Source organism: Conger conger, chromosome 7 (genome assembly GCF_963514075.1).
Source record: "Conger conger chromosome 7, fConCon1.1, whole genome shotgun sequence".
NCBI classification, from domain to species: Eukaryota; Metazoa; Chordata; class Actinopteri; order Anguilliformes; family Congridae; genus Conger; species Conger conger.
In genome coordinates, this window is record NC_083766.1 from 40,655,216 (window position 1) to 40,727,304 (window position 72,089).

Sequence of the window (72,089 nt, forward strand, 5' to 3'; positions counted from 1 at the left end):
GTTTTCTAGTGCTCATGGACTGATAGCACTACTGGTAGGCAATAATACCCCGGCTTGTATTTGGGGGCCGGCCTTTATTTGTCCAAATCGGCCACGCCCCCGGCTATTATCCGAGGCCCAGCTTTAAATAGAATCCCGGACACAATTTGAGGATTTACTGTACCCTTTTTTCAACAATGGTGCTTTACATTACATTCCATTAATGGCATTTGGCAGACGCTCTTATCCAGAGCGACGTACAGTTGATTAGACTAAGCAGGAGACAATCCTCCCCTGGAGCAATGCAGGGTTAAGGGCCTTGCTCAACGGCTGTGGGCATCTTATTGTGGCTACACCAGGGATTGAACCACAAACCTTGTGTGTCCCAGTCATGTACCTTAGCCACTACACAACAGGCTGCCTTTTTTATGGGAGCTTCTTGCTGATAGCTTAGCTTCAATCAAATTTTTTCTGACTGTAACAGCACCTACAGGTAATTGTCGATCATCTTTGATCTTTCTGGAGTTGATGAATGGCTGAATCTTTGCCATTCTGACTATTCTTCAATCTGTTTTAACAGTAGTTGCTCATTTTCTTCTGCTTGTTTCGGGTTTTTGTTGCCATTCTAAAGCATTTGAGATCATTTTAGCTGAGCATTCTATAATTTGCTGCACTTCTTTATATGTTTTCCCCTCTCCAATCAACTTTTTAATCGAATGATGTTGTTCCTCTGAACAAGGTTTGGAACAGCCCTTCTGAATTACTTAGCAATTCAGAAGGAAATATATTTTCTAACAATGTGTGAAACATTTGCTTCCCTTCTTCCTTAATGAAGGACAATTAATGACACCTGTTTTTTCACAGAATGAATGAATTCTCTTATTAAACTCCACACTGCCATTATTTTGAACAAGCCCCTTTCAATGAATGAGTCAATTACTCAGAACAAGCAGCATTCATGTCATGACAGTTGGGTTTGGGTTGGGTCAAGTTGCAGTTTACATCCCTGTCTGTCCAGCAATAACTAACTTCTAAATTTGATGAATCCACAATAAGTGGAGCTTAATTTATTATGTATTTTTATACATTTTATTTATTTGTTTCTTTGTCATGTGTGTTACCTATAATGAAACAACATTAAATGTTGAATAAAATGTGTTCTCATTACAACCTTAATATTTAGTTAGGCAGAGTAGTGGAATGATAAGACCAAGAAAATTGTGATTATTTTAATAAAATGGCTTGATTAAACAACGTTGTATGAATTTATTTGATTTACACCTTCATTTGCTGTCAAACCAACAACAACTGAAGAATATTCAAACAAAAAGTGTCAACTAATGACTACATCACCAATCAACAAACAATAACCCAAGATCGTTTTCTCAGCTACAGTGGTAAGCAAAACATTATGTCAGTGAAGTTGACCTTTGAACTTTTGGATATAAATAATTTTATCCTATTATAATTTTGTCCTATTAGACATTTGTGTGAAATTGTCATAATTAGCCTATTAATTGAGTTATGGCCAAAAACATTTTGGTCACAGCAACCTTGACCTTTGACCTTTGAGTCCAAGTCGACGTGTGTGCCAAATTTGAAGAAATTTTCTGAAGGTGTTCCTGAGATATCCTGAGATGTTCACAAGAAGTGGACGGATGGACAGACAATCCAAAACATAAATGTCTCTGCACCATGGTCTCGCCGGTGCAGAGGCATAAAAAACCCTTCATATTCTCAATATGGAGACAGAAAGGAATAACCAACTTGGAACACCTTTTCAGTGATGGCTTGCTCATGACCCTCGACCTCCAACAAGACAGATACAGCATTCCAGACAATTGCTACTTTCAATACCTCCAAATAAGAGAAGCAATAAAGATTATCGACAACTTCCACAATCTCATTCCACTCCTCTATACAACACTGAAATCCCACAAGAAACTCTAAAATCTATAAATGTATCATCTCCTTAGGTAAAACTATATCAATACCAACAGACAAACGGATATCTGACCAATACAATACTCAGACAATCAATGCCAAACCATATGCAATACCACATTCTCTATGACCTGCAACTCAGACTCAACTAGTACAGGACAAGATCCTACATCAACGGTGTCAAACTGAATTCCCAGGGGGCCGCAGTGTCTGCAGGCTTTTGTGGTTTCCTTTCAATCAGCTGCCAATTAAGGCCAATTAAGGCCTTGAGAACAAGGTGTGTGGATACTTTAACCAATCAATGACTTGAATGAACCCAGAACACCCCAAAAACCAGCAGACACTATGGCCCTCCAGGACTGGAGTTTGACACCTGTGTCCTACATAGAGCTCACATCACTAAGCATAAACTACATCTCATTGTCAGGTTCTGTGTTTTCATTGTCTATGTGCTTTGCGTTTCCGTGTTTTGGTACCCACTGTGCATACCGTAGTCACCATGTCAGTTCGTTCATTCAATGTTATTCATTTCACCTGCGTTTTCATTTCCTGTTTTCCACACCTGATTGGCTTGGCATTCCCTCTTTTCTGCGACTGGGTCCTGTTGTTCTGCGAACCTGATATTCATGCGATTCGCAGACAGCAACGTCCCCACACTGCCCACAAACAATAGATAATCACTTTCATGAACTACATCCAATTATTCTGATCGGAGGTCATGAGCAAGCTATCGGTGATCCTTGGCATCAGCATCCCCCTCAGCCTGTCTATTACACTGCTGGGTGACTTGTCAACCAATTCAAACATGCCCTCAGTACAAAACACTTATACTTGTATCAACAATAGCTAAAAAGGTTATTTCACTCAACTAGAAAGACACAGCTATCCATAATCAATTGGCAGAACTTATTAACAGAACACTCAACCATACAAAAACTCAAGATTAAGAAAAAACATCCAATGCTTCCTTGACACCTGGGCTCCCTTCCTGCGATACCTTGCGAGAGGACTCATCTGTACACCCCTCTCCATTCCCAATATACCTTATCCAGCTATTTCAAGATCTCAAGCACCTTACCAATATTACAATTACATCAAAATGTGTACTGTCTTGTATTGTTTTGTTGTTTCCCTCATTTTTCAGTTTTGTCCTGCTTTTTTGATATTTTGTTCTTCTTCTATCCTTCCCTCTTAGAGAAGCTTTGACACATATATGAAGTGTTCCATCAAAATGAATCAGAAGTCGCAATGGCCCATTTGTGCAGAAACAAGCTTTTACATGAAAAACGTCCTGGTGGTTCCAAACTTCTTCCATTTACGGATGATGGAGGCCACTGTGCTCATTTGGACCTTCAAAGCAGCAGACATTTTTCTGTACCCTTCCCCAGATTTGTGCCTCGAGACAATCCTGTCTTGGAGGTCTACAGACAATTCCTTTGACTTCATGCTTGGTTTGTGCTCTGACATACACTGTCAACTGTGGGACCTTATATAGACAGGTGTGTGCCTTTCCAAATCATGTCCAATCAACTGAATTTACCACAGGTGGACTCCAATTAAGCTGTAGAAACATGTCAAGGTTGATCAGTGGGGTGTTGTGTGTAGAATTTTTAGGAAAAAAATGAATTTATTCCATTTTGGAATAAGGCTGTCACATAACAAAATGTGGGAAAAGTGAAGCGCTGTGAATACTTTCCGGATGCACTGTAGGTCAACTGTTCTCGGTGCTTCTGCAAATTTCTTGTCTTTTTCGACTTTTGCCAATCATGATCTCTTCTTTAAAACATTGTTTTTGGGTTGAATTTCCTGTCTTTTGCCAACCATTATGACATTATCTCTCACTTGAAACATAGTTTTTGAATAATATGACACTATAACATATGAGTTTATTTTACCACAGGCGACCTGGTCTAATGATCATTTATGCCGATACAGGTTTCCATACAATTTCATATATTTTTATGTAACGGTAAACTTTTCCAATGCATTTTATATGGTGCGAGATCATGGTTTCAATATCCAATGGATAAATAGTCTAATGATAATGTATTGCTTTATTTATTTTGTGATTTGGCATTTATAAAAGGAAATTGCGCACTGGCAGGCGTTTTATAAATCAGAATATTTTTTGGGCCTACATACATTTACTCATTTATATAAATGAGGCCCCAGATGAAAGAAATGACAAATGGTACATCTCTAGCATTTTTTCCATTTCTATATGCTATGAATTTGTTGTTTTGAGATATTTAAGGCAGAAGAAAACCGCCAGAGCAGGCTAAGCGGTCTAACGCTATTGGTGGCTATCTAACTAATAATACTTTTGTGTCTGGTGGGCTAACGTTCCCTTATGTGTGTGTGTGTGTGTGTGAAAGGGAGACAGAAGAGAGAAATATATGTAGGGAAATCATTTTTATAGCAAAATAAATAGCCTATGGTAAAAGTATAACTTAGGTCTTAAGTATGCACGTGCATCTCAAAAAATGTGAATATAGTGGAAAAGTTACATTTTCTTCTGTAATTTAATTCAAAAAGTGAAACTTTCATATGTTCTAGATTCATTACACAAAGTAAAATATTTCACTTTCACTTGATTAAATATTTCACTTCATGTGCTATATGATATATTTCATTATTTTATTTATTCTGTATTACATATTCTTTATTTTATTATCTTAAAATATTCATTCATCATTCATTCATTATCCTAACCTGCTTACCCTGAGACTATCCCAGCATACATTGGGCGAAAGGCAGGAATACACCCTGGACAGGTCACCAGTCCATCGCAGGGCACACACACCATTCACTCACACACACACTTCCCTCTTGGCTGGCCTCCCAGCGTCCGCCTTCAGACCCCTCCAACTTATCCAGAATGCAGCAGCTCGTCTGGTCTTCAACCTTCCCAAATACTCACACTTCACCCCCCTGCTTACTTCCTTCCACTGGCTGCCTGTCATGGCTCGCATCAAATTCAAAACATTGGTGCTAGCCTTCCAAGCAGTTAAGGGGTCTTCCCCAGCTTACCTACAAAAAATCATCAGACCCTACACCCCTGCCAGAGCACCTCCCCCGCTCCGAACTTCCACCTCACGCTCACGACTACTGTCTGCTCTGGCTCCCTCCCTACCTCCCTGTGAACCTTAATTGTTGTCTTATATTTGTTCATATTTCGTCAATTATATTGCATAGGTTTTTATTCTTGTCTGGACAAAGGCTTATATTTCGGCCTACTGCATGTGCACGTGTCTGTACATTTGAAAAATGTGTTTTGGGGTCAAAGTGACTCAAAATGATGGAGCTGGTCACATATTTTCATGTCAGGTAAATGAGTCTGGTGGCTATGTGTATTTGCATTAGCTAATATGTGCACCCACTAACTAAAACAAACTAACTAAAAAACTGTAGGGACCCTGTGACTACCCTACCCATGATTCCACAGGACGCTTCAGTGACACTTACAACACTGCCCCCGGCATGACGTCTAGCCACGGTTAAATCAATACTGTAACACTGGAAGCAATAACATTTTACAGTATAAGATCTAGGACAATCACATTGTCCACCTCTCTCTTCACCCTTCGCTCACTCTTGGCTTTGTGCCAACTACATCTCGCCCTTCTACTTCTGACGTTCAGACAGGGGTTCCGTTCTCCACAGCAACTAGGCTACATAGACATACAGTCCCCTCCAAAAGTCTTGGGACAGCAAGATCAATTCCTTTGTTTTTGCAATACACTGAATACATTTGGGGTTGAGATAAAAGATGGACAAGAGACAAGAGTTCAGAATTACAGCTTTTATTTCGTTGTATTTATACGTAGATGTGCTAAAGTACTTAGAACATAGCACCTCTGGTATGAGACCACCCAATTTTTAGGTGAGCAAAAGTATTGGAACAGAGAGTATGTAAGTAAATCAGTAAATTAGTAAGTAAATAACATTTGGTAGCATATCCCTTGCTTGCAATAACTGCATCAAGTCTGTGACCTACTGACTTCACCAACTTTCTTTCTTTTCTGATGCATTTCATTCTTCTCTTCTGAGGCTTTTACAGGCTTTTACTGCAGCTTCTTTCATTGTTTGGGGGGGGGTCCCCTCAATCTCCTCAAGGAGGAGGTGAGGGGGGTCCCCTCAATCTCGTCAAGGAGGAGGTGAAATGCATTCTCAATTGGGTTAAGGCCTGGTAATTGATTTGGCCAGTCTAAAACCTTTCACTCTTTCACCCTAATGAAGCCCTTTGTTGTGTTGACAGTGTGTTTTGGGTCATTGTCTTGCTGCATGATGAAGTTCCTCCCAATTACTTTGGCAGACAGAATGTTTTGTTGACTTCTGAATTTATCCTGCTGCTACCATCATGAGTTACATCATCAATAAAGATTAGTGAGCCTACTTCAAAAGCAGTCATGCAAGCCCAAGCCATGGCACTTCCTCCATCATGCTTAACAGATGCGCTTGTATGTTTTGGATCATGAGCAGATCCCTTCTTTCTCTACACTTTGGCCTTTCCATCACTTTCGTAGAGGTATATCTTTGTCTCATCAGTCCATAAAACCATAAAACCTGGCTCATTTATATACTTCTTTGCAAATTATAAATCCCGCCTTCCAATTCTTACCACTAGTTATTAAACCATTAGTGGTTTGCAGTTTGTGGTATAGCCTCAATATTGCTGCTCTTAAAGTATTCTTTGAATGGTTGGTTGAGATACCTTCACCCCTGCCCTGTTGAGATTGTTTTTGATGTCACTGACTGATGTTCTTTTGTTTTGTTTGAGCAACAGTTCATTCTCAGTCATTCACTGCTCTGAAGAAACACATAATAATACAAGAAATGTTCTGAACAGTGATTCAGCATTATAGTGTATAGTAGTGCAGGAGGATGAGGGATAACATTGCTAAGATATCAGTCTTGTGTCTTAGTTCTTAATAGTGTGTCAAATATACTTTTACATTCATGCATTTACCAGGTGCTCAATACTAATTGTCCTTGGCACATGCATTTGTGTTTTTGCAGTTGGGTTTTGTATGAAAAACTGTGAATATTGTCTCCTACATCAGGAATCTCCATTTGTGATCCTGGACAACTGCAGGTGCTGCTGTTTTTCATTGATACTTTTAGTACCCTCTGTGCACTGTAGTGTGTCTGTCAGTTCAGTTCACTCCATTCATTAGTTTTACCTGTGTTTCACTTCCTGATTGTTTCCCACGCCTGATTGCCTTTTCCATCTTGTTCCCTGTCTTAAATAAACCCTTCATTTTGTATGTCTCGTGGCCAGATTGTTATGTGCCTCTATCATACTCTCCAGCGTTTTCTGATTTATCTCTGTTATGACCTGTTTCGTCCCGACTTCCACGTTTTGATTTCCCTGTCTGTTTGGTTTTGAACCGTAGTTTATAGACGTTTGTTATCGGATTCTGTTTTTTTCTGCTTAGCCCATCTGTCATCAACCCTTCGCCTGTGACCATGACTACTATTTGGATTATCCTTGTTATACCTGTTTGCTGGAGTTTTGACCCTTTTCCTGGACTCTGTATTACAAACTGCCTTATCCCTACTGAATCTGTTTGCTGGCTCTTGATCTTCGCCTGTCTGACCTGCCTATTTTATAATAAAGACTTTGTTACAAACTCTACACCTCGGTCTTGCATCTGGGTCGCTTGTTCCACGGACCTGATACTTGTGAATAAATTCAGTGCTTATTTTAAAGGTACAATAGGTAATTTCAGACTTCTAACAGTCAAGAGAGGAATTGCAGCAACAAGCACACTCAAACCACAGACCCTTCTCTGTCAATGCGCTGACGATGAAACGCCATTGGCTGTGGCAATTAGAACCAATTTTCAACCAATGAGCTTGAATTATTGTACAGCTATACAATGTTATGGTACAGAGTGCCGGCTCATCAACTGCATATTTTGAAACCTGAATTTAAGGACACAGGCATGAACACAGGCAGAGGGTAAGTCAATATGAGCCTTTTTCAATGATAGGAAGGGATTTACAATGGTCTTGTAACAATGTTTTAAGACAAAAATCTTACCTATTGTACCTTTAAGATCTTTATTGCATAAGAGTAATGCACACCTAGATTGTGGAGGTGCTGGCTGTCATGAACTAAACATGAACTAAAAGAAAATAATCTAACAAGACAACAACCGGCAGTTGCTTCCCAGGGCTGCAGACACTTTCTGATCACTTGGGGGTTGCGGCACTAGGATATGACAATGTGAGTTAAAATGAACAACCTAATCACACTGAATAAGATAACAAAAGGATGTGATTATAGCAAATGCAGACACACCAATCATTTTTCATATCCTCATATTTTATTCTAGGAAGAGGAACACTTGTGAAGAAGGGACATTACAGCATCTGCTCATTTCTGGTACAAACTTCAGCTCACCCTCTATGACTCTGTTCTCTGTGAAATTAGCTCTGAGGATTAGCTGATTACATAATTGCCCATAAAGCTAGTGATTGTATTTCAATCACTTAATTGATAAAGGATTATAGGGTGAGCATAGGGATATCCAGACAGCCACTTTGCAGTATTATCCACACTTCATTACTGCACCATTTGGGCTATCAGGAAATACCAGAGCATTTTAATTTTATATTTATTTAGGCTTTAATGTAAAAATAAATCATGCTAATTCTAACCATATTCCATGCACTAAGCATAGCACTTTTTTTCAAAATCCTAGTTAGTACCATAAGTTGCATATTATTTTAGGCCAGGGAGGCCAGCAATGTTGCTCTTAAGAGCATTTTTAAAATTTCACATAAATTCCTAAATTCAAACTTGAAAATGTGTGTACATTTTTACATTTAAAAAGACCTTTTCTTATTCATTACAGTACTGTGCATAATTTGTGTGAAACCAAATTAAATAAAGTTACATTGCATAATTTCCTTTTTGTACACATAATGTTATCTTAAAACATAAAAAGGTGGTTGACATCATGAAGAGCAGTACAGCTATCCTTGAAACTGGGAAAGGGGGGTGAAGAGAGAGGAAACAGATGGAGACAGTGCACCTCGTAACCAGGTCCCACACTTTTCCCACAGATGTCATTAGAGAAATCAGACACAGTCTGACTGAGGTACACTGCTGAATGCAGGCAGCACCCAGTGGGAGGGTTCTCATGTGCACACACCTGGTGAGACAAACTTGGCACCTCCCTGCATTCTGCTGTGTCCTCTGTGGCTGGGAATCAAACCCAGATCATATGCCTAATTTCCGAGGGCTAATTTACCTCCATCAGAAAAACAAGAGGAACAGCATCAAAGCCTGTGCTTTTTGAGCTGCACACTGGTCAGTTTTTTTATACAATCTGGCACATCAACATTCAGAAAAAAACATCTGTATGTATATAATGTATGCTGAACTTTATTTGAACTTTATGTTAAAAAAGACCAGTTATTAGAGCAGAGAGTGCAGTATAAAACAGAGTCATGTTATTGAAGCAGAAAGTGCAGAGTAAAACGGAGTCATGTTATTGGAACAGAGAGTGCAGTATGAAGTAGACTAGTGTCTGAAGCAAGGTATTGCTATTGGAGCAGTAAAACAGCTTTTGGTTGGCTCCACCAGCAAGTCTCAGCAGGCTTCTCGGAACCCTATGGGGACTGTCATAAGGGGTCTCAGTGTCACAAAATCAACAAGCCACTTTTAGGTCTCCTCACCATCTTTCTTCTCTCTTGCTCCTCCCCCCATACCACTTCAGCACTGAATTCAGGTACATACATACCTGTGTGTGCATTTCTGTGTATATATTTGTGAATGTTCATATGGGGGGGGGGGGGGGGGGGATTTGGTGTGTACATATGCACACACACATGAAATATGATGTTCATGTATCTTCAGTGCAATCCACATGTATTTGACCAGTAATTTAATTTTTGTTGTTTTGGCTTTGTACTCCAGCACCCCAGTTAAACATGAGTGAATGCGAGGTTAAAGTGCAGACTGTCAACTTTAGTTTGAGGGCACCATCAATATCGGGTGAACCTTACAGCCATTTTTATACACCAAAGAAGCATCAATGGCAGTAATGTGGGCTGTCATATGGCTAAATCGATCTGAGACATTGCCAAAACATTGGATGTCTTAAAATGAACTGTTGGATACATTGTTAGAAAGCAAAAACGCACTGGTGAGCTCAGCAATAGAAAACTAACTGGTAATGGATGACAAAGTACTTTAATATATGAAGAAAATCCCCTTTTCAACTGTCAGACAGATCAAGAACACTCCAGGATGTAGGCAGAGATGTGTCAAAGCCTACAATATGACACCAGCATAACCCTAGAGGTTTCACTGCAAATAATTGTAAAAAATTGTTGTTGGTGCTATGATTTCCCTTTAAAAAAATAATAATAATCTGGCAGCAGAGTTATTGATTAGTTGTAATCTTTCATTTGAAAACCAGCAAAAAGAGCATTGCAATAGCCCAACCTACTTGAAATAAAAGTATGGACTAACTTCTTAGAATCCTGTCTTGATTGAAACGGCCGTACCTTGGCAATGTTAGATGGAAGAAAGCCATCTTGGTTTCCTTGTTGATGTAAGATTTCGAACTTACATCAGAGTGTAAAATCACACTCAGGCTTGTTAATCTTTTAATCTGGGGAGCCACATTTTCTAACCTATTAAAAAGTGCATCCCTTTCTGTGATGGTGAATGGTGAATACCCACAAATGAAAGCTGCAATTTAACTTCATATTCGTTTAACTTCAAATCCAATTTCCTGGAGAACCACAACACAAATTGTGTTACTGCCAACAGACTTACGGACTGCACTGTAAAAAATAAATACACACACTGCAGTCCTCACTGCAGAAAAAACGAATAGCGTACATTTCAGCACATGCAGGTACAAGCACTTTTATATGAATGGGTCTCCTTGCCGTTTCCCTGGTGAGGACAGAACCCCAGCTCAGCATGCTCATTGCTGTGAAGGACAGCACGTCATCAGAGACTGTGCTGCCTGTATCATCCTGCAGCATGCTGCATGCGACAGCGTCCCAATGCAGCTGTGTTAGACTAGGAGTACTGAAAATTTGCAGGCAGGCCAATCAGAGCCCAGCAGCAGAGTTGGAGACAGGGCCTATCATATTGTGCTTTTGGGCCCCTCTTTTACAGTGCAGCTGCTTTATTGCATAAACACAGAAGCTTTTTTTTCTTGATATTATTGCTGGGGTTGCAGAGTCCTCCCAAAAGTGAAATCTCTGATGTCTGCATGTAAGAGTGCTACACATTAATCCTGTACATGATTTATTCTTTTAACGCATGCCATTAATACACATTGCAGGAGCAGGATGCAAATGAACAAAGTCTTTTTTTGAAATTATACTTCATGACACAGTCTGCCCATTCCATTAGTACTTTGAAAACATGCGCTTTTCAAAGTTCATTCAAAATTACACATTTTTCGGGATACAATTTATTTTTGACCAAGAACTAAACAAAAACCTAAAGTATATAGATACTGCAAAACCCATAGAACTCCCCCCACTCCTACCCAACGCCCCCCTCCCCATTAAATAAATAAGATTTCATATACAGTGAAATTAGTAGGTTATATGTAGCCATTCACATTATGGCACTATCTCTGGCACAGAATAAATAAATATGTAATCAATAGGTTTCCTGCTCAACTGAAAAAGAAGAGCCGAGACTGAGATTTTCATTTTTAAAGCTTAATGTAATCTTCAACCTAACAGAACTCTTACTGGCAAGAGTGCTGGGGCTCGATTGCAGGGGAGAGGAGCTGTCCATTGCTCTTCTATTCTTTTGGGTTTACATTCCAGCAGAGTAAAATAACATCTTATAGCGTTTTTCCCTGTTCCACGTGTGGAGGTATAGTGAGGAAGCAGATCAGTCCAAATTTCCACAAGCATCCTTACTTGGACACAATCCATTATGTTCTGGGTTACAAAAGAGCATGATACTAAGCCAGTAGAATGAATTAATGTCTGGTGGGGCTTTTCTGAAAGTTGACTGATTAAGTGACCAGATTAAGTGAGAAACTTTCATGTTAGGTGATTCAACAATGGTTGGCTATTTCATTTCAATCACTATTCCATAATTGTACCAGTGAAATAACCCCAGCTCCTCTAATAATGTTTTGCCCTTCTCATGGTCGGAATTACCACCCAGATGCTCCATTTCTCTCACTGATGTGTGAATTATATTGCCGAAATGTTAGACTCATGAAATAAATTAATTCCGGGTTTACAAACATGGCAGCTTGGAGGCGCGAACAGGGCAGCAACATGCCAATGAAGAGGCAAGCCGTCAAACATAGGCTGACTCACTGGACTGGGTCCGACCCAGGTTGGGTGCCTGGGACAGGTGAGAGACATCCTTTTTGCGCACCTCACAGATAGACTTGCGTCGTGCCTGCACACCGCGGATGGCTGTTTTAATCTTGCGCCAGCCCAGGTGGTTAAGCTCAGCCAAGTTGAGCAGCACGCAGATCCCGCTGACCGCAAACATGAAGACAAGAAATACCGTTTTCTCAGTTGGCCGCGACACGTAGCACTCCACCTCCTTCACACAGGGGTAGCGATCACACTCAAACATGCCTGGCACATTGAAACCATACAGGAAGTACTGCCCAGCCAGGAAACCAATTTCCAGAGCATTGCGGAACACAACCTGGATGACATAGAAGCGGGAGATGCCCTCCTGGCGATGCACCTTGTTGCCCTTGCCATGTGTGAGGCCACGGGGTGCATTGGGGATCTCCTTCACCTCCAGGCAATCATGCTCCTCCTTGCCCCCACTCTCTGGGTTGTGTACCAGGATACCATTGATGTTGCGCAGTTTTCGGGCACCTTCATGCCGGCCGTGGTCCCGCTCCATGTAGGGGTGCAGGAAGGAGTAGCTGCGGTCACGCTGCTTGGCGGCCTGATGCACGGAGTAGGTGATGAAGCATAGGCTGGGTGTGCACACCAGAATGATCTGGAAGACCCAGTAGCGGATGTGGGAGATGGGGAAGGCCTTGTCATAGCAGGCCTGGTTGCAGCCTGGCTGCATAGTGTTACAGATGAACATGATCTGCTCATCCTCATACACTTTCTCCCCCACAATGCCCACAATCAGGATACGGAAGATGACCACCACTGTCAGCAGAATCCTGCAGAGAGATGGAGATAAAGAAAATAGAAAACCAGATAAAGAGGAGTGAGAAGAGTTTTAATGAGAATGGAGGAACAGAAGGCTCTTTTTCTAGCGTTGTAAGCATAAGCTATACAAGTATGCAGTGTTTGTGTACCTGTGAGATTCGGTTTCACTCATTCCCATATAATGGTAAAATAGTTCATAATGGTGTTGTTCCGATACCAAAATTTTGACTTCAATACCAGCTTTGTTACCTCGATATTGATACCACATCAACATCACGGTAGATCATTGATAAGAATTAAACTTAACATATTTGAAAAGATATGTTAATGAACCCCTTAAGTATCTTGACGCAAGTTTGAAAATGACATACCCTAAATAAAATGGTTACTATTATTGAACCGTTTTGACGACAGGCATAATCCTCGTCTCTTCTGAAAGGTAACCCTTTGGGATTTGTTACTTTATATTACCAAAGCAAAGAAGCCAAAACCTTTTTTTTTCCTCACTGAAAAGATTTATTGTTTTTGAATGGATACAGGTTATTCTGGCTGTGGCTGATACGGTTAGAAATCACAACACTGGACAAACCCCCTTTCAAATTTAATGACAATATCACCAAAAATAAGCATTCTGGGGAGTCACGTAGGACTGCCAAGCAAGATGGCAGCAAATTAGTGGAGCTCTCAAAGCCCACCAATAAATCATAAATCCTATATTACCCTGTAATCTCCGACATTTTTATCCCCAGTTGGAATTTACCACGGTAGGTTTATTTTTTAACATCTCATTCAAGATGTCGACATTTTCAGTGAAAGATTTTAATGGAGCGGCAGCAACTGCCCAATGCCGGGGGGCGACGTAGCTTCAGGTCCATCATCAGAACTAACCAACCAAAATATACATTTGGAAAATAGATTAGCTGAAATGAGTGCCACTTTGCACAAAGTGGCGACGGATGTCTTGACGATAAAGAAGACCACAACCGAATTGAGGAATGACTCACTGACTGAGAGCCGCCTTTCCAATATCAATATCACTATGGGTTTGGCAAACGACGGCGAACGAAATAACAAAAGAATAGAAACTCTGTGGAATCGAGTGGCAGATCTTGAGAATAGGAGCCAGTGCAACAATGTAAGGCTGATTGGACTAAGAGAGGTTCTTGAAGCGGGCAAAATTATTTAATGTATACAGAGAATCCCGTTTGAGGGGTTAGGCATCGATCCAGTGTTGGTCATATCTTTACGTTCATCAGCAAGGCAGAAGGTGCTCAAGGCGGCGAGAGAGAAAGGAAGAATTGAATGGGAAGGGTGTAGCTCCTTTTTCCCAGATACGTCCAAAGAATTGGCCCAAAATTTGCAGATGCGAGGAAGTTGTTACGACAGCTCAACTAGAGGTACACGCTACCTTACCCTCTGGTTCACATGGAACGGGAAGAATAAGAGCTTCACGGCCGGTGCAGAGGCGGTGAGGTTTATCCAAGAAAACCGTGACAATGAAGACTGAGGGGACAATATAACGGACAAAATACAATAACAAAATAAGGGAAATAATGTACAGGTACAGTGGGCTTGGGGAGGGTTGTGCTGTTATTAAAGAAAGTCAGTAAAACCACACCACGGACCAAAATCTGGTAACGTTACATAAAAAAACAGTGTACACAATCGTGGCCTGAGTTTCTTAATTTCTTATTAATTAAGGCCTATTAAGAGACTAAGGGGTACAGTATTTTTTGTTTGTTTTGGGTTTTAAAAGGTTGCAACGACAAGGTTTTACCTTGCTGTTTTCAGTTCAGAAATGTTTGGTATTTTGAATTTGAGACTGATTAATAGTACAGCAGCACACTACTACATCAAATGATCTAGAATGACAATTCAGCTTGACAGACAGGTTTTTTCTGTTGATAACCCCATGAAATGTTTTCCTATGGATAATGGATAGTAATAGCTATATTAAGTTAATGTCATGGAATATTAACGGTTGCAGAACAGCAATGATGAAAAATAAAGATTCTGTCTTAATGATAAAGATGTATATTGCATTAAATCCAGGAAACACATATGAAAGAGAATGAAGCAGTTAAATTCAAAATTAGGGAGTGGGTGTGACATGTATTCCACAGCTCATTTTCCAGTAAATTAAATGGGGCGTTAATTCTAATAAATAAGAAATTGAGTTTTATAATGCTTAACCCTCTATTGCATGGTGTGGCTTCCGGGTAACATACTGTTTTTCCCTCCTTATCACACACTCCAAAAAACATAGTCCAAGGATAAATGTCCTTACTACAAGAGTGTGAGTAAGGACAGTGTACTTATATTTGATCATGACTTTTCCTTCCTTTTTTCAACCTCTCTTCCTCGATGTGCAGCATGTGTGGCAGCCATATTTCTTGTCCCCCAAAAGTTGTCTAAAAATAGCACCATCTTGAAGATTTATATCAGCAAAAAAAATATTTTCACAATCTGAGGTAAGTTCTGATTCAATTTGTATCATTGTATTATGTTTAAATTGACAAAATAGCTATATTGCTTCAAAGCAACAACATGCGATAGTGGAATGAGTTTTCCATGTTTTCATGCTTTTCAGTGTCATGCCACTAAGATGTTAGAAAATCACCAATAAAATGATAAATAACAATATTTTATAATCGGTTTATTGATTTAGCTATTGAGTCTCACCCAATCATGATATAGATACATCCGTGTTAGTTGTTTTATAGCTGTGTATTAGAGTTATACTGTATCTGCGTATGTGCGTCTTTATCTCTGTGTGTTTGTGTGCGAGTGTCTGTACATGTACGGGTGTGTGTATTTGTGTGTTTATTTCCATATGCATCCAATAATACAATGACATTTCCCTTTTCTGTATTTAGAGAATGAACACAATGTTTTACAGCAAGTGGAAAGAGAGAAGTAAGATGGTGGAGACTGTGGTGGCTTTACCACTCCACGTCAGTGTGGATGAGAGACAGTAGTGATGAGGATACTGAGTTGGAGAGAACCGTCATTTGAGGGAGACAGTGAGGATGTGTCGGATGATTCAGGTATCAGCTTCCTGCTGAGAGTTCATGCAATTGAGGACATTTGATTTTTTATACTCCACTAATACAGGGAAGGAAACTTTTATTTGCATTTTAATCATTGCTATAATCAATGTATTGATATCTCCAGATCAAGCAGATCAAGAGGCAAATGAAGAAAAAAATTAGGATGCTGCACCTGTCATTAACCAACTTGCATTTGCAAAAGCTAAGAACCTCACATGGAAAAGTGGTAGAAAAAGCATACCCCCTGTTCCCCAATGGAAGACCAGTCTCCCTGAAGCTAGAGAGGTAAATACTCCAGAGACCTCTTGAAACCAGATGCCATTGAAAACAGTTACACAGAGCGCTTATATTGTGACATAAATAAGTGTAATGTTACCTAAATGTTACCTGCAAGGAGCAATTCAGTGGCATATCCCAATATATGTCAGGGTTTGGCCTACCACAGATACGTATGTACTGGAGCACTGCCGCAAGAGTTGATTGCATTGTAAATACAATGGCAGTGAATCGCTGGGAGAGCATTAAGCGATACCTACACCTGAACAACGATGACCAGATTCCATTTGGTAATTGATATATCAATAAATAAGAAAAAAATAGAATGGTTATTTATTTTAAGAACTCTGTGTGACTCATTTGGCATAATGTAAGCATTACCATGAGCTGTAATATAAGATGATCAATAATAGGGGCCGGTTACATGAACACATATTAAGATTAATCTTGGACTAAATGCAGTTTTGTGTGGATAATCTCCAATTAAATTTAGTCTAGGACTAAGATTAATCTGCATCTGCGACTAAACATTACAAAGTGATTAAATTTGAATCACGTTTAAGTATTAGTATAGTTCACGTTTTGAGACACAGCTACTGTCTTCAGAAAGATTTTTCTCCATTTAATTATACAAATTTATGAATACATTTACTTGTTTCATGAAACCAAAATTAATAGTATTTCCTATATTACAACTCCTTTTGTATTGCACAATGGCAATTGAAATAATGTTTTTAAAGAGGATAAGTTTCTTTACAATTGTCTTTCTGAGGCCAATCAGGGGGTTCTCTGACCATGACACACAGCACACTGTGCCCAACATAAAACATACTAAGCATAGGCTTAGATTAGAGCCAGGGGGGTATTTCACAAAGCTGGCTAACTGGGTAAGCCTCACTTCTGTTAACTCCAGAACATCTCTTTTTACTTCAGTTCATGAGCGGCGCTGGTGTGAGTAGCCTCCAGTCCAGCTATTTACACCAGTACAAATAGACACTCCAGTATAATTAATCTCATGACCCTGCCTTTTATTATTCTTCAAATAGAAAAACTACTGTCCAAATTGGAAAACAATGAAATAACAATTATTTCTAACATTATCTGTGTAGTTTATGTACTATTATAATGAGACAATTTAATATCACCAGAATTTTACTTGGACTTGACTTCAGACTTGCCCTTCATGACTTGGGACTTGACTTGAGAGGCAAAGGTTAAGACTTGAGACTTACTTATGACTTGCATAACTCTGGGACTATGTATAAACACAGCTGTAATTTCTACATTTGTTGGAATGGCTTCACAGATGTTTGTCATTAAGCAAGTGTATTCATTTGTGTCATGAGTGAATGCAGAAGAGAGCTGTTGTCGATTCTAGATATTGCAATCGCCTTTGGAGATTGTTGTTGGTGTGTGACAACATGAGAAAGCAGTGTTGATACAAATTAAGCTGGCCGTCATAAGGCTCAGAAATGAAAATCAATCAATCCTGACAACGGCCCAACAGATCAAAAACACTCTCCCGGATGCAGGTGTAGATGTGTCAAAGTCTACCATACATAGAAGACTAAACCAGCAGGAGTAACAGAGGGTACACTACAAGATGCAATCCACTGATAAACCCGAAGAACAGAAAGGTGAGATTACAGTTTGTTAAAAAGCACCTAAAAGAGCCCCAAGGTTCTGGAACAAAGCCTTGTGGACAGATGAGACAAAGATTAACATGTGGCCGAGTGATGGATACAGGAAAGTGGAGAAAAAAAGAAAATGCCCATGATCCAATACCACGTCTTCCATGAAACATGGTGGAGGGAGTGTTGTGGCTTGGGCCTGTATGGCTGCCAGTGGAATGAGCGCACGTGTCTTCATTGATGTGACTGCTGACAGAAGTAGAACAATGAAAGTTGACAGAAATATTTTATCTGCTCAGATAAAAGAAAACACCTCCAAACTTATTGGATTAAAAAAATGATTCTACATTATGTTAACTGACCAATATTTTTTGATGCTCGGACAAAGCCTTGATGAGTTTTAGTAAAATTGGCATTGATGTGTGGCAACCATCTTTTTTTTAATAGTCTACTTTTACTTTTACTGTGAAAGCAGGTCTTGCTGAAAAATTCTAAATGGCAGAAATTTGATTGATGGTTCTTGAGGCAAAGTTGTTTACCTTAAGAAGACCGATCTAACATAATACACTGATGAACCAAAACATTATGACAACTCACAGATGTGAGTAACATGACTCATTCCAAATTTTTGTTGCCTCAGCAAGAAGGTCCTGGGTTCAAGCCCCACCTGGGCCTTTTTGCATGGAGTTTGCATGTTAAATGGTAAATGGTTGGCATTTATATAGCGCCTTTATCCAAAGCGCTGTACAATTGATGCTTCTCATTCACCCATTCATACACACACTCACACATCGACGGCGATTGGCTGCCATGCAAGGCGCTAACCAGCTCGTCAGGAGCATTTGGGGGTTAGGTGTCTTGCTCAGGGACACTTCGACACAGCCCGGGTGGGGGATTGAACCGGCAACCCTCCAACTGCCAGACGACTGCTCTTACTGCCTGAGCCATGTCGCGTGTCTGCGTGGGTGTGCTCCATGCAGGTAAGGGACTACAGATGAAAATGAGCTCATTAGCTAACTCTGACGCATGACGAAACTGAAAATGTTGATTAATTTGCCCTGTCCTTGATAAATAAAATAAATAAATAAAATGATGATCAGCAATTGCTAAGCCTGTCGAATGGCAACTGGTGGCCATGTTTTTGAAGATATCATTTCTTCATTGGATACCTAGGTAGTGACTATCCAAGAGACGGAGTACAAAATTTGATTGGTTAAATGGTTCAAGAGATATAGGCATTTTGACATTTTTGCTTATTATAGTGCCAGCTATTGGCCGACACATGCCTATATTGTTTTGAATCATCAACATATTTCAAAAACTTTTGATCTTCAGACTCCAAAGAATCTTTGTCGACTAATTTGGTGACAATAGGCAAAGTGTTTCGAGACTAGTCAGAAAAAATTCTGAACTGAACCAAGGAATGTGAGAAAAAATTATTTTTTGATTCTATAAAATATGGTTCAAAACATAAATCATTGTTCTACAACGTCACCATCGGGCCAATATACCTCATTGCAATGAGTTGTGGGGGAGCATAGGAACATGCCTGCCAAGTTTCCAGAGCCTACATTTTTTGCTGCCCATTCCATTTTAGGAAAATAAAAAATAAATACAGAAAAAAAACAGAACAACAAGAACAGAACAGAACAAAAACAATAGGACAAGCAGCAATTGATGGGGTCCAGGCAGCTTAACAGCAGTCGGCAGGCACCGAGACTTTGATTGAAGAAATCCATATAGATACTTGGAGAACATGCTGGAATCGAACCCAGGACCTTATTGTGTGGAGGCAACTATGCTATCCACTGGACCCCATGCAAGCAGGAATTTTTGTCACTGGCAAAAGAAAAAGTGAAAAATTAACCATTCACTATGGCAGCCAATTTATTCATTGGGTGACCAATTGAGACCAGGACCATGTCAGAAGCAGCCTTCTTATTATTATTATTATTATTTTTTTAATGCTCATATATGGACTGTATGGACCTTTGGTCATGAGTCATGACACAAGAAACTAATTTTCACAAGAGTTATGCTGGGCCTTGCATTTTCCCCTGCAATAGTGCCACCTATTGACCCAGTAGAACCAAATTATATGGACAACATTGGTTTATTATGCCAAAGATGTCTATCCAGTTTTGCAAGAATCTGACTATGCTTTCAGAAGTTATTAGCATTTATGTGATAACAGAAATTAAATGATACATTACATATCATTAAAAACTATATCATTTAATTGCTTTAATCACTATGTAGGCTACAGTTAATGAAAACAGCTACATCACCAACTATTAGTCCATGACCCGAGGAGGGTGGTAATCCCCACTTGGAGGGACAATATCGCATAGTGATTTTTTGGATGGTCTATGTCCCTTGTATTAGAAAAGTATGCAGCCAATTTCAGGAGCCTGGTCTCACACTAATTTGACGATAGGTGACTGAATGACCACTGAAGTTGGCCTGAACAGTACGTTACCCAAAACCGAGGCACTCCAATGTGTGCCTACAAAAAATGTTGTGTCTCTATGCTCAATTAATATTGTTAAGGTTACATCCTGTTAGGGAAAAATTTCCTTTTTAACATATCACAGGTGAGCATTGTCTGATGAAACAGATCCCAGGAAAAACAATGATAGCTATATTTGAGTTTAACTTTAGTATTTATTTGCAAAGAAATAACAGAAAGTGAGAAGGGGGGCTTTGCCACAACAAAAAGACATGAAGCTGGCCACAAACATTTATCAGTATTTTGTCTTCTGTATTTTGTATTTTGTTGTCCTAGCTGTAAGACCAGAATGTGCTAGCTACCCCCTTCTAGGGGAAGTAGAGCTAGATATCCCCTTCTAGGAGAAGCAGAGACATTATGGTCAAAGGTCTGCTGGGAGAGAGACCGAGAAAGACTCCTAGTAAGCACTTCATTCAGAAAGTGGTCTAATAGTAATAAGGATAAAAAATAAAGGGTTATTTTTAATCACGTGATTGTCTTCATGTTAACACATGTTGTCAATTAAGAATCAATTAAGAAAATTACACTTACAATCCTAACCCTTAGCATAACCTCTGTTGCTACAATTTGTTTACCGTTTGCCAAGGGATTATGTGTAAATGCATCTAATATGTAATATATCCGTTCATATTTTATATCTATCATATTTCTGCTTGCAATTGCAGAATATTGTCGTGGGGTGGTGCTTATCCAGGATTCGGTATATGTAAACCGATTTCCAGGGCGTGAAAAATTGGTGTGAGATCATGTTGATTTTGGAATGCCTGGGATGTCTAGATGGCACTAAATGAGGCTTAATAGCTATTTACTCTCTTGTTTGGTGCCACCAACAGTGGTGGAAGAACACAAGATGAAATGATGTATGATATGTATATCAGCAGAAAAAACCCTCTTCATGAGAAGAATTGAAATTTGAGGCTTCAGAATTTGGATGGAATCCTTGAAAAGTGAGAAATGACCCATTTTGCAATCAATCCCCGACACACTTTGCAATGCTTTGTTCAGTTTGCTGGTAGTTTGTAATGAATTCGGCAGTCAATGACGCCCTGGTTTGATGTCGGTTCTGAGGGGACACCCTCCTCCAGGTACTGTAGATCATGTTGATTGTTACCTATGGAATTCCACAGGGCAGTATTCTTAGGCCACTTCTGTTCTCAATGTATATACTCCCACTCGGTAATGAATATTCACAAAGAATATTAGTACAAAAAATAATATAGTTATTGACAAAGGCTTTATTTTCCAACATGTGAACAGTAGTGTGCTTTATGAATGATTCAATGGAATCAACCAACTAAATATTAATAAAAAATATTATCGATTATTATGTATGTTATTTATCATATGCAGCCTTTTTTATATTTGTATATTTCCACCCCATCTGTCCATTAGTACACTTTATTTTAATTCTGCTCATCATAAGATGACAGTGTTTGATTATTTAACTGTTTTGTGAAATAAAAGATAATGTTTTGTCAGAGATGCACTGCCCCACCCAGCAGTCAGAGCATAATGTGGCATAAGTTTAGTGGTTATTAATACAAACTGCTCTCAGATTAATATCACCGTTTATGGCCTTCGCCTGAATATGCAGGTCATTGGAACGGACACAAGCAGAAATCTGTTAGCTGTTAGATCCAAGGCCAATTGAGGGGGGATTTTAAATTTCTCCCTCCCACACCAATCTTCCATGATCAGTTACCAAGGAAACTGCATACTTATCCACTGGGATGAGAGGAACGGAAACAATAGGGGGAATGATGTCCTTAGCCACAAGCAATGTGAGACACCTGTTGTAGCCGCAGTCCCCTATTTTGTATTAAAATGTAATGTATCTATATACACCATAATTTTATCACCACATTGGGCTGTGCTAATGCTGCTAGTCTTGGCAGTGCATTGAGACCCAGGTCCTGCTGATTCAATTCTGAGGCAGGCATTGTAAAGTGAAGCTTGTCATTAGGAAATTAAGGCAAACGTGGATGTTTCTCAAATATGTTATTAAAAATGATGTTAGACTTTTGCATGTTTTCCACAATCTACACAAAAATGATTTTCCATTATTTACAAGCAAATATTTAAAAGCCAAACAGCACATGCAACATACTGCACATAATCAGTAACCATGACAGATTGTCCAAAAGCTGAAAATGCTAAAGTTTTGGTTTGTTTCCAAGCTGGAGCATAACTGTTGTACCCTTGAGCAAGACACTTAGCCTGAATTGCTACAGTAGAATATTCAGCTGTACAAATGGACTGTATATGCATATTGATATTTAATCTGTGTAAGTCACTTTGGGTAATTGTGTGTAAAATACTATTGTGTAATGCAATATAGAGTAAGGAAAGCAACCATGCCTTAAAAATATATATACTTCCTATTTTTTATTTAAAACTATGATGATAATTCAGTCACTCACTGCAGATATCCATACAGGAGAATGTATTATTGTCTCTAAGTGTCATGGAACATTCAGTTAAGTTATTCCGAGAGTTAACTAAACAACAAAAATGCTGTTGATAATTTATGAAATTAAGGCCATTAAGAAGCAAGAGAAAGGGAAACAAATCTCAGATTATGATTCAAGGCTGAAACTCCAGGTCTAACCTGTAGCTGAGGGAGAAGGTGCATCCCATGCAGATATTCATTCAGAGAGAGACAGCCAGACAATCAGAGCGAACAAAATACAGAAAGGCAAACCAACAATAGAGGGCAGAAATGAAAGCCAAAACAACAGATTTGATGAAGAAACGGAAGAGAGAAGGATGGACGAGGAGAGAGACAGGAGGAGGGAGAGGCAGCATGAGGCTTTGAAGGAGGGGGTGTTGCAGTAGCAGTGAGAACCATGTGTTAGCAGCTTTAAATATAGCAATGCGATGCTGGAGGACTGTTCACACACCACCTGGGTCCTATGCACTCACCAGTCTGTGTTTGTATGTGTGTGCATTTTGGTGTGTCTGTACGTGTGTGCCTTTTTGCTGTGTGTAGATTCACATGCAGGCTGTTTTTAGACATAGGCAAACTACGTGGTCCCCTAGAGCTGGGAGGGGCGCCAGTGATTCATATATCTGACATCCCGTCTATTTTCAAATGTTCCTCTAAGTGGTCCAATGCGATGCCCCCATTTTATGAATAAACCACACTACACTACACAGTTTTGCTCGGATTGCCCTGACCTGTGATGCAAGGCCAACCTGTGATGCTTGTAGTTTGGAAATGAGAGCAGTGGCCTGAGATGGATGGAGTGTGGACATGGGGGATGGGCTTGTCCAGGCAGATCAAGCTCAATTCAACATTGACAGACTATGTTACTGTGTGATATTACACCGATAGAATAGAAAAGTATTGTTGATTAAGTTTGAATATCTATTAGCAACCTCAGTGGTGGAGCTTGGGTATTAGAGACATCCAGAGGTGGATGGGCAGGTGGGACTTTTCCCTTTTCCAATTTTTCCATTCCATTAGGGGATACCGCAGTGACCTCATCCCCCAGTGCAAGAAACCTCGGAGTGGTGATAGACAACATGCTATCCTTCTCCTAGAACAATGCTGCATTGACCTGGGAATGCAGGTTCTTCCTGTACAACATCCAGAGAATCTGTCCCTTCCTCACCACCTACTCCACTCTGCTTTTCATACAAGCAATAGTCCTGTCCCGCCTGGACTACTGCAATTCTCAGCCGGCTGGCCTTCCAGCATCCGCCATCAGACCCCTACTACTGATCCAGAACGCCGCAGCCCATCTGGTATTCAATGTCCCCAGACATTCACGTCACCACGTCACCCCAACTGGCTGCCTGTTATGGCTCGCATCAAATTTAAAACTTTGGTGCTTGCATACCAGGCAGTTAAGGGATCAGCCCCTATATATATTCAATCACTTATCAAGACGTATACATCAGCTAGATCCCTCTGTTCCGCCACTTCAGGACACCTGGCACCTCCCCCTCACTGCACCTGCACTTCTCGGTCACGACTGCTGTTTGTTCTGGCCCCGGCACTTATATGCAGTTATATATAGATATTGCTCTATTGTATTAGATATTGTATTGTTGTACTCAGGGTATTCTAGCTGCCAACTGTGGTATGCTAGGTCGTAAGGTGATGTATTCTTCAAGGGTTTCAATTGTATCTGTATGGTCACGCTAGGACTCGGAACTGTACTGTCCTCTAGCATCCTCTTCACACTTGTCCCTGTGTTCGATCTACACTTCATTGTATGTCGTTCTGGATAAGAGCGTCTGCTAAATGCCTTGTAATGTTATGTAATGTAATTAGGACAAGGTGCAAAGGCAGTTTAGGGGGCCCCTATGACCCAGTCTTTTCAGTTTAGTTTTTAGTTTACAGTATGTACTGTAGGGTGCCAATAATTCTGGAGCCCACTGTATATTTAGTTAGCTCCAGATTTATTGGAACCCTTGATAAACATGAGGGAAAATAAATATATAGAAATATGTGTATAATAAACAATACAGATCCTAATCTATATTTTATTGTTCAATAAAAGAAGTAGCAGAAGTGTTTTTTTTTTCTTTTTACCAATGCACAATAAAGGAACAAATGAAAGAGCAAAACGTTATGTGTGTGTGTGAAGGGAAGACATTGCAACTGCAGTCTGCTAGCTGGTCTTTATCAACTGTAGTTCACTGTGCAATGTGTCACTGTTTCGGTTTCATTCTTTTTTTTTCACTGCAATGTTGTCTGGGAACCCTCACCTCATTTAAATCAGCACCATGGTGCTGTCTAATTTCAAATGGTATGGTTAAGGTAAACATGAATGAGGGAGCTGTGTGCATGTGTGCTGCAAAAGGTGAGAGTCTTCATTGCGAGCCATTCACTTTTTCATAGCATCAAAATAAAATGAAAATACAGCTCCGTTCTGCTATCCGCTTACATATAGACCATTTTTTTTAAACGTCAAAAACTAATCTCCCCCAACAGACTAAACATTCCCAGCAGCCTTACACCCCATGGACCAATCAGAAACCTCAGAAATAAATACAACACCCATAATCCCCACTCTTAAATATTCTTGCGCTGAAAAATCGCATTAATTGTACCGGATACTCGTTTGGGCGGACTATTCGGCTCACCCTTATTATGCACAAAGTATGCACATTTTCTTAAACTCTAAATGCAATATATGGAAAAAGGTGATGCTGATGGGACTTGCCAAACTAAAAACCTTGTCAAGTCAAGGTAACACACATTATTGTTATAAAAATAAGTCTGTAGTTATTAACTCAGGACACAGCATCGGTTTTAAGCACTTATAATTTTTGTTCCTAAATAATCCCATAGACATCGTCAGTCAAGCAGTAGCCACAGCTTCGTCAGTGGATAGTAGAAGTCAGATACCCAAGTCCAACCCATTCTCCATCGCTAGACGATTGTGAAAGATTTACAGCCCTTCACTACAGTGGAGTCCAGTTGTTTTAGGTATGCTCGGTAGCCAATAGCTACCTGTAGCGTAGTGGTTAAGGTAAATGACTGGGACACACAAGGTCGGTGGTTCTAATCCCGGTGTAGCCACAATAAGATCTGCACAGCTGTTGGGCCCTTGAGCAAGGCCCTTAACCCTGAATTGCTCCAGGGGAGGATTGTCTCCTGCTTAGTCTAATCAACTGTACGTTGCTCTGGATAAGAGCGTCTGCCAAATGCCGATAATGTAATGTAATGTAGCATGGCATAAATCGCTAACTGCTAAGTTTGAACTTTGTAGGGCTTAGTGTCTGTTTTCATCTTTAACTCCCAATGGGGAAATTCATTCCGGATTTTTTTTCAGCACTGAACTCAGCGCAAGTGATATCATACTTTGGCTCTCTTTGTTGTGCCTTTATTGATTAACTTATTCAAAGTTGCTACCTCCTGCATTCCTTCCTGGCTTTGTTTGGAACTATTTGAAGCCTACATGAGCGCCTCAATATGTTTACCCCCAATTAGGCTTCAGAAGTTGTGTCGTCATTCCCTTTGTAAGAATCTATGGCATTTTCTAGACTGGTCTATGGGAGAAATTAATGGGGATTTTTGAGATCCTTAAAAAAAAGAGTTTGTATATGAAAAAATATGTATTTCATAAAATTCTTATAGTCTAAAAAAATCAGTGTTCATTTAAAACATTCCAGAAACTTCCATAATTGGGGCTAGCGAAGGTTTTGGGAACCTGTTGACACTCTGGTCAGGTTCCTAGTTTCCTAGGTTCCTGGTCAGGTTTCCTAGTCCTAGGTCTGGCTGTCTGACATTTCAGCAGTTTGATATCTCTCTTGGTAATCTCTGTCAGCTTGAGAATGTCGTTCATCTCACTCTTTAGTTACGTATTATGCAAGGTATATGGTAGTGGAAAGACAGGAATGTTTAAAAGTAAGTTATTTGAGTCATTTATTAACATTTCTTTGCTGGCTAGCAGTAGCATTGACTAGCCTGGGAACCCTTCTCTGGAACCGCTAGCTCAGTGCCGCTTAAGAGAGAAATTAGTCCTGATTAAAACTTCTGTATCTTAAATCACAGATTGTGACAGAAACTAGGCCATTCTTTTGATCCGGAAATCCATGAATGGGCAATGGTTTTGCTCCGGGTTACGTCAGACTTCCAAGGCCTATTGGCTTTTCTATGGCTCTATCCTGAACATAACCTGCCCCTCACAAAGAAATCCATGTTTAAAACTTTTTATCTGAGTTGTGTATAAATAGAAACAAAACATAACCATGATTCAAATGTCTGTATCCCTCTATTTTGGTATTGTATTTACCTCCGGAAACAGACTTTTCAGCTCTATAATGATAATGGAAGCTCCTCATGATGGAAAAGGACACAGCTGCCCCCCTACTGTTGGAACCTGCAGATATTTAAAACCTCTGTTGATTAGAGGGCTCACATATGCCACCTGGTGGTAGTTGTAGCAAACAATAAGTAGTTACTGTGGAAAAACAAAAAAATATATGCACATTTGTCACCGTCCGGCAGACCTCCCTAGGATCTCATACTCGGATCTGGCAGGACCGGGGAGTGAACCCCTCGTTGTCCAACTGCATTGAACGAAAGTCTGATGCCTCAGCCATTCACGACCATGTGAATGGCGCAGTGCGAGCATTTCAACTAGATGCTGCATGGCCTGCTCCGCACCCCCACCTCAGAACAGAAGAGATTTTGGCCTCAACATTTGTTTTTTCTTGTTTGAGTATGCCACAACAAACACCGGCGTCTTCAATACTATCTTGCCAGGGGTAAAATACCAGGTGATGTGTGTTAGTTGTCATTGTGGATAAGCTGTAACCTGCACAACAAAAGCAGGCACTTGTAATTGGCCGGTTGCTATTTCTGTTTGTTTGTTTTTTGTCCTTTTTTTGTTTGTTTTTACAACACCATCAATCTGGCTCACTTAGTCACAGACTTTATCATGGATCTGGTATGTGAGCTGCATGAATTTTACATGAAGTCAAAAGCAGAGGCAGCAGCTGCAGCTACGAAGAAGCAGCTACAGTCACATAATCACCTCGCACACGCAGTCCTTGTGAGAAAATGCAAGTGTATTGTGTTCGATACTCACTAAAGTTGTGCATTCTCTCTAGAGTAAGAGGAGAGAGACAGAACAGTGTTAAATCACTCATAAGCCATTGAATTTAGATTTGTGTACCTTTGCTGCATGCACAATGATCTTTGCTTTACTTCTGCCATTTGTATTAATCATGGTAAGCATGAGCAGAGTTCCCTGCTTTGCATTTTCATTTTCAAGTAAAAGTATGCACTTTATCTGACAATATTATAATGTAAATGCAAAGTCTATTTCTTTTTCAGTTTTTCTCATGATCTATGATGAAACCCTGTTATAATTAAAATGAAAATTAAAAACCTCATTTAAAATCACAGTTTCTTATTGTAATCACATTATTCATGACAAAAATAAAATGATAATTCAATTGGCCCTTTATCATTAAATTTTTATGTTTAGTTTAGTATACTATGTGCCAGTATTTATTTTTTATAGTATCAATACAAAATTTAATTCACAATACTTAGTACCATCAGATATTGCCAGCTCTCCCCAATTAGGCAGTTTAACATACTATGTGCCAGTATTTATTTTTTATTCACATAAGAAATTGTGCACATTTTAGCAACATTTGCGGACTTGTTTCTCCACACTCACACTCTGCACTCACACAAATTAGACTGGAGTGGAAAAGATTTGCAATGTGTAGATTGTAGCCTAGCACGTTTTCTTATTGCTGATTATTCTGAAAGCCAATGCAGCACATATAGAGTGATTATAGTGATTTAGTGATTAAAACTAACAGATCATTTTTAACAGATAAATTGAGGTTTATTGAAGAACATTCATCAAGTCATATACATTGCATTATTAATGTAAAAAGGGGAGTTGGTTGCCTGTTGGTAACTAGGCAATTGGTATAATGTATTATTATAAGATGGAGCAATTGCCTATTCGCAATATGACCAAAGACTAGAAGTTCAGACAAAATTAACTCTGAATAAAACATTACATTGTAACGTCCCCCTTAATGCATTAACATGTCAAGAACAACGATAACAAAGCTGGCAAACGTATTGGGCTTTTCACACCTCCCTGTTATTCATGTCTGTGGTCGCTGAATTTCAGAATAGGTGAGCTGCTTTTTGCAAGGTTTGCTAGATAACTGAAGGCAGATTAAGTGCTTCCAGCGGCAGTAAAATCCTCATTAAATTCTTTACAGTTGTTTAGTAGCTCACATTAGCTGATTTTAATGTTTACCTATTTTATATCGTTTGTGTTGCATTTTTGGAGATTTTGCAGATTCCAACAAATATAAGCCTGTATTTATGAAAAACAACTTGAATTCCACGTGCTTGTGCTAATCTTATTGAGGTTGTGTAATTGTTTGCTCATAAGAGGATAGTATAAGAGGATAGTGGATAGTGATGTGTCAAAGCTATACTGCCTTATAACTGACAAGACAGTGATTTCAATTACGTATATATTTGCAGTCTGTGGAGTTCACACATCATCAATTAACTGAAAAAACTTTTCATGGTGCTAGAAAACAGATTTGTTAACTCTGATCAAGTTTTCAAATCGGCATGCCACTCACACATGAGAAGCGCATTGCTATAATACCCATCATTCTTGCACAAATGCAACTATGGAAGTTTCAACATGCCCTGTGTTAGTTTGTGCCCCAAAACTTTTACACACAAATTTACAATATCATTTTAAAAAACTATCCTACACAACAGAGAGCCTTGGTCATAATGCTGTCACTATGTAAAAAAATATTTAAACTCTCAGTTTTGCATTCAATACAAATAACTGCTCAGACTGTTAGCAGGCAAAAAAATAATAGAAGTGAACATTTAATTAAAGACGCTATTTAAATTGCAATAACAATCATTATAAATCAAGAGGAGTAACTAATATTTCCCCAGCTAAAAAGGAGCAAAGGTTTTTCCCCAAATACAAATGGCATCTTCAAACCAGAGCTAAGCAATCCTATATATTTGGCCAGTCTCCCTGGAATGCAACGTGGCTGCCCCCTGCTGTTGGACACTCGCTAGTTTTTTTTGTATTATGTAGTGTATAGAAAGCTTGGGGTCATCTACTATGCTGCATATGTGTTGCATACCCTGGAGTGTACTGTGCAGCATATATAATATTCTGAGTTCTGTTCTATGCAAGTATATAACCTTCTGAGTTTCGTAAACTGCAGTTTTAGCCATAATTACAATTAGCAACACAGAAATTTTCCCAGCAGTTATCATGGCAAATTGCTTGTTTGCTTGTACAGCCAGTTTGAAATTCTGAGGTAAGCTGTCCACCAATGTAATGTCAATGGGGATCGTTTTAAGAATGTTTATAGGCTAGTTTTAAAATATGAATTGCGTAGTTTAGAAAAATAAGACTAAATTGGTGTATGGCCATTTTGATGGAAAGGTTTGGTGTGTCCAACTTGAAAACTATAGGAAGAATCAGAATGTTTGTTCACGATAGAGATTTATTTATTCAAACATCAAACCAGTGTTTCAGAGAAGTTTACCGAAATGACTACAAAAATCAATAATAGAAAAGATAGTTACATGGTCTCCTTTTCATTTCAATTGACCATTTCACTCCAGATTTCATCCCTTATGCATGTTATAATCCGTCCAATTCTAACGTGCGAATGACTTTTGGGTTGGTCAGATCGTAATCGAAAACTAAACAGAGCTCGCTCTCTAGCCGTGGTATCAGTGTTTATTCGCTTTCTTTTAATTTGATAAGTGTCAGTACCTAGTTTCATGGCATGGCCAATTTATTTTAAGCCACAAAAGCTTTATACTTATGCACGTTATATATTGTGCACTTTATTTTGTTTGACAAAACCGATGGTGTAGCGGAAAGGAATTTTCAGGAAGAATGCAAGGAAGAATGCCCCTCTGATGGCGGAGATACTTGCATAAATTGTGCACATTATATTTGTGAAGGACTGGGAAGGGATATTTTTCAAATCGCTGTATAATCAATAATAATAATGTGAAATTGTGAAATTTGTGCAGATTTGCCATGGGGCATGGACTGTTTCGCAATTTCGCTAGGTTTATGCCTCTATTCATAATCAGATTCAGATTTTTTGGAAAAAAAACTTGTAGGGTTTGTAATAGGACTACAGTAATATGGACGGACATACTAACGTGCACAAGGACCATTTTCAATATAATTTCTTATTTATTGAGAAGAGACTGAGGATATAGTTATTGATCTTTATAAGTAGCTGTGGATACATACTTCAAGACAAAGTGATTGGTATTTTCAGAGGAAATCATCGGAGGGGTATACGAGAAGTTTCATGGTTGTTAACCCAGCATGTGACGTCAAGATTTTAAATTCCAGAACCACACCTATAAATCTAATTTCATTTTTTTTACCGAAAGGTTATTTTTATTGCGGAAAATTGACTGTGATTGAATATTACACCCAATATTACAATGATCGCTACTGACAGAAACGCCCAAAATCACTCATGACTTCTCTGGTACATGACGTCACAGTTGAAACACACGCAGCTCTGTTATATAGCTTTTTTAATTCAGCCATAAACACATATTTTATTTTGCAAAGTAGTAGGATATATGGTTGTAAGTTTTCCATTACTCATAGCCAAAGATTGCTCTTGCATATCCTGCATATTTGCTATAGCTGCTATAGTGCCCCCTAATGGCTGACTGACACCAAAATTGATAAATAAAAAAACTATAGCCCTAATAATAATCTTAATCATAATAACAAGTTTTAAGCATTGCAATGTGTTATTTTGATCAACTATAATTTGCAATAGTTGTTTGTAATTATTCACCAATTGACAGACCTGTGAAGGAGACAAATGTAATTGTATGTAGGTGAAGATAAATGGGCAATCAGAGGACATGGAGCATGTTCCTTCAGAGAATCAGAAAAATGGAATGCAGCAGCTCAACACTGTATGAGTGTAGTATTGGGATCATGGAGTATTGTAAATAGTTGTATATATATTTTGGAAAACAGATGTAATGTAGTGGTAGAATATTAAGTTTTTGCAGTTTACAGAAGTTATTTCTTGCTTTCTGGAGCAGTAAAACCACCTAAATACCAAACATCCAAACAAACAACCGTTCTCTGACCGTTTTACTCAAATGGTCAACATCTTAGCTGGTTAACGTTTTCTGTATGAAATCCTGCATTATAGCGGTAGCTAAAACGTCTTAAAACCATTGGTTGAGGAGGAACGGACTACAGGGAAGATAAAATTTGGAAGATAAAATCTGACCTTTTCCATCAAGCCCAAACAACTAGATAGGATTCTGCAACCAGATTTCTGAAAACCAGCTGAAAACCACAAACAAACAAAAAACTAGGAACACTAGGAACTACAAGAAGTAGAGCAGAAAAAGAAAAAACCATAAAACTGCTTTTCATATGTGTTCGGTTTATAGCGTGCACCGAACAGAAAGTCTGGTACTGCAGGAAAGATCTTTGACCTTTGACAGAGTAAGTGGTGATGCCTTTCTGATTATACATGCGTTACTGCTTCTGCTGATTGTATGTAGGGAGAGTGGCAACAAAATACAGATGACACAGGCTACTATTTTTGTTACACGGTGAGGGCACAGCAGCACCATTAAATTATTAGGTGAGGAACCATGCATATTTTTGCATTAATGTTTCCTTATTTAATGTTGAACTGCATTTGAAAAATGAAAAATGCAAATAAATGCGTTCACATTGTCTTTGACCAAGGTCATGTTTTTTTCCTAAAAATGTATTTTCTCCCTAAGAATGTGTGCAAAGTATTTTCTGTGACTCTTCAAATAGATAACATTCATAAAAACCAGAGACATAGTGAAGATATTGTTGACAATATAAATTCTCTAAATGGGAAATCTCTCCTGGAACTTTACAACCTGACATATGGTGGTGTCACTTATACATACAGTATGTGAGACAGTGAAACTGCCCCCCTCTTCTGTGGATTCACCCCTTCCACCAAGACTTGCAACATTTCTGAGGGAGAACAGCACAACTCCTTAATGCTGCACCTCTCCTCTATGCATAGACACTGTAGTCTCTGTAATGTAGTGTCACACACCATCTGGATAAGTGTGCGACCACAATATAAATTACTCCCACATCTGTCTCTTCTGACAGCCAAGTATCCAGCCTCAGAAACACACAACCTCACATTCATCAAAAGCAAACACACTCTTCCACAAACACTTTCACCCAGAATCACACAAGCGCTTACTCTGCCACACAGAAACACTCACAAACCTTTGCCACACACTCACACACCACCACAATCAGAGAAACACCCTGGCACAATCACACGCATTGTGACACACAGGCACTCACAAAGAAAAACTATTTCTCTAACACAAGGATACATGTAGATATTAAAACATGTGCTACTGAGCTCATAAAACACAGTGAGAGAGACTTCCTTAGATGAAAGGAAGAAAAACGCACTACACTCGTGTAAGGCAGAATGAAAGGCGTGTGTGACTGCGGAATAGTGGAGTGAGAGAATTGTAGGACAAATCTGTGCATACATCATTTAAGTGAAATACAGATATTTTGTAATATAAAAGGCTGCATTAAGGCTGCCACTACAGTAATGCTATGGGAATGCTGTTTCTATGGTAACACTTTCTCTACAGTAATGCTGTCACCTTCAGTCCCCTTTTCTGCCCTGATACACTGATATAACAAAGGCAAAACAGTCTCTGTCCTCACAGTGATAGCCTCCATCCTTTCTAATGGCCGCTATTGATTATGTGATATTGGCTCATCTGCAGTTGATTATTTACTATTGGCTCATTCATGGAAAAGAAGAACAGAGGAGAGTGAGAGACACAGCCAAAGTATAGCTTGTGATTCTTGTTACCAATCACAATGTTGGTGTACATGGTACATGGTACACACATTTGTACATGGTGAACAATGAGCCTGTGCAACCATCACAGTATGGGCCAGGATGACCCACCACACTGATCCATAATGCAAATACATACACACAAGCACACACACATACACATATATATATGAATCTATACAGTTAAAGGTCAGAGTTTCAAGACAGGGTGCTTACCGGCCGATCATGGTAGAGTGTTGCTGTACAGCAGCCTCTAACAGCCGCTCCAGGATGGTCCATTCACCCATGGTCACTGAGGAATGGGGGCCACAGGCTGAAGCAGGAATATTCTAGAGCCCCTGTCTCCTCGGCTCACAGGCACACCCAAAGCAGAGCATCCACTCCACCCTGCACCCCTCTCAGTGCCCTTACGGCTCTTTCCCAGTTGGATGCTGGTCTGCTCGGCATCGGGCTAGCATTCTGATGTGAGCTTCCTCTGATCATATGCCATGGGGCATGGACTGTTTCACAACCTTCCCAGGACAGTGTCCTCTTCCTCCCCTGTATTGGTGATACTATTACAATCCCTGTGCACCCCCCCCCCCCTTCTCTCTGCCCCACTCCCCCAGCCCTAGATCCCAGCCCTTCCCCACATTTACTATGCACCAGTTCCTTTTGCTGTAAAGCCCTTACTCCTGTACTGACGGTCTACCCTTCAAAGTTCCCTCAATGTACCCCCAACGTTCCCTGAGTGTTCGCTATTTTCTCTGTTCTCAGCACATTGATTTCTCTGCTCATTTACACACAAATTCAAACCCATATCCACCTCAACCTTTGACATTTTCACGCTACACACACAAACCCAAACGTGTAACCCAGACCATAGCTCTTATCCAGCCCCCGCCAAGCCAGCAAAATCCTTGCACACGCACACACAAAAGCAAACTCAAGCGCATACACACACACACACCCACACACACCGGCTCTGCAGTGTCTTGTATTCTCCTGTTTAATTCTACCCAGTCTGTGTCGTCATACATGCAGTTGAAAGCAGAAATCAGTGTCTATCCTTATAGACTCAGTTATCTCCTCCATCCTCTCTCCAGCCCTTGCGCTTTCCCTTCCTGCTCATCTTCGTTTCTCCCATTTTTCTCCCCTGCTTTCCATGTATCGCCCTCTCTTCTGCTTCTACAACCTCTGTAAGCGTACTGCCCACCCTCCTCCTCCTCCTTTCTCTCCTGTCTTGCACGCTCCCCCTCTTTGGCGCTCTCTCTCGCGTAATATTTTGCTGGGATTGCTCTGCTGCTTCTGTGATGCTTCTCCTTTATATGGTTCTCTCTCTTCCTCTCTCTGTACCCTCCTTCAATGTCAGAATCCGGGATTCTACAGCCCTCCCTCCTTCCTTCTGCAGTCCTCTCACTCTCTCAGTATGGGGTCCTAGCTGATTTTTTCTCTCCCCCTCCCTTTCTCGTCACCTTCTCTTCCACCTGGTCTCTCATGCTCATGCACGCAGGCGCAGGCTTGTGTGTGTGTGTCAGGCGGATTAGAGTGAGATTGCAGCTTTTCTCCCTCCCCCATCTCCCCACCTCCCTCCCTCTATTCCCCCTGTATCCTGCCTATTTCACATCTCTATATCTCTGCTACCATCCCTCCAGCTATTCCCACTTAGCTCTATGTTGTTATTTTTCTGTGAATTTCCTTGTGACTCAGGGCGTGCAGCAGTATATTTTGCACAAAGCCTGATGACATTGAAAGCTAATTTTATTAGGTTACTGAGGACTGCTCAACACACCACACTCCCTACTCAACTCAGTCGGTCACACATACATATACATGTACACCCACATTCAAATTCCTTCACTCTCATTTCTGCACACACACACCCTCATTTTCACCCATCTAGGGTTTTCTCATTAGTGTGTGAAAGCTTAGCATCTTTAGGGTTTTGCAAGCACTGGCAGATTTGCTGTCGCTCTGATGGAGTACACACTATTATGCAGTGTGAGAGTGTGGCTGCCTTTAGCCCCATGCAGACAATTATTTAAATGGGGTTTCATCCAGGTTAGATTTGGAGTCAGAGAAAATAGCTGAGAAGGACCAGAGACACTCAGGTGTTGTCTTGTGTAGCAGTCATGCAAACAGAAATGACACTGCAGTTTTGTTTTTAAAACATGACCACATGGCCTGCAGTCAACTGATTGCAGCATTGCTTGCTGAATGGAAGGAGCTCATCACTGGCCCATTGGAGAGAGACTGTACACAGTGAAACAGTTGTGCTTTCATCAGCATAGAACACACGTGTGCACACACAGGAGCTGATGCAGCAATGGAAGGCAATTCTGACTGCAGGATCATTTAATTTGGGACACACTTCCACCTACTGTAGCATTTGACTGTACAGCATTCATGCTACACAATGAATAGTATTTTTATTAAACAAATTGTCCTATACTGCAGGAAAGGTTATTTTCCACTTGGATCCACAGTGAGTGTAATATTTAGGACAAAGACTTTTTATCTTTATTTATATAAAACAAAATTATGTAGTTACAGTGTGCATTCTCAGTTTTTTATTTCAAGGCATACTATGCAGGATTTCCACCTTGAAATATTATAAAACAAAAATTAGCATGTGTATGGATTGGTATTACAGTGGTGAGCCATCACAAGTGGCTGGCTAGTGTAGGGGGAAATTCACAGAACAAAAGATCTCTCTCCTAAAAGCATGATAAACAATCAAAATCAGACTCAACCTTGACGAGCGGGCTGGTTCCTCCAAAACTCTCGACGATTTATGCTAAAAGTGTATCTATATGTGAGTGACTTATAATCAATATATCACATGTACGCTGCTTGTTATCAAATCAAATGAACCTAGAACATTAATTATAGCTGAGCTTATGAAAACGCAAGAAACCACAGTGAAAACTGTTTAAATGAGAGCAAAGAATGCAAAGAATGCAACGTACATTTACTCACATAGAAGAGAATATTAATCAAATGTTTAGTATGTCTGTATATTAGAAAAGAATATTAGAAGAGAATATTAATCAAATGTTTAGTATTTCTGTATATTTTCAATGAGGACTGCTGCTTAGTTCATTTTAGAAAAGTGACCCATATGTGGAAAAATACAGAGTGACGTGTATGCTCAGAAAAAACCATGGATGGGGGGTGTCCTGAACTTTGTACGGAGTTGGCCGAGCATCCCTGAACTTTGTACAGAGCTGGCGGAACATAAGGACCTTTGGCGATTTGCCACAATGATGTTGTGGGAAGAGATGTGGGAGGAGTTAAGATAAGAACAGTGTGGGTGATTTGCCACAATGAGGTTTGAGGAGGAGTTGTAGGAGTGTAGGGGTCCTCTTACAGGCCGCCAAATAACGTAGGATCCTCGCACGGGGCTCCAAATTATGTAGGGTCCTCGCACGGGCCTCCAAATTATGTAGGTGTGTGTGTGTGTGGGCGCGCACAAGCGCGCGTGTCGCTTGAACAAAGGAAAGGTAAAAGTGGGAGTAGCTAGCTTGGGTAAGCTACAGTTCTGGGTGTGTTAGTTATTGTTAGCTGTGAGAAGACTACTTGCGTAGTTTACTCTATATATGCGCAAAGATTCACAAAATCAGTAAAGACTAAACTAAACACTGGCTATGCCTGAATGTTTGTTCTCTTACTGAGTCCATACGCATTGGATCCAAAAGACGTGCTGTAGCTGTGGTGGTGCTGTGAATGCGTGTCCTGGAGAGATGCGCAGGCTGGGGCGTCTTAGCCACGTGTTGTCCTCTGGTCCACTCGGTTGCTGGAAGGATGTCCGCTTGTCCTTTTTCTGGGTGGAAAAGTTTGTTGCTGTTGTTCGTTGGTGAGCTTTGCAGGAGTAAACTGATGTAGCGTTCCGCGTACACCAGTTTCCACTCGCTATAGGCCACGAAGTTACCGCGAGGTAACTAGGTGTGTCCGTAGGCCTGGTAGTGCACTGTGCAGCATTCAGCCTCTGTCCGAGTCTCGGAGCAGATGAGCTGAAGCGAAGGCGTCCAGAAGGTGGAGCACCAACAGGAATGACCCAGCCACAAAAATGTTCAGATGATGGAGGGGTCTAGGATGGAGAGGCTGTAGCCTTTGGTAGTCTTGTTCAGACAGACCAATTATTCTAGTCCCTTCAGTCAGGTTGCTGACGAGGGTTGTCATCTGAAATATGTGAGGGGACATTTTCAAATTAGGACAGCTTTCTGTATCCAAGCTTAACCTTATGGCTGTGTCATCAGGAAGGAAATGGAGAGGTGGTCTCATTTCTAAATGATGAGGTAAGCTCACAAGTGGTCTTGTCATACTTGGGGAAGAGCTGGAGTAAGGTACACTGGGGTGTGGCAATATACTTGTAAAGATTACACTGTAGTTCCTACATGCAATACTTTACAATGGTTCAGTAGGTGTAGAAAGAAGCAATGAACGTTTACAAGTTATAACAGGTGTCGGATTTAACTCTACAGTACCTACTTACGATCTGCGTTTGCTGCTGCTACATGCAAATCTAAGTGGCTGCTGTAAACTACCAGTTTATTTTGCCACCCCCTTTTGGTAGGAAAAGTGTGCAAAAGAAAGTGGTCAAAGCTTCAGCTGGGAGTCTGCCTGTGAGGAGACCACGGCTATAGATCAGTCTTATTCAACGTCTTTTGATAAGAGGTTGAACAAGACCAGATAGCTCTTTGGAGTGGTTACTCAAGGCATACACACTACTGAACAAAGGTCAGAGGCTTTAGTTGTCCTCAGAAGAACTGAAGATGCTCTCTTCAGACAAGGTATCTTCCCTATCAGAGTCATGCTGGTGACTCTGAGGCTTGGGCCTACCGGGTCGGTCTTCTCTCCAATTCCGGCTGGAATCAGAGTGTGAGAAGCGACCACGGTGGCTTTTAACCGGGAACTTACTCACATGCCGTTGTTTTATGTCATTAGACTTTAATGGGGCAACTTGGAAAATGCTAGCGGGCTTGGTTGGAACAACATGCTTAGCTGTTTCCAATACCTCGTTCCTGGGCACAATCCTTAAAGTGTCCCAGACCATTTGGGCTTAATTTCTTAATTCAAGGGCTGAGTGTTGGCCCCTTGAAAACAGTGAAACATGAGTTCGGACACAGGGCTGCAGGTTGTGCACAAAAAGGGATTTGAAAGCTTGATCTTCATCTAAGCCTGGTCCGTTTCTGCCCTGGAAAAACGCATGTTTAAGACGTTGGTAGAAGTCTTTTGGTTGTTCTGTATGGCTATGTTTAACCTCCACAGATTTGATCATGGCTGTGGCCTGATCAAACCGTGGCAGTTACTCAGCTACCAATGCCTCACAAACCTTAGGATAGCTAGAACGAACCTTTGGTGGAAGTTGTTCCATAAATGTATGGATCTCTCTAGTAGAGGTTTTCCATACAAGTCTTACCTTTTCTCGATCGGTTGCCCTGGGCAGATCCGAGAGACAGTAGTCAACTTCACTCAAGTAACTCTGAATGTTAAGTCCTTGGGGTCAAATGTGTGGACATACTTAGCCATGGCCTCTAGCTTCTCAAAGCGAAGACCATGTGAAGTTGCACTAGTCTGCCTGTTTGGGGAAGGAGAGACTGAAATCACATTTGAATGTGAACATGTTTCATGCGGAACTCGACGTCCTCGGTTTGGTTTAGGGGGCGGAGCTGCAAAACAGTCATTATTCTCACAATCGTTGGCAGAAGATGAATTGTCACTGTCAGTGTATTGTACAGAGCTGTCACCTATCTTCTCAGTTATAAAGGGAAAGCTAGCGGGATTAGCGTTGCTTTTTGTGTGCCCAATTAAAAACGCAGAATCTCCTCTACCGTGTCCACGGGAGGGTTCCCTGACCTCCTTGCTAGAGGGGTAAGCATGGAAGGTGCAGTCCTGTACTTGCCTGACTGTTTCTCCTTTGTGGAGATGGACCACCGTTGGGATGGAGTCCCCCCTTTCCCTCTCTAGGGAAGAGGTGGACAAACCATTGCAAGGGTGGTCAACAACACTGCAATCTGAGGAGACTGAGGAATCTCCATCAGAGCAAGCTGTGGAACCGGGATCTGACAAACCCGAATCGATTTGTGACCCCCCTTCCCTCGCCTTATGGTGTAAGGAGGAAGCGGGAGAAGCTGGAGTTGGGCAAGCCTGAGAAAGCAGGCTTACAGAAGAGAGTGGATGTGGTAGCTTGTGGCATCCACTCTTCAACTGAAATAATGCAGATCACGCAAGTATTGTACTGCTTTCTTGCCAACAGTTTGAAGCTCAAGTAAAACACTGGTGTGTTGTCCTTTGAGGTATGCCATCTCTGATTCTAAGTTTTTGTTGCTCTGAAGAGCAAGACTAATCTGTCTGGCAAAATTCAAGACCAGACAACTTAGAATTGGGTCTTTTGAATGGTTGGGGGAGTGACCTTTCTCGTTGATTAAGGAGAACATTTCTTTCCTACAATCAGTGAGGTTCATCTGATTCAGGAAAGCTATATAGCCAGGTGCTAAACCATGGGCTAAAAAGGAAAGGTACTCATCAATAGATATGGTTTCCATATCTCAAGCCAAATAAAGCTAAAAGCTGAATCAGTAACTTAAGAGGGTACTTGGGGGCCTTAACTTAAGGGCCTTGAGCTCCTAAAAGTTGGCAATGAATTGTTCACCAAAATCACAATCCAACATACAAGTTGTGATGAAGGATAAAGAATTTAAAACGCTCTTTGAATATTCTCTAACTATAGTACAAGGTAGCTATAGCATCACACAGGGACTCGCGTTGCACTAGCAGTACTGCAATGCAACAACAGCAAAATGACCGAACATATGGCGGATATTCAGACCGTAAAATAGGAACTGTGATGCTCATCACATTAATCCATAAGTACCAGAATGTGACAAGTTGAAATTACAATTAAATTAGAACATTCAATAAATTATTAAAATTACTTTGATAGAGTAATTATAATGAATAAAGTACGGCTAATAATACTATTATTGATAATACGTATTATACCGGAAGGTAAATGCAAATCAATAGACTACCGTGTAAGTTTACGAATGTAATGCCACAATGTTACACGAGGGGGCAGTGTATTGAGAAAGCGGCTCATACAGTCTTTCAAAAATGGTACAAGGGTGACATCTAATGGTCTTTTCAGAAAATTGCACTTGTGGCTATTTAGCTGAGAAAGCCAAAGAATGCCGAGAATTCGTTCTGGAGTCACATGACATGATATGAGCCAAAGCTCGTCTTTCTCACGCAGAGCTCCAAATAATGAAGGGGAATTCGTTATGAAGCCACAAGACATGAAATTTGAGCCAAAGCTTGTCTTCCTCACAGGGGCGCCAAAATATATAGGGGTCCTCGCACGGGCCGCCAAATAACGTAGGGATTTTATTCTCTACGAAACCGGGGCGCCAGTTAATGTTATGTAGCAGTATAACTGCGGAAAGTAATCAGTCTCATAAAATTACTGTTATCAGAAATATCTTAACCACAAATTTAGTATTTTCATTAATAATTAAAATAACCAATTTTAATGATTAAACATACCGATAACCTGAAGGTTGGAAGTTCTTCGAAAGACTGCTTTTACTCGGCTCTCATGTCTATGTGATTCCAAAATGGACACCGGGGTTTAATAAAATATATTTATTAAACAACGTACAAACACAGAACAGATAAACTAACGGGAATTAGTAGGGGAAGTTAGGGTGTGTGTGTACGTGTGTGTGGGCTTGAACAAAGGAAAGGTAAAAGTGGGAGTAGCTAGCTTGGGTAAGCTACAGTTCTGGGTGTGTTAGTTATTGTTAGCTGTGAGAAGACTACTTGCATAGTTTACTCTATATATGCGCAAAAGATGGCGAATCAATTCACGTACATATATAGCTAACAAAATACATTCCAATGATAAGACAGCAAATATGGAAACACAGATTCACAAAATCAGTCAAGACTAAACTAAACACTAGCTATGCCTGAATGTTCTCTTACTGAGTCCATACGCATTGGATCCAAAAGACGTGCTGTTGCTGTGGTGGTGCTGTGAATGCGTGTCCTGGAGAGATGCGCAGGCTGGGGCGTCTTAGCCGCGCGTTGTCGTCTGGTCCGCTCGGTTGCTGGAAGGATGTTCGTTGGTCCCTTTTCCGGGTGGAAAGTTCGTTGCTGTTGTTCTTTGGTGAGCTTTGCAGGGGTAAACTGATGTAGCGTTCCGCGTACACCAGTTTCCACTCGCTATAGGCCACGAAGTTACCGCGAGGTAACTGGGTGTGTCCGTAGGCCTGGTAGTGCGCTGTGCAGCATTCAGCCTCTGTCCGAGTCTCGGAGCAGATGAGCTGAAGTGAATGGCCAAAAAGGGTGCGTCGAAGAGAAGAAGCAGAAGAGGCAGAAGAGACAGAAGAGAGATCCCAAGAACGTGTCTTGCTCTTATACGGGACCGTTTATTGCTCCCGCCATTACGGGATTGGCTGAACCAAGTTAGACGTCATTGGTGGTGGACGTCGCGGAAGTTGTAGTCCCTACAGGAGGAGTAACTGTGTATAAAATGAGTGTAAAAATGACGGTCCAGGTCCATGTTTTTGGTCCGGCTTCATGCACTTGTGCTAAATAAAGTCTGATTTTCCTGAAGAGCTTGCTGCCGTGGTGTCTTTTCCTGTGATGTTTTTTGACAAATTGAGATTTGGACTCTGTCGTTTCCTAGGCACTACACTAGCGTTTGGTAACATGAATTAGCTGCCGCCTCATAAGCTAACTAAATTCAGTTTTGTGCATCAGATGGCTAGCCGTGATTTGTGGGTCCCACTGCACATTCTCAGTAAGTTCTACTGCGTATATATTTGGGAGATGCTACTGGCTTATTTCCTCTCTTGGGCAGGGTGCTCATGCTTAAGACTCCCGGACTTTCAGAAGACTTGATGAATAAAATCAACAGTGAACTGATGTTGATGAGTTGTATGTATAACTCAATACAAACTAGCTATTTTGAGTAATGTCAGTTAAATAGCTAGCTAAATTGCTTGTGTGGAAAGTGACTAATAAAGCAGATGTTTTCTGGGATATGATTCATAAAACAAGTCTTAGTTGTGCCAACGTTGGCACACTGTTGCAATGAGACTTTAGCCCAAAGGTTGTATAATCATTGTGAGCCAATGTTGGTACCATGTTGGAATATGACACTAGCCCAACGATCGCAGAAATCCCTGTACCTTACGTGTGTCATTTTTTTAAATGCATCGGTTAAAATTATAATTAATTAATGAATTAATTAATGTTTTCATCCCTCGTCCCTATGGCTTCTGCCTGATGGACTTGACTAGCATGCAATCTGTAAATATGCTGCTTTGAACAACTTTGTTACAGACCGGGTTGTGCACTCAAAATTGAGTCACGCATTATTTGGCTGATAGAATGTAATAATCTATTTTACCATAAGCGACTGGTCTACTGATTGTACTTTACTGCCAATACAGGTCTCTGTACAATTTGATATATTTTTATGTAACAGTAAACTTTTATATTTGTAGGGACTACAACTTCCACATTCCCACAGGAAAATTCTGCGACGTCCACCACGAATGACGTCTAACTTGGTTCAGCCAATCCCGTAATGGCGGGAGCAATAAACTTTCCCGTATAAAAGCAAAACACGTTCTCGGGATCTCTCTTCTGCCTCTTCTGCTTCTTCTCTTCTCTCTCTTCGCCGCACCATTTTTGGCCATTCGCTTCAGCTCATCTGCTCCGAGACTCGGACAGAAGCTGAATGCTGCACAGCGCACTACCAGGCCTACGGACACACCCAGTTACCTTGCGGTAACTTTGTGGCCTATAGCGAGTGGAAACTGGTGTACGCGGAATGCTACATCAGTTTACCCCTGCAAAGCTCACCAAAGAACAACAGCAACAAACTTTTCCACCCGGAAAAGGGACCAACGAACATCCTTCCAGCAACCGAGCGGACCAGACAACAACGCGCGGCTAAGACAGGAACGCCCCAGCTTTGCGCACCTCTCCAGGACACGCATTCACAGCACCATCGCGGCTCCTACAAGGACAGCACATCTTTTGGATCCAGCAATGCGTATGGACTCAGTAAGACTAAACAAGCATTTGCAGGCAAAGCCAGTGTTAGCTTAGTCTTAACTGTTATTTTGAATCTGTGTTTCTATATTTGCCGTCTTACCATTTGAATGTATTCTGTTAGCCGTGTATGTACGTGAATTGATTCGTCGTCTTTCGCGCATAAATAGAGTGAACTACACAAGCAGTCGCTCTTCTCACAGCTAACACTGATACCCATTAACACACCCAGAACTCTAGCTTACCCAAGCTAGCTACTCCCACTTTTACCTTTCCTTTATTCAAGCGACACGCGCGCGCCCACACACACACGCACACACACACCCTAACTTGGTTATTTTAATTATTAATTGAAATACTAAATTTGTGGTTGGATATTTCTGATAACAGTAATTTTATGAGACTGATTACTTTTTGCAGTTATACTGCTACATAACATTAACTGGCGCCCCGGTTTCGTAGAGAGTAAAATCCCTACGTTATTTGGCGGCCCGTGCGAGGACCCTATATAATTTGGAGCTCCGTGTGAGGACCCCTACATATTTTGGAGCCCGTGCGAGGACCCCTACATATTCTAATGCATTTTATATAGCGTGGGACAATCGTGGTGGTGATAGTAACGTGTCCACTTTTCGTTGAAAGCGGGGAATTTTCGCTTTCAATATCCGATGGATAAATAGCCTAATGATAATGTATCGCTTTATTTATTTTTATGCCGATACCGCATAGTGGAAAGCAAAGTTCAGTTTGCCGATAGCTTGAATTCACATGTCAACGAATAAACACGGATGAAGAAATGCCATAGAATAAGCCATAAGTGAACCAACAGATTTAAAACACACAAAGAATATTTCACAACTATAATACCGTAGCATTCAATTCCATGCGGTGTTTGCATTCTTAACCCTCTGAAATGGCCGCTGATTGCTTGTGGACAGCGTATTGTAATATTTAGTGCAACATTTAGTCCAATAATGTATTGCTTTGTTTATTTGTAGATACAGCATAGTGGAAAGCAGTGGAAACGTTCAGTATTCGGGTAGTGGGAATTTGTATGTCAACGAATAAACACGGATCTTCTGTGAACCTTAAGAAACAACATAACATTACAATAAGCCATAAGTCAACCAACAGCTACAGAAATTATTTGATAACTCTAATACTGTAGCATTAATTTCATGTGGTGTTTGCATTTTAAACCCCCTGAAATGGCCAGATTGCTTGCTCAAACCACTGAAGCTTGTCGATTGCCAGTATAGAATAGTTTAGAACTGCAATAATATGCCTAGTGATGAACATACATTTAATTTAGGCTGAGCTTCCAGTTATCGGTTATGAATTTTTCACTGTAGAAACAGAACATTCCACCATTCATTCCTATTGGTTTTTTTCCCCCTGAAAAACCTTCAATATCTCGGAAATGAATGGGAATATAAAAAAGCTTTGAACAAGCACACCATTCTGAACCAAAACTGTGTCAGGAGTAGGCTGTCAAAAAAAATAATGATGATAATAATAATAATAATAATAATAATAATAACTAGAGATGTGCATTTCCTAAAGACAATACGGAGTGTGATTGTGGCAAATTGATGGATTACTACTGCTAATCCTATGGTATTTAAATATTTACAAGCTGGTGGTCCATATGAACATTTTGATGTATAACATATGTATGCAGTGTAAAAACGTGTCAAAAAATATAAATTCCAACTGTCACCACTGTATAATTCCTATGGGACTTTTCCCCCTGGAAAACCTTAAATATCTCTGAAATATATGGGAATATCGAAAAGCTATGAACGAGCACACCATTCTGTACCAAGCCAACATTTTCCAGTTGGTTTGGTGCCCTTATCTGAAAAACTAAAAACTCAAAACATGGGCGGAATAATAATAATAATAAAATAATAATAATAATAATAATAATAATAATAATAATAATAATAATTATTATTATTATTATTATTATTATTATTATTATTATTATTGTAATAAATAAAGCTAAAGAATAACAGTAGTGTGTTGCTTCGCAATCACACCACTAATAACTAGAGATGTGCATACTTGTTAGGTGTTGCTAGCAAGAGTTGGAAGTGGAGGGGGAATTGCCAGGTGTGGTGGTGGCTGAATGAAGAGGTCTGCCAGGAGTGTAGGGTCTGATGATCTTTTGGAGGTAAGCTGGGGCTGACCACTTAACTGCTTGGATGGCTAGCACCAATGTTTTGAATTTGATGCAAACCATGACAGGCAGCCAGTGGAGGGAAGTAAGCAGGGGGTGACATGAGAGTGTTTCAGAAGGTTGAAGACCAGATGAGCTGCTGCATTCTGGATCAGTTGGAGGGGTCTGATGGCGGCTGCCAACCAGGAGGCCAGCCAGGAGAGAGTTGCAATAGTCCAGGAGCTGGGTCGAGTAGGGGGTGAGAAAGGGGCAGACTCTCCGGATGTTTTATAGGAGGAACTGCCGCAATGTTCTCGGAGAGGTACGGTCTGTTGTCCATCAACATGCCAAGGTTCCTTGCACAGGGTAATGGCGTCACTGAGGTATCCCCTAGGGAAATGGAGAGACCCAGATGGGGAGAGGTTAGAGCGGGAATGAAGATAATTTCAGTCCTACCTGGGTTGAGCTTTAGATGGTGGTTGTCCATTCAGCTCTGGATGTCACAGAGATGCAGGCTGAAATCTGTGTGTCAGATGGTGAGAATGAGAAGAAGAGTTGGATATCATCAGCGTAGCAGTGGAAGGACAGACCATGAGCACTAATAGCAGGGCCAATGGATCTAGTGTAAAGGGAGCAAATGGCAATTTAGAAATCCGTACTTAACCTGATCTAGTGGAACAACCTGCAACGATACCAACACACCTGGATGAAATAATGCACTCAATGTCTAACAATTCAATTTTTGCTCTAAGCACACCTATAGGCTATAGGTTGGTTTTCTTTTGGCTAAATTGCTTAAAAGAAATACCAAATCAAAGCTAATCTAAATGGTAGGCATTTATATAGCGCCTTTATCCAAAGCGCTGTACAATTGATGCTTCTCCATTCACCCATTCATACACACACTCACACACTGACAGCGATTGGCTGCCATGCAAGGCATGGCCCCGACCAGCTCGTCAGGAGCATTTGGGGGTTAGGTGTCTTCCTTCCTGCCATGTCGCCCCATAATCTAGTGACAATCATTTATACCAGGTCGCCAACCAGTTTCAGTGATTAAAAGCACATTGATAAAACCAACTAGCTCAAAGTTCTAAACTCAGCTGTTCAAAATAGCAATTTAAAAATCCATACTTAACCTGAACTAATGGAACGCCCTGCAGCGATACCAACACACTTGGATGAATGGAATGCACTCACTGTCAAACGACTTGTTTTCCAAAGCTAATATACTCAAGCGTCGCTCTAAGCACACCTATAGGCTATGCCTTGTTGGTTTTCTATTGGCTAAATTGCTTAAAAGGAATACTAAATCAAAGCAAATCTAGTGACAAATACCAATGCTATCAAAACAATCAAGCAATCACTTACACCAGGTAGCCTACCAGTTTCAGTGATTATAAGCACACCGATAAAACAAACTAGCTCAAAGCTCTAACCTCAGCTGTTCAGAATAGCAATTTAAAAATCTGTACTTAACCTGATCTAGTGGAACGGCCTGCAGTGATACCCCACCTTACATACAATCCCTGATCACTCCCTACTCCCCAGCTAGACCACTCCGGTCTGCCAGCTCTGGTCGACTTATGGTTCCCTCTCTACGTGCACCTGGCGGTCGAGCTGCACGTTCACGCCTGTTTTCCGTTCTGGTTCCTCAGTGGTGGAATGACTTGCCTACCACTGTCAGAACAGCAGAATCCCTCCCCCTATTTCGACGCAGACTCAAAACCCACCTTTTCAAACTCTACCTTAGTCCTCCCTCCTGATTTCCCCTGCCCCTCCTTTCTGATATCCCTATCCTTGTCTAACCCCCCCCCCCCAAAAAATAAAAATAAAAATAAAAATAAAATTCTGATGACAACTATGTTTAGAACAGCATTTCCTGTGTATTTTGCTAGTTTCTGGATGTGATGCTCTGACTTATGGTAGAACCTATGCACTTGTAAGTCGCTTTGGATTAAAAGCGTCTGCCAAATGACTAAAATGTAAATGTAAAATGTAGATATGAGACTATTTGAGTCTATATATATTGCTAGGGTATTAATAATAAGTTGCTAGGTGGTTGCTAGGCATTTATACCAGCCAATCGAAGAGCTGAGATGATACTGCATAATGCAAGGAAATTGGTTTCATGGCACCATATAAAGCACTTCATGTGCAGTCAGTTATGACCTCTAGATCAACTCTGCTGGAGGACCGTGGCTATTGTGACATCACAGGGTTCCACAGACACACAGTCATTTGCACATCAAATGTGGATTGGCTGAGCTGCAGAATGTGCGTTAGAGAGAGAGCGGAGTGTGATGAAAGTGAGCAGAGTGTGTTCTCAAACAAATGCTCATAATTCAAATAGTATAAGCAGTACCCAATCAGTATGGATGCTGGACATGTAGTATAAAGATTGAGAGAGTAATGGCAGTTTAAAAACAAATGTGTAACATCTAAATTAGGGAAAATAATGGGAATTTTGAAAAGCTGTGAACAAGCACACCATTCGGGATCATGTCGGATGTTTTCCAGTTGGTTTGGTGTCGATAGCTCGGAAACTATGGGAGGAGTACGCTCACAAAAAAACTAAATAATAACAATAATAAATTAACTAATAAAAAAATAACTTTTTGATAACAGTGTGCTCACTCACACTAATAAAGCTAAAGAACAACAGTAATGTGTTGCTTCACAATCACATTAAGTACAGTTCCTGAAGAAACTGTGGGCTAGCTGAAAGCTAGATTGGCAGTAGTAATGATAGCACAAGTGTAATAGTCATTGTAGTAGTTGTGGTAATTATCATAATAGTTGCAGCAGTCTAAGAGTAACCACTATTGCAGTATTTTAGTAGTAGTAGCAGTAGTAGGGCTAATAATTGGGAGTGTGAATTAGTCACTTTTAATTTACTAATGATTAGTAAGATGTGACTAGATGTTTGCTTGGGTGATGCTGCGTGGTTGTCTACTTGGACAACATCTCCGTCCAGTTCCTTGGTTTTGTTGTCTCCAGGGGGCAGATCAAGATGGACCCCGAGAAAATCACTGCTGTAGCCAATTGGCGGCCTCCCACCAACCACAAAGCTGCAACGCTTCTTGGGTTTTGCCAATTTCTACCGGAGGTTCGTCAGGAACTACAGTTCCATTGTAGCTCCCCTGACGGCCCTGACCTCCAGCAAGTTTACCTTTGGCTGGACCCCTGAAGCAGATACTGCTTTCCTGGAGCTCAAGAAGCGTTTTTTCCTCTCCCCCGGTCCAGAACATGCCTGACCCTGAAAGATAGTTTGGGTCCAGTGTTTTGATCCCTGACAAATATTAACATAGCCATGGATAGTATTGCAATATTCAAAGAAAGAATGCTGAACTAGTATGAAGTCAAAAACTAGATGTCACGCTCTCTGCTTTTTCTAAGATAATGCATTTTAACTGTTTTCTGTGGGTCATCCTTAGCCAATTAAAACCCTGGAACTTCAAGAAAGTTAAAAAAGCGGTAAAAAAGATGGCTAGTATTACCCCAGTAAGATTGCCCTTTGTAAAAAGTGTATTCCGTCTTACCTCCTCCACAATTAGCTGTCAATGGTAGGCTAAGCTAGAATTAGAAAGCTACATTTTTCATGCCCACTGTGGTAATGTTGCTACAATCATAATGTAATCAGGTGCTGTCTTGTATGACTCTGGCATGTTTGTCATTGTTGGTCTTTTAAAATATTCCATTGGCTAGCACGGCCACTGATGTGTGTGTGTTTATTTGTATGTATACCTGTTCCCTGTAGTCAGGGATTCAGTCACCCAAAATTTTAGAGAACCTGACATGGCATGCTATACTTTTTGTTTCAGTTTTTTCTATTAATTTGGACATTAAGTTCCCCTGAATGAGAGGTATAACGTAGCCTTTATTTTTTGACCGAAAAATGTGAAAAAGGTTTTTTTTCTTAAAGTCCTCAGTGGGATGCATAGGCTGTCAATAAATGCATCCCAGGTACACAGAACACAGGTGTTGACAACACCGAGTTAAGAAGTACACGCACAAAACCTTTCCAAATGATTTAGAACCATTTTCTATTTAAATAAGCACCTGTTTTTTGCATTTTTTGCATTATTTTCATCTTTACTTTGTTAGTAATCAATTATGCCCTGAGTTATGACATCAGCCAATGTGTCATTCTTCTCAGCAAACATTAGTCATTCCACAGTAAAAATTATTAAAATCAACCCAAACTCAATGGATCTGTGGCGAGAAATTCAAAACAACAAAAGGATTTTAATTACAAACAATATTTTCGATGGAAAAATACATTGAGTTCTATGGGCAGGTTGTCCTCCAACATAGCAGATGAGTCAAGGTCACATGGTTTGTGACGTGCATTAAGAATTAAGGCTCATCATTTTATTTTATTATTTTTTTTAAAAGGGTGAAAATCAGATTAGAAAAATGAAATTCTTTAAAAACAGCTGAAAATTGGAATATAATAATGCATATTTCCAGGATAAATCTTTTATTTAACATTGTCCTTTCTTTAAATCATAGGCTTTTTTAATGGTACTGCACATTTAATGACGTTCCCATAGTGACAAAAACAAGAAATAGGCCTAACATAATGATGAAGCAATAATGACAAAGTCATTATAATACAAAATACTTTAGAATGCTGTTTAATTCCTTAAACCACACAGGCAGTGTGTTTATTTCCATTCAATCACTTTTGACAGTGAAAACCTACGGTTATATTTGTATACACTATTTTACGATACCATTGTTTTAGCAACAACGGTTCCTAATTTTATAACGTGTGAGGTGACAAAACAAGCATGGGAGGACCTGACCTTTCATAGCTTCACAGACGATAGGAATCAGGCAAAGATTTGTGTTCTTTTCACAATGTTTTTTTCCTGCTTCTGACCCTATAAACTCGTTTAACATTATTTCAGTTCAACTACTAAGGTTAGCCCATTTGGTTACTAAATTGCGCCGAACTGTACCAAAACAAGTGTGGGGGGGTTTTTGCCTTCTCTGCACTCTGCACAAACCATATGCTACAGGAAATAGTGTCCTTTTCACAGCAAAGGTCCAGTGAACCAAATACATAATAGTTTCTCTTAGAAACAGAGATAGAATGTCCATTGTTTACTTGGAATTTATCTGGAGGAATCCAACAGTGCATAGTTTGTACAAACATTTTTTCACCTGCGTAACAAAGCATTTTCAAAACGTACTTGGAGGCTGTTGTGCATTGAGATTTTCGAACGAATAAATTCTTTTGAGATGCCTATACCTTTTGTGGCGCCCCGTGGGGAGAGAGAGACAGAGAGAGCAAGAGTAGATCAAAAAATAAGGTTTTAATTATTTTCCCACGTGCCTTCAGGGCACTTTCACAAAGTTCCAACCAAACAGTTTTCTCAAAAAACGGGAAAAAAAAATAACCGGCCAAAAAATTAGGTACACCGGTCCGTCGGTGACTGTGGGTGGTCCGTTCCGCCTTCGCCTTTCGGTAGGGCCTCCGAAGACCCGCGGTTCCACCGTGGTGTCGTTGCTTGTTTCTAATTGCTGTTTTTTCCAACTCACTGGGCTTTGCCTCCGTCTCCCTCCGTACTCAGCCCCGCTCTGTGGTTGCGCCCCGTCTTTTGTAGGGCCTCTCGTTCCTCCTTGGAGTCAGTCCGGCTGCGCCTGTCCAATTAGAAATGTTAATTCAATCCTAGCTCGCATTCCTCACGCGTCTTTTCTCCGTGTCGCTGGCCATGGTGCTGATTCTCCCCGCCGGCTCTCTCTCCTCGGTGCGGCTCTGCTAGATACGAACAGGGGAAATACACGTGATTAAAGACCTTTCCCAGTGCTTGGCGCCGGCGCACGGGCCGTTCCACTCCAGTGGTGTACCGATTCCTGATCGGGCCACCACACTTTGCTTTGGAAGACAGTGAAAACACCTTTGACTCCACAATAGTCTACAATAGTAATCTAAATACATTCTCAAAATATTGTATTATTCAGTAAGCTTATAAATGAGGAGCCAGTCTGCTTTTGAATAATAAATAGCATGTGAAATTGTGGATTGTGTATGACTTGTTGATGGGGGTTCAGTATTTCACAAAAACATCAATCAATGGACCTCAATTAATAAATGAGTATACAATATGTCATTATTGTCATTAGTATATACTATCTATACACAGTTCCCTCCAAAATTATTGGAACAGCAATAAAGATTAGTGAGCCCACTCCAGAAGCAGCCATGCAAACCCAAGCCATGATACTTCCTCCACTGATAAGCTTGTATGTTTTGGATCATGAGCAGATTCCTTCTTTCTCCACACTTTGGCCTTTCCATCACTTTGGTAGAGATTAATCTTGGTCTCATTAATCCATAAAACTTTGTTCCAGAACATTTGTGGCTCATCTCTGCAGTTCTTTGCAAATTGGAATCTCGCCTACCGATTCTTACTACTAGATAAAAATAAAATATAAAATCATCAGTCATCTCATGTACATCTTTTGACCTCAAACATTGTCTTCATTGTATCGCAAAAACAAAGGGCCTTGCTGTTCTAATACTTGTGGAGGAGACTGTGTGACGACATATATCCGGTATATATCCGGTATTTTTTTTGAGCGAATTAGAAACATCTTCTCTGGTCACTGGTAAAATTCCTGGTCCTTGGTTATCTCATGATCTCGGTGGAACCTATAAAATTTTTAAATTTGCAGCAGCATTGGTGGCATAGTTGACATGAGGAAAAATATGTGTAAAGTTTCCACCACATCAAACAGTGTACAGTGGAATGCTGCCCGCTTTCTGTTTGTGCTAGGTTTCATGTAAATTCAAGGCCTTGCGATAACTACACTATTCCAGACACTATGAATACTATGCTATGAATTTAATGCATCCTCTAGGAGAATGCATAAGACTATTATACACTCACCAAGCACTTTATTAGGAACATTTTTACTTTATTAAACCTACTTATTAATGCAATTAGATAATCAGCCAATTGTGTGGCAGCAGTGCAATGTAGATACATACATACAATCATGTAGATACGGGTCAGGAGCTTCAGTTAATGTGAACCATCAACCATCAGAATGGGGAAAAAATGTAGTCTAAGTGACTTTGACCGTGGAATGATTGTTGGTGGCAGACAGGGTGGTTTCAGTATCTCAAAAGCTGCTGATCTCCTGGGAATTTTCACGCACACTAGTCACTAGAGTTTGCAAAAAAAAGGTTGTGCAGACAGGAACACCTTGTTAATGAGAGATGTCAGAGAAGAATGGCCAGACTGGTCAAAGCCGACAGGAAGGTGACAGTAGCGCAAATAACCATACAGTACAAGAGTGGTATGCAGAAGAGCATCTCTGAACACACACAACATCATAACTCTTAAGTGGATAGGCTACAGCAGTAGAAGTCTAAAAGGAAGTCTAATAAATACCTAATAAAGTGCTCACTGATAGTTTAAGCCCCATTTCCTGTTGCCAGCTGGTGGCACAAAGACAGTGAGCCTTTATTGGTAAATGAATGTGATTACACTCTAAAAATGAACAAATTCATAAACTTTCAGTGACATCAGACAATGGTGAATGAAATTAAGACCACTTCCTCTTTGCGCAGCATGATGTGTAAATTCTATGCCTCACCATGGCCATACCATTCTGAGCTATCAAAAAACAGTTTGCCTTTTTGTTTCACGATTGAGGTCATGCTGACCGCATTTGCTGTGAATGTGATGAACCCCCTTGGAGAACGCATAAGACTGTTATTTAAGCCTCACTTCCTGTTGCTAGCAGGTGGCGGTATGACAGTGAACCTGTATTCATATAGGGATGTGATTACACTCCAAAAATGTGTGTAAAGTTTCAGCCAACTCGGATGATGTAGAGTGAAATTTAGCCCACTTCCTGTTTGCGCGGTGTGACATATAGATTGTACGCCTCACCATGGCCATATCATTCCAAGATAAGGTTCGCAGTTTTGTGTCAGGACTATCCTGAGATCATGTTGACCACATCTGCTGTGAATGTGATGAACCCCCATGGAGAACACATAAGACCATTATATAAGCCTCACTTCCTGTGGCCAGCTGGTGGCATTAAGACAGTGAACCTTTACTGGTATATGAATGTGATTACACTCCAACAATGAACATATTCATAAAGTTTCCGTCAACATCCTGCTTGCACGGCATTAAGTCTAAATTGTACGCTTGTTCTGGCCATATTGTTCCAAGATATATAAAATCCCTTTGCAATTTAGTATCAGGACTATCCTTAGATCATGCTGACCACATTTCGTGTGAATGTGACAAACCCCCTAGGAGGAGTATTTAAACATTTGGTATGTGCACACACAAAATTCTAAATGACTTCCTGTTTGGATAAGTGAATGGACACAAATATAGAAGAGAGAAGAGCTACATGCCTAACTATTTAGTGCATGTAGGTGAAAGTGAATGCCTATAATATAAGACAACATGATAGGAGGTGCTGTGGAGTCCATAGGCCATGCCCAGGTCTATGCTTTTGATAGATCCTTCACTTCTGTGTGGAAAATGTTCACACATGCCAAGCACCTCAAAAATGCACATTTACCTGGAAAAAAAGTATATAATAATAATAATCCGTACAATTACACTAGGTTAACTGATTTTTAAGAGATGTCAAACAGTAAATGGGGTGAAAATGACCCCAAACTATAGTGTAAATAGGAGGGCTAAGTATGATTTTTCTACCTTTGGGATAGCCAGGATGAAAGGCTTCTTGCATGTGATATTTCACTCCTACATCAGACAAAGGGGTATTTACATTCATACATTACATGGTTCCTGGCTAGATCAATGACTTTTCATGTATTATCATTTCCATTCAACCACAGTTTCCTTCTGATAGCTCTAGACTCCTACATATGTCTTGGGTCATCTGTTAGCTGAGATTTACATGAGAAAAAAAGGTACTCAAACTGCAGACAGGAACAGGATGAACGGGGGAGCACAAGTAAAATATACTAAAAAAATACCAAAATCCAACAAACCTAAACTAGACTGTGGAATAAAAAGAAGCAGGAGAGGCACATTTTACAGGAGAGGCAACAAACCGAAATAAGACATACTGGGAAAACTGGAAGGAAAAAGTTCTGATCTTTTAATTAAGTCTCGAAAATATAATTCAGTCAGTAATCTCATGAATCAAATAGATGAAAGGAAAAGTTATAATTTGACAGGGTCTTTTCTTTGGTGAAGACTCATATCAGCAATCTTCATTTTGGTCAGTGTAGAGTGGACCTGGTGGCCTTGACCATGACTGTGCTGTCTGTGACTCGTGTAGCATGGAAATCAATCATGTTCATGTTCTTCAGCTTGTGCAGGATGTGAATGTGCCGTACCCCGGGACCATAGTTGGAGAACACGTGGGACACCTGTGAACATGTACATACACAAGTTGACACATGCATGTGCACAGACATACATACATACTACATGTTACAATAACGTAGGCATAAGTTACCCCACTGGAATGAATAAACTATCCCAAACTAATTTATGATACTCTCATAATGAGTCAGTAATCCATTTGTTTTTTCAGTTGTGATAACATCTGAGAACACACATAAGGTAGGTTATTAACTTGCTGTACCATTGGATTTTGCATTGTGCTGACTGCTATGTAAAAAAGGCAATGAATGCCCACAGGTCTTACCTTTTTCCACATGTGTGAAAAGGAGCTGGTGTCCTCTTCTGGGCAGATAGTGTGCTCCTGGATCACAGTCTCCCCACTGACCCCCAGCAGCCTCACATGCAGCTGATAGATGAACTTGTGTAACTGGGTCTCCTCATACCTGAAAAAGGTGACAAAAGAGGATTTACTCGGGAATACTGGCTTAGTGCATCTTCTTTCTTGGCCTTGGAATCCATCTTGGGTGATATAAATTGAGAACTTGATATGTGTGCATGTAAATACTTGCAAGGTATTCTACGAGAACAAAATGAAACACTGTGCACTGTGTTACATTACATGTGTTGATCAATACTACTACCGCCCATCTTAATATTTGTTGTCATATTTATAGTTCTTTGGAGGCACAACATCTGCAATTTCTACATGGTTCACCCAATATGGATGTAAACACCCTCAAATTAAAGGTAACAGTCTGCACTATAACCCCATAGGTAGGTGCAAACAGGCTCACCAGTCTTGGACAGAGATATCAGGCTGGAAATTATCCAGCAGCTCCTCCCAGAACCCCTCCCCCTTCAGATCCACCGTCTGCTCCAGGGAAAACCAGCTGAGGGAACACCAACAAACTCAACTCATACCCTCAACACCAACACATAATCATTGATACTGTACACTGATCACAGACTCTCAAAATCACCACATATAGTGAGCTCCATAAGTCTTGGGACAAGGATTTTTTTTCTTCATTTGGCACTGTATACGACCATTTTTACATTTGCATGTGGTGAAAGTTCAGATTTCCAGCTTTTATTTATTTTTACACATTTTGGTTTCACCACATACAAATTTCACTCTTTACTTGTAGCATAAATGCACTACCTACAGCAGAGTACATTAATTTGGACACCCCTGGTCCAAAAGCCTTTCACAATTAATATCTAAATGAACAGAAGCAAACCTGACCTGTCAATGTTACAAAGTTTATTTTTAATTAAAAATTTTTACAGTTTCAAAATGAAACTGTGCAGAGAGTTTTTCAATTCCCGCTTTTGGAATTTTTTCACATTCTTCCTGGCAGAACACCTCTAGCTCAGAAATATTCTTTGGCTTTCTTGCACGTATGGCATGTTCAAGGGACTATACGACACTAGGTGAAACAAACTGTAACTTGCACTACTGTTATAAATGAATTAAAATAAACGTAGCCTTATGCATTTGGGGTTTTTTGTTGCTTTGTCCCGTTGTACCGAACTCGTACCAAACCGTGATGTCCAAACTGTGGTGTGAACCGAACCAAGTTCTGTGTACTGTTGCACCCATACTTTGAACATTAACCTTGAGAATCTTTTCATGTTTGGTGGAATCCATCCTTCCTTCCATTCGCACAATATTTCCTGTGCCCCCAGGTGCCACACAAACCCAATAATGGATACACCTCCATACTTAAGGGTATGAGAATACGTTAAATTTGAATTTAAATTCTAAATCTGGTTGCAATGTACCAGTTAAAAGGGCCAGGGCTGGACTGGTGAGAGTTTTTTGCCATTCATTCCTTTCTTTGGGATGTAATTTTCTATCGCTATGGTAACAGGTTATACCATTTGAAAGCGTTAAAACTCACGGTTCTATCTTTATAACCTATTTTATGATACCATTGCTTTAGTGACAATGTGGGTGGTAAAACATGTGTGGGGGGACGTCACCTCTGCATACTGCAAGAAATAAGGTTATGTCACTGTCTTTTTCACAGATGCACAACTTTCACAAGTGCACAATAGTTTCTCATTCAAAAATGTGCAAACTAGGAGAAATGTCGATAGAATGTCCATTGTTCACCTAGAATTTCTCTGGAGGAATTTGACCAGGCTTTGACCAGGATTGATAATGTAGTAGCAGAGAATGTGTTACCCCCATCCGTGTTCAAGAAAATTAAATATAACTTCAGCTCCTCAAAGAAACAGCTGCAGAATTGTTATTGAAGCGACGACTAAAAAGCATTTTAGCTAATGACATTACATTTCCAATGGTGTATGCATAAAACAACACAGCATTTTATCACCTGCCTAATGAAACTAGTGTTTCCAATATGCATACTGAGACTGTTGTGCTTGGGCAAAAACAGTTAGAGATTTTATGCCAAAAGTTTACAACAAAAAATTTATTTTGCGATGTCTACGTCTAAATAGTCTTCTATTTAGACGTACAGTTATATATATTGCTGTAAATATTCCTGAGGAAGACGGTGAGATTGCTTTTTATTATTTTTTATTTAAAACATTGTCACATGACCATTGTGAATCCCTTTTTATCATTGAAAAAGGCTCATTTACATGTTGACTCACCCTTGTAGTTTCAAAATATGCAGCTGACGGGCCGGCACTCTGTACCAAAACATCGTATGTTGTTCAATAATTCAAGCGCATTGGTTGAAAATTGGTTCTAATAGCCACAGCCAATGGCATTTCCATGTCAGCATGTTCATGGAGAAGGGATGGGATAAACAATGTTGTGGTTTCAGCATGTTTGTTGCTGCAATTCCTCTCTTGACCATTAGAAGTCCAAAATTACCTATTGTACCTTTAACCTTTATTTAACCAGGCAAGTCATTAAGAAAATATCTTATTTACAATGGTGGCCGGCGGCATGGATGGTGCAGTGGGTAGCACTGCCACCTCACAGCGAGGAGGTCCTGGGTACGAATCCCCGTCGGCCGGGACCTCACTGTGTGGAGTTTGCATGTTCTCCTCGTGTCTGCGTGGGTTTCCTCCGGGTACTCTGGTTTCCTCCCACAGTCCAAAGACATGCAGGTCAGGCTGATTGGAGAGTCTAAATTGCCCGTAGGTATGAGTGTTTGAGTGAATTGTGTGTGTGCCCTGCGATGGACTGGGGACCTGTCCAGGGTGTATTCCTGCCTTTCGCCCAATGTATGCTAGGCTCCAGCCCCCCTGCGACCCTGTTCAGGATAAGCAGGTTAAGATAATGGATGGATGGACAATGGTGGCCTGGCAAAGCCAGAGGGAAGGGGGTCATTTTCAGTGACGTGAGCCCATTTATATCGGTGAGAATCTAAATACATTCTCTAAATATTTTATTATTATTCAGTATGCTTAACAGTCTGTTTTTTAATAATAAATAGCAAAATATGGAATGTTTTTTACTTGTTGATGGGGGTTGGGTATTTGACAAAAACATCAATGGATGGACCTAAATGAATATATTAGCATGCAAGATGGTATTATCGTGTGTATTGCACTTCTCGACCTGTTGCTGCTCTCTGAGGATAGCTGCAAGGAGAATAAAGTCGGAACAGAGAGGTGGGGGGAGAGTGACAGGTGGGGGAAGTGCAATAAAAAGTGTTGTATAGTTTAGTAAGCAAAATGCTGAATTTAACACTTCATAAGATGCATAATGTCACATAGTCTCCATGTGTCCTTTTGGACTCTCTCTCTTTTTTGGAAAACTGCCTTGACATACAGTACTGTGCAAAAGTAAAACATTCTGTACAGATAAGATTCTTTCAAAAATAATTAAATCAAAGGTCCTAAATAAATGTACTATACATTTTACAATACATTTTAGTCATTTGGCAGAACAGTTAAAAACTGAATCAAATCAATATTTTTTGTGACCACCCTGCAAAACTGCATCACTTCTCTGAGATAGCCAACGCTGTCCTGCAATTCTATAAGAATCAGCAGGGAGATTGTTCCAAGCATGTTGGAGAACTTGCCACAGTTCTTCTGTAGACTTTGGTTGGCTCCTTGCTTCTGATCTCAGACAGCCTTTATCAAGCTTTTATATAAAAAGTAATCAATTGCTTACAGTAATATGTTACTTCTTTTAATTAAATACAAAAACGTCTCTGTAAAATTTAATCTTTTGGAAAATGAATATTTGGAAATCTCAAATGTGTTCTTTTATACTAACACACACACAGTACTGTATATTAGAAAAAACGACACAGAATGCCAAAATCTTTTCAGTGATTCTGTAACACTTCTGTAACTTAGTTTTAGTAATATTTAGAGTAATTCTGATTCTTGTAAGACAAAGTGTTACCTTTCAGAAGATACCAGCATTATGCCTATAGTGAAAAGGGTTCAAGGATAAGTACCCATTTTATTTGGAGTATGTCAAGCTTGTGTCAAAAAAAGGGGCAATACGTAAAGATGATACGTAAATAAGATGATTACTAAGGCCCAGACACAGGTGATTTACTCATTAGGGCTTCAATTAATCAGGTTACTATAAGTACAGGGCTGAACATTTTATTCTGAAGTAACTCCATGCCTTCCAAAGTGTCCAACTGCAGTGGCTGTTCTGCCTAGTGTTAACAACCATTGGTTCTTCTTAACAGTTGTCAAAAGATGTCAGAATGTAAATGGTTCAATTCCATCTAGAAGAAGAAGGCTAGTCAGAAGCATTATCAGAAAATGGAAGATAAATGTAACAGTTGAAGTCAAGGCCCTGAGACCTGGTGAGAATTTCTCAGAAGAACCCCCATATCACTGCAAACAAGCTGCAAGAGTAGCCGACACAGGTCTAGCTGTTCACAGGAGAACAATACAGCATACTTTAATCAACAAAGACCTACATGGCAGAGTTGCCAGAAATTTTTCTATGACCTCAACACAAAAGTAAATCTGAAGTAAAACTTGAGAAGCCTGAAGCCTTTTGGAACAATGTGCTTTGGACTGATTAAACCAAAATTGAACGTTTTGGTCACCACCAAAGAAGGTATGTTTGGAGAAAAAAGGGTGAAGCCTTTGCGTAGAAGAACACTTTGTTAACCACTACGCTACAGTCTGCATCCATGGCACAAACTGTCCAGGGCTCAATGTCATACAAAGAGAAGCATGTGCTTGTAAGATTCACAAGAACTTAGATTTTAAGATCAAGAAGCAAATCGCGATCAGCTAACTCTGCCAAGACCCTCCTTCTGGAGAGGCGGGCCGATTAATGCCACTCCACGTGAGCCGACCAAACTTGGCTTTTGGCAGGACCGGGAATCGAACCCCGGTCCCCGTTGTGAGAAATTAAACTTTTGAATGCAATTCACTTATGAGTATCTGCTTATATAAGTACACATCTCATATAATGAAATGAAAGTGCGTATAAAAAGTTTGTACAGTTTAAATAATTTTTAATCATGAAAAAATTGGTTTTAATGTTGTGGCTGATCGGTGTATGTCTGAATTGTCATCAAACTTCAGGGAAATACTCAGCTTAATCCATAGTATTCAGCTGCAAAAGATAAGTAAGATAAGCCTTGTTCTAAGCCAGAACCTGATGTGATACTCTTACTTGTCAATGTTGTTTATTGGATGGAGCAAAGTACATTTTCAACAAATGGATTGAAAAGTCACAGATTTGGACGAAGGATCATACACTGTCATCCGTAAAACTTTGATACATTCATGGATATTGACTTGTTTCATCCATTTTAAATTCTGCTTTCATCGTTTATAATGTTTCCAGTTCTGCCATTGGTGATTTTGCAACAGTTTCCTATGTCTTGTCCAAACAGGCGGACATAGAGGGTTTTGCAGCAAAAGGCAAACAAATGTGATAAGAAATAGATTACATTGTTGGAAAATTTTTATTCAATAATGAATAACCTTTTCTTTGCAATTAAACTGGAATTAGTGAACCTGGACATACAAACCTAATAAAAATAGCTTATTTAAAACAAAAGATGTCAGGTGGTTTTTGTATCTGAAGTCTTCAGATAAAGGTGTGTTTTCTTGCTAAACGCCAATCAAGCAAGCAGAGGTGTCAACACATCTATCTATCTATCTATCCTTACATACATACAAATAAAGTGAAATCACTGTGTTCCGCCCACTAAGTTAGCTCGCCATGTTCTGAACAGTGCAACTTTCATGACAAACAAAAAAAAAAATTTTGGTACAGGAACTGCATCAGGTGAACGGTGTAGGAATTACAACAGTTTCTATTTGTGCCTCCCACTTTTTAAGGGACCAAAAGTAATGGGACAATTGGCTGCTCAGCTCTTCCATGGCCAGGTGTGTGTTATCCCCTCATTATCTCATTTACAAGGAGCAGATAAAAGGTCTAGAGTTCATTTCAAGTGTGCTATTTGCATTTGGAATCTGTTGCTGTCAACTCTCAATATGAGATCCAAAGAGCTGTTACTATCAGTGAAGTAAGTCATCATTAGGCTGAAAAATCAAAACAAACCCATCAGAGAGATAGCAAAAACATTAGGTGTGGCCAAATCAACTGTTTGGAACATTCTTAAAAAGAAAGAACGCACCGGTGAGCTCAGCAACACCAAAAGACCCGGAAGACCACGGAAAACAACTGTGGTGGATGACAGAAGAATTATTTCCCTGGTGAAGAAAAACCCCTTCACAACAGTTGGCCAGATCAAGAACACTCTCCAGGAGGTAGGTGTATGTGTGTCAAAGTCAACAATCAAGAGAAGACTTCACCAGAGTGAATACAGAGGGTTCACCACAAGATGCAAACCATTGGTGAGCCTCAAAAACAGGAAGACCAGATTAGTTTGCCAAACAACATCTAAAAAAGCCTTTACAGTTCTAGAACAACATTCTATGGACAGATGAGACAAAGATCAACTTGTACCAGAATGATGGGAAGAGAAGAGTATGGAGAAGGAAAGGAACTGCTCATGATCCAAAACATACCACCTCATCAGTGAAGCATGGTGGTGGTAGTGTCATGGTGTGGGCATGTATGGCTGCCAATGGAACTGGTTCCCTTGTATTTATTGATAATGTGACTGCTGACAAAAGCAGCAGGATGAATTCTGAAGTGTTTTGGGCAATATTATCTGCTCATATTCAGCCAAATGCTTCAGAACTCATTGGACGGCGCTTCACAGTGCAGATGGACAATGACCCGAAGCATACTGCGAAAGCAACCAAAGAGTTTTTTAAGGCAAAGAAGTGGAATGTTATGCAATGGCCAAGTCAATCACCTGACCTGAATCCGATTGAACATGCATTTCACTTGCTGAAGACAAAACTGAAGGGAAAATGGCCCAAGAACAAGCAGGAACTAAAGACAGTTGCAGTAGAGGCCTGGCAGAGCATCACCAGGGATGAAACCCAGCGTCTGGTGATGTCTATGCGTTCCAGACTTCAGGCTGTAATTGACTGCAAAGGATTTGCAACCAAGTATTAAAAAGTGAAAGTTTGATTTATGATTGTTAGTTTGTCCCATTACTTTTGGTCCCTTAAAAAGTGGGAGGCACATATAGAAACTGTTGTAATTCCTACACCGTTCACCTGATTTGGATGTACCCTCAAATTAAAGCTGAAAGTCTGCAGTTAAAGCACATCTTGTTCGTTTCATTTCAAATCCATTCGGGTGGTGTATAGAGCCAAAAAGATGAGAATTGTGTCAATGTCCCAATATTTATGGACCTGACTGTATGTAGGAATAGATCCCATGCATTTTGAAATATGGCAGGTGGCCTTATTTTCTTTAATCTGAAAAATTCTACAGGTCCTGGAGCACCAGTTAAGATAGATCATGAACACCAGTACCTACCAAGATATTTAAATAACAAAACAATGCACCCCGCCCTCCCAATGAGCTGACAAGATTTCCATTTTCATTTAGAAATTAAACTTGAATGCAATTCACTTATGATTATCTGCTTATCTAAGTACACATATCATAAAAAAACTGGTTTAAGCAGGTGTTTTTAATGTGGTGGCTGATTGGTGTATATGACTAATTACAATATAATTTCATTTTATTTTGCAGCAAATTAAAACACGAAATAATCGATGAGGGTGAATCCTTTCTCAAGGTAGTGTAAAAAAAACAATGTAATATGGCATATACCTGCTCATTTGTCACAGTATTTTCACAGTAGTGCACTAGTCTTCCTCACCTGAACTGAGGCATATGACAGATAACAGCACCAGGAGGAATCTCGCTACTGTCATATGGAAGGACCTCTGTACTGATCCTCCAGCTGTTGAAGTCACCTGACCAGCAAGAGAAGAAAACTAGATTAATTTCAGGTCCAATTGTAACTGCACCTCTAGCCACTCAACTCGTGACTGTCATTTCACTAGTGACTGTACCCCCATACAGTCATTCGAACATCATGGAACAGGGTCTACCAAAAGTTATGGGCTTAACAAGAGTATGCAAAGCAAATCCAGCGGAATAAAATGACAAAGAAAGAAGATACCAACTCATTTGATTTGATCTAAATTAAGCAGTCAAGGGGCAAACACTAAACAGAAATCAATGTTTTCAGATGAGGAGAGCAGCTACATCCTGTGTTTCAGACTGAAGTATGGAAAACAACAGAGATTGCTATTGCTGGTCATTCAGAACATTTATCATTTTGAAAGTGAAGTCAAAATGCTTTTTAGATGCACTCATTTTTAGCATTTGTATATGAAAAATACTAAATAATATCTATAATATCTACATAGTTTTTCAAAAGATACAACATACAATTAACTGTTCCATAGCTGACAAATGGGTTGACATAGTACTTAGTGTGACTAAGATAAAGCGTTTATATATTTTTATTGTTTTTCGTCTGTTCCTTTGTATTGTTTCTTGCAGGTGACGCAATTACCCAACAGTTTTGTTCTTTCTTATCTGATGAGCCTAGAGATGACACCTTCCTTTCCAACTGACCCACCGATGAGGCTGGATGTCTACCTGCATCATGCTTTCCTGGGCTAAAACTACTCTGAGCTATGGGAGTTTTGTATGAAGCTTCTCATGGCCAGGCAACAGAGGATAGAGGTTTCTCAATAAACAAAGGTGAAAACTTTCAACATCAAGGTCCCTATCACTAAAAAGCTGCTGTCCTCGATAGCATCAGCTAGGTCCAGGTACAGGATGTACCTAGATGAGGAGAAGTGAAAGAAAGTGACTGAAATCCTAACACTAAACCAAAGGGCGGAAGGCATCAATGAGCTTAAGAAGAAAAATCTCTGTTTGAGGTGGCAAATATTCTGCAGGATGATGCCGATCAGTTGCCACACAAGCTGAGGTAAAGGCTGGCTCATCACCAAATCAAATGCACTAAAGAAGCGGTATGAAGAACAAATGGCAGAATTACAACAGGTGCGGGCAGAATTGACGAAATCCTGCAGATCCATGCCATAGCTGTGAAAAACTGTCAGGTTCCGTGTTTTCACTGTCTAGTCTTTTGTCTATGTGCATTGTGCTTCCGTGTTTTAGTACCCTCTGTGCACACCGTAGTGACCCTGTCAGTTCATTCATTCATTCATTGTCACCTGCATTTTCACTTCCTGATTTTCACTTCCTGATTGTTTCTCACCCCCGATTGCCTTTCCCTCTTGTTATATAAACCTCTTTGTTTGTTCAGCACGTCGACAGATTGTTTATTTTTTTATTGTGCAATAAAAAATAAATAAAACAAACCAGCAAACAACCAGAGAGAGGACAAAAAAAGAAAGGAAATTCAATAATAATAAAGGGGTGAAACTGGTGCAGAGGTTATGAATTCATGGCATCAATGACTGTATTCCACATTATGTCAAAGTTTGTTGTTTAACTGAGACAGATCTGTTCCACTGATATGGAATAAGTAGATTTTTCCAAAGTGTAATATTGATTGTGTTCCTTGATTTCCAATTCTTGAGGATAGTTTTTTTGGTGATGATAAGGGCAATGGAGAGTATTCTGCTGGATGTGTTGTTTAAGTTTATGTTGGATGTGTCTCCAAGTAAGCAGAGTGGAGAGGAAAGTCGGATGTGGCAGCCCAAAAGAAGGGAGAGGTTGGCTGTGATGTCCCGTCAGAATTGTTTAATTGGTGTGCTATCCCATGTGGCATGCATATAGCACAGAACCTATAAAACCCATTTTAAACATGCTTTCCCCCGCGTAGTGTACTCTATGAATAATCATATATTGAATGAGTTGCATGTTTGTGTTGGTGGATATAGAGAAGATGTTTTTGCAGATTTGGGTCCAGAAGTTGGAATTGGGAGTAATTTGTAGGTCTTGTTCCCATTTTTTTGAAGGGATGGATATTGTTAAATCAGACATGGAAATGATCTTGTAGATTTGGGATAGTAGTTTTTTTCTAGTTGTGATGTTAATCAGGTCTCATCTTAGTGGGGGAAGATCTAAGTTAGAGGATTTAATGTTGATTTTGGTTTGAATAGAGGATTTGATCTGGAGGAATTCTAAAAAGTGATTCTGACCAATGCCATACTTCTGGACCAAATGAGGAAAAGAGACCAGGATATGTTTGTGGTGTGTGATACCTTTACTAATCCATGATCAAATATTTAATGGTTTTCTGTTCATTAAGAAATTGTTCCAAATAGGAGTGTGCTTGGTCGGTGAGATAGTAGGTTGGTAGTTATTAAAGACGTATTGGATGTATTGAATCGCCATCTGTAGGATGGTTTGCAAGAATGTTAATATTCCAAGTGAGGGAGATGGGAGCATGATCACTAATGGTAATGGTATGTATGAGTATGTCTGAGATTTGGGAAATAATTGAGTTACTGCTTAAAAAGAAGTCAATACAAGAGTAGGAGTGATGAAGTGGTGAAAAGAATAAAAATTCTCTAGCGGTTGGGTGTTTTAAGCGCCAACCATCGCCACGACCAAAATCACTCATGTTGAATTATTTCTGTGGTTGGGCAGTTACGTGTGCTGATTGAATTGTTAGACCTGTCTAATGATAGGTTCATGACTGGGTTGAAATCTCCTCTGATTATTATTGGGGTGTCAAGACAGATTGGAGAGAGGTGAAAAGGCTGTTTATTAAAACGGCTACCCCTCTTTGCCTAGAGTTGAAATGGGCGGAGAATATTTGATTAAACTGTGGTGTTCTTCATTTATGATAGTCAGATTCTGATAAATGAGTTTCTTGTAGAAGGCATACATCTGCTTGTAATTTGTTTTTAGTTTGAATGGTTTTTGTGTTTTGTGCATGTCTATGTGTGTGTGTGTATGTATGGGCATATGCACATGTGTGTCTAGATGGGTCGGCACCATAGGCGTGGAGCATGAGCAGAATGTTTGTGCATGTACATGCGCATGTGCGTAAGAGAATTGGTGGATATGTGTCCTCTCAAAGATGTAGTACATGGACATGTTTTGGATCAGGGGGGCTGGTATGAATAAAAAACCGATAAAAAAAAAAAACTATGAAAAAAAACCATTGCCTAAAAACAGAAATGACATACAAATATACAAATTTAACTATGTAAACTTTAATTAGGTGCTTGTGCAAAGTGCATTTTTATACATGTAAAAATCAGCACCGTTGAGTATACAGTGAGCGTGGGCAAGGGGTTGAAAGAGAATGTAGAACTTATCAACTGAAATGACTGCTTTTTTAAATTGTTTTGTTTTCTGATTGGTATTTAGCGTCTGTCCAGGATTTCTCAGGGGAATTGGTCGTTGGCCTTTTAATTGTCTGCCTTGACATCGTATCTGTTCTTTTTGTTCAAATTTTGTCACTATGGGTCGTGGGCATTTGTGTGGGGGTTTTTTAGGATCAATGCGGTGTACTCTGTGGAATGTACTGTCCTTTACATTGTCCAGGGAGATTTTGAGGTGTGTAGACAAAGTCCTTTATCAACAGTTCTGGGTTGTCGTTCTGGGATGCCGGAGAAAACAAGATTGTCTCTCATGCTGCGTGATTGTAGATTGAGTATGGTTTCTTTCATGTCCTTATTTTCTTTAGCAATGGAGGAGAGCTGGGTTGTTTGGAGGGTAATGGAGTGTTGGAGGGATTTTTTTTCTTTAGCTATTGTGGCTCATTGTTCCTGGCTGAACTCAAGGCTTTCACGTAGCTGCTGGAATTCAGAGTGAAGCACTTCGACGAGAGCTATTCTTGCATCTAGTTCAGAGAGTTTATTGTTGATGGAAAGTAAAATGTCACTGACCTCAGTACAGCATGATTTGTCCGGAGAGTTGGGAATGGAGTCGAATTGTCGGCATGTCTCGCCAGTTGGTGTAGAGGCAAAGTTTTTTTTTGTGTCACTCATGGTGCCGAGTCGGTCGAAGCACTCATCAATGAAGTCCTAAAGGTCTTCCAGATCGACCCGGTTGTCTTATTCCAGTTGATAAGTAATAGAATGGGTTTATTTCGTAAAAGTATATGTTTACAATCTAGCAGCTGGAGGCTACCGTCTTGAATCTCGCACTGGTCTCGTTGGATATCACGGTCACAGAATCGCCTCTCTCGTACTCCCAGGGGCCATGTTCTTATGTGTCTTGACTGTACTTTACAGCGTTTATATCTGATTCTTATGACCTGTTTTGTCTCCGACTTCCGCATTTCGGTCTTATTTTGAACCGCAGTTTATCAACCGTTTTGGCTTTTCGACTTTCGTTTTCTGTTTTTTTTTTTGCTATGTCCGTTTGTTATCGACCCTGCGCCTGTGACCACAACCCCATTTTGGATTATCCTGCGGATTACCACAAACTGCTTTATCCCTGCTGATTCTGTTTGCTGGCTATCGACTGCCGCTTGTTTGACCCACCTTTACTATAATACAGATTCTACTATAAAAGCTATGCCTTGGTCTCACATCTGGGTCTGGAGAACATGAACACCTTACTCCACCAGGTGGCCAACACCCTGGCAAGCTCCTATGCCTGAACTGGTACAGTCCCATCCAGAGCCCCATCTGCCACCTCCAGAGTGCTACAACGGCAATCCCAAGGACTGCGCCTCCTTCCTGTCACAGTGCTCACAGCCTTCCACCTTCCCCACTGAACGGTCTAAGGTGGTGTATGTCATTACTCTTCTGTCCGGTCGAGCCCGGGACTTTTGGGACTCCCCGAATGCTACAACTTCGCCCTCTTCTCCACCGCCATGAAGAGGGAGTTCAATCGGACCGTCTCTGGACCAGCGGCTTCCCATGAGCTGTTCCGTATCTGCCAGGGTTCCCGTTCCATCTCAGATTACTCCATCGAGGTCCGGACCCTGATGGCTTCAGCAGGATGGGGACACACCGCATTTTGGGGTGCATTCCAGAATGGGCTTTCAGAGCAGGTATCAGCTAACCACATGTGACCTGCCGGACTCCCTCATTGACTTGGCCATCTGAGTGGACACTCGGCTGAGGGACCAATGTGCTGCCTGGTGGGCCCAGGAACCTGAACACCCACAGCCTTCTCCGGATCCCCGTACCAGGCTTCCCATACCTACGCACCTGAACCCGAACCCAAGCCCACACAAGTGGGACAAACCCGACTCTCAGGGCTGGAGTGTCTCTGCCTATACTGTCGTGGACCAGGCTACCGTGTCTCCCACTTCCTGTTAAAAGACAACGCCTGTCAGTGAAGGAGGGAGTTCCGACGGGTGCCACTATGAATCTATCCCCCTGAAACTGAATGGTTTTGTCCAATGTTGCATCTATTTTAATGGCTAACCTCTAAATGGTACAACATTAAACATGACACATTCCTTCAAATTTTAAAGCAAGATTACTTTTTATTTGCATTTTTACAGTTGCAAAATAATAAAAAAAAAGGAAAAAGACAAAAGGAGCACTGTCATTTAGTACTTTGTAACTCCTCCTCGGACAAGTATCAGCTTGCAAACACTTCCTGTATCCAGCTAAGTCTTTCGCTTTTGGAATTTATTTTTTTCTTCCTGACAGTACACCTCTAGCTCAGAAATATTCTTTGGCCTCCTTGTATGTACGGCATGTTTGAGATCTCTCCACAGATTTTCAATAATATTCTAGGGACTGTGGTGGCCATTCCAAAACACTTTCCTGGAGGTACTTCATGGTTTTGAGGTATGCTCTCGATCATTGTCTTGTTGGAATGCCCAACCTCTCTTCAACTTCCTTTTCCACCCAGAAAAGGGACCGACGAACATCCTTCCAGCAACCGAGCGGACCAGACAACAACGCGCGGCGAAGACAGGAACACTCCAGCTTTGCGCACCTCTCCAGGACACGCATTTACAGCACCGTCGTGGCTCCTATAAGGACAGCACATCTTTTGGATCCAGCAATGCGTATGGACTCAGTAAGACTAAACAAGCATTTGCAGGCATAGCCAGTGTTAGCTTAGTCTTAACTTATTTTGAATCTGTGTTTCTATATTTGCTTTGTCTTATCATTTGAATGTATTCTGTTAGCCGTGTATGTACATGAATTGATTTGTCGTCTTTCGAGCATATATAGTGAACTACACAAGTAGTCGCGCTTCTCACAGCTAACACTAATACTCATTAACACATCCAGAACTCTAGCTTACCCAAGCTAGCTACTCCCACCTTTCCTTTGTTCAAGGGACGCGTGCATACACTCACGCACACACACACTCTACTAACATACCATACTAACTAACTTCCCGTTAGTTTATCTGTTCTGTTTTACGTTTGTTTAATAAATATATTTTATTAAACCCCGGTGTCCGTTTTGGAATCACATAGACATGAGAGCCGAGTTAAAGCAGTCTTTCGAAGAACTTCCAACCTTCAGGTTATCCGTATGTAACAATCATTAATATTGGTTATTTTAATTATTAAAATACTAAATTTGTGGTTGGATATTTCTGATAACAGTAATTTTATGAGACTGATTCGTTTTTGCAGTTATACTGCTACATAACATTAACTGGCGCCCCGGTTATATAGAGAGTAAAATCCCTACGTTATTTGGCGGCCCGTGCAAGGACCCAACATAATTTGGAGCCCCGTGCGAGGACCCTACATAATTTGGAGCCCCGTGCGAGGACCCCTACAGGATCAACCTCCATGCAAGGTGTTCTTCTCTACAAAGGCTTCACCCTTTTTTCTCCAACCATTCCTTCTTTGGTGGTGGCCAAAAAGTTCAATTTTGGTTTTGTCAGTCCAAAGTACATTGTTACAAAAGGCTTCAGTGTTTTCTTTTGCATACTTCAGATGCTTGATTTTGTGTCAAAGTTGTTCTTTCTGCCAACTAGGTCTTTGTCTTTGTGGTCTTTGTTGTTTAAAGCATGTTGCATTGTTGTCCTGTGAACAGCTAGACCTGTGTTTGCTGCTCTTTTTTGTAGCTCTTTCGCAGTGATGTGTGGGTTCCTCTGACAATTTCTCACCAGGTCTCGGGCCACTCTATGTGAAATCTTTCTAGGTCTTCCACACCTTGCCTTGACTTCAACTGTTCCATTCATCTTCCATTTTCTAATAACATTTCTGACAGTGGAAATAGGTAATTTGAAACATTGAGAGAGTTTTTGTAGCCTTCTCCTTCTTGGTGAAATGAAACATCCTCATTTGGAAATCCTTGCACAACTGTTTAGAGGAACCCATGGTTGTTAACCACAAACTGAATAGTCACTGCAGTTGGATACTAAGGCATGGGGTTACTTCAGAATAAAAAGTTCAGCCCTGGAATTATACTCACCTGACTCATTGAAGCCCTATCAAGTACTGCACCTGGGTCTGGGCCTGAGCAATCATCGTTTTAAAGTCCATCCATCCATCCATCGTCACCCGCTTATCCGGAGTCGGGTCGCGGGGGCAGTAGGCAAAGCCGGGTATTCCAGGCGTCCCTCTTCCCAGCAACGCATTCTAGCTCCTCCTGGGGGATCCCAGCAGCATTACTGCTGACGCTGCACCGATCCGCCTGTCGATCTCACGCTCCCTTCTACCCTCACTCGTGAACAAGACCCCGAGATACTTGAACTCCTTCACTTGGGGCAAAGACTCGTTCCCAACCCGGAGGGTTTTAAAGTAACAAAGAATAATCCAAAAGGGTTCCCAAACTTTTGCACTTTTTTTATAATTTATATACAGTAAAAAATGAAATAAAAAATCAATCTTGCTTAAAAATTTGCAGAAAGGTGTCATGTCTAACTCGGTAACATTTAAAGTTCAGGTTTGCTTTCGATCACATACAGATTCATTGTAACAGACATTTAAACCAGGGGTACCCAAATTTTGCCCCCCACTGTATATCATCAATAATATATAGTCCCTGCTCAACTGCTGTTATTTCAGACCTGTTTTAAATGCACATCAGTCTACAAACTGAAACACCACCCAGTGAACGTCTACCTTTGCCAATGAGCCGATACTTCACTGCTATAACTGGCTGTAAAATGTGTACATTAACACCATCAAATGAGTGCCCTTGCTTTTCACTATGTTGTATTTACAGGCAATATTGCCAGACAGTGGTTTGCATGCAATATTATTATGATTAAGTTGGTTATGATGAACTGATTAAGTTCAAGACGTCATATATAGGCCAATTGATGCATGCAACCACTGTCTACATTTCCAGAGGTTGTGTTAACACAGAATACAGCTTTTTTCACATAAAGAAAAAGAGCCAAAACGTAGATATTCCAATGTCTTTTTTAAACATTACACC

General features: G+C 40.4%; 2 protein-coding genes across 2 annotated transcripts in view; both read right to left on the reverse strand.

Moving 5' to 3' along the window:
* Positions 1–8,233: 8,233 nt before the first annotated feature.
* LOC133132271 (gap junction delta-2 protein-like) lies at positions 8,234–34,458 on the reverse strand. The gene is made up of 2 exons (XM_061247609.1): positions 34,119–34,458; positions 8,234–13,070 (listed from the first exon to the last, which is right to left on the reverse strand). The coding sequence occupies exons 1-2, from the start codon at positions 34,187–34,189 to the stop codon at positions 12,227–12,229; spliced, it is 915 nt and encodes a 304-aa protein (XP_061103593.1). The 5' UTR covers positions 34,190–34,458; the 3' UTR covers positions 8,234–12,226.
* A 20,743-nt stretch (positions 34,459–55,201) lies between these two features.
* nccrp1 (P1, F-box associated domain containing) overlaps positions 55,202–72,089 on the reverse strand; it is a 19,588-nt gene continuing 2,700 nt past the window's right edge. Inside the window, exons 3-6 of the mRNA XM_061250470.1 lie at positions 63,647–63,743; positions 56,270–56,365; positions 55,780–55,918; positions 55,202–55,498 (exon numbers count right to left, since the gene is read on the reverse strand). Coding sequence (XP_061106454.1) covers positions 55,349–55,498; positions 55,780–55,918; positions 56,270–56,365; positions 63,647–63,743 — 482 coding nt within the window. The 3' untranslated portion in view covers positions 55,202–55,348. The remainder of the gene's footprint in view (positions 55,499–55,779; positions 55,919–56,269; positions 56,366–63,646; positions 63,744–72,089) is intronic.

What these genes read in the sequence shown, in the direction of transcription:
- LOC133132271 (XM_061247609.1), bottom strand. Translation starts at nt 34,189, where the DNA reads ATGGGTGAATGGACCATCCTGGAGCGGCTGTTAGAGGCTGCTGTACAG. An exon ending in CACTCTACCATGATCGGCCG is followed by an intron (nt 13,071 to 34,118) that starts GTAAGCACCCTG and finishes ATCTCTCTGCAG; the next exon opens with GATTCTGCTGACAGTGGTGG.